The 71,379-nt window shown below is 46.4% G+C and overlaps 1 protein-coding gene across 3 annotated transcripts; it reads left to right on the top strand.

Moving 5' to 3' along the window:
• The first annotated feature begins 14,860 nt into the window (after positions 1 to 14,860).
• Positions 14,861 to 63,276, top strand: LOC123947519 (cationic amino acid transporter 3-like). Of its 3 annotated transcripts, none has more exons than XM_046013800.1 (3): positions 14,861 to 14,998; positions 28,011 to 28,091; positions 60,201 to 63,276. In XM_046013800.1, exon 3 carries the CDS (start codon positions 60,237 to 60,239, stop codon positions 61,998 to 62,000), a length of 1,764 nt encoding a protein of 587 aa, XP_045869756.1. In that variant the 5' UTR covers positions 14,861 to 14,998; positions 28,011 to 28,091; positions 60,201 to 60,236; the 3' UTR covers positions 62,001 to 63,276. The 3 variants fall into 3 exon arrangements, with proteins under 3 accessions (XP_045869756.1, XP_045869755.1, XP_045869754.1); XM_046013799.1 differs by lacking the exons at positions 28,011 to 28,091; positions 60,201 to 63,276 and adding exons at positions 19,720 to 19,798; positions 20,566 to 24,661; XM_046013798.1 differs by lacking the exons at positions 28,011 to 28,091; positions 60,201 to 63,276 and adding an exon at positions 20,566 to 24,661.
• Positions 63,277 to 71,379: the final 8,103 nt, after the last annotated feature.

Below are 71,379 nucleotides of genomic sequence, written 5' to 3'. Positions count from 1 at the left end.
GAGGCAGAAGGCAGGAGGAGAAAGCATGGGGCAAATGTTCCTCCTTCCACTGGGTTTTGAGCCCTGCTCTACACCCTAGATTCTGAAGGGTGGGAGAGTTGTGAAAGCAGATGTAGGAATGACTAGAAATGGGGCAAAATGGTGGGATGTAGCCAGGTGGAGAGATGGAGGTAATGGAAGGTGGAGCCCACTGGGAGGTGGGGCTGTCTGAGGAGGTGAGCCAGGAGTGGAGGGAGGCAGGCTGGGTAGGGAGAGAAGTTGTTCAGGTGGAAGGGGACAGAGAGGGAGGTGGTCAGGGAGGGGTCAGAGGGAAGGGGGTGGACAGTGGGAGGAAGTGGAAGCACCAGGATGGGCAATGGCAGATGGAAACTCAGAGATGGTCAGGGTGGCCAGTTGTCTGGAAGGAGGACTGGAGGAGGTTCCCACGGGGAGGAGGGGAAGCAGACAGCAGTTCCCTAGCAGTCAGGGTCTGGAAGGATGTAGGGAGTAAAGGCTGTGGCAGGGAAAGCAAAGCTCTTTCTGGGTCCTTGGAGGGTCCCAGGAAGGTGAGGTAAGACCTCAGAGCCACTTTTTGCTCAGGCTGAGGTCTGACTCTGGCAGGGAGATGAGGAGGCCACCTGAGATTCAGGGGTAGGGGTGAGATCCCAGCTCTCCCTGGCCCAAGGCACCTGCAGGGTATGCCCATCCGGGTTGGGGTGGGCTGGGCTGCTTCCCAGCTCTGAGCACAAAATCTAGTGGGGTTTCTTCCAAAGGGTCGTTTAGTATTTGTGGGTGACACAATCTCTCCCTTGACTGCTTAGCACAGCAAGTCCTGTCCTATAACTGTGTCCCACACTGTCTGTCCATAAAGAACATTTTGGACTTGTAATTCAGGGACATTAGGAGTGACTTTCTGCAGGACAGCTCCTTGGGGCTGATTAACCCTTTATATCCTTCTGATGTGAGGGCTGAGCGCTATATCCCAAACTTTTTCACCATGGCCAGCTGCATTAAAAATTATTAGGGAAAATGCTACCTGCCGCACTAGGGACCAAGAGTGGTGAGGAGTGAGGGCCAGGAGTGGGGGAGTCAGAGGGAGCTGGCCTAGTCAGAGATCAAGTTTCCCTAGGTGAGTGCAACTGAAGCTGAAGAGGTTGGGGTTTCTGTTTCAGAGACAGCAGCCCTGAAGGGTGTTGGGGAGATGCTCACCACAGGGGCTAGGCAATGGAGTGCGGGGTTTCCCATCAGTGGGTACGTTGCCGGTGAAAACTTTACCTGTCTTAATCTTCACAGAGATATTAGGTAAATTTTAATAATCCCACCTTACAGGTGATGGAACTGAGGCTCAGAGAGGTTATGTCAAGGGCCCAAGGTAACACAGCATATGAAGAGACAAAGACAGGATTTGAACTCAGGTCCTTGTCTCCTGAGCTCTTGATCTTTCTCTCACCCCACAGGGCAGAAGACCTTACTCTTCTCTGTGTCTGCCTCAGCTGTAGGCCTGGGGGTGTGGGTGGGGAGGAGGATGGCAGGTAGATCTCTGAAGTGTTTATTGTGTGAAGGACTGAGTTATCTGTGCAGGTGGCACTTTCACAGTGTTGGTCACAGTCCTGGAGACCCTGGTGGCAGGAGGGGCGATAGAGCAGAGGAGCTCCAGTGTGGGCCATGAAACTGGAAATAGCTTTCCTGTGGGTTTCCTTGCTTTCCCCTGGATGTTCTATATCTCTAGGATCTAGAGAACTGGGCTCTGGATCCTTAGAAGAAAGGACTAGAGTGGCATGTATGTGTGCATAAGTGTGTTTGATGAGTGTGAGAGTGTGTAAGTCTGGGTGTGCATGCCTGTCTGTTAATGAGTTTGTGAGTATATGTGTTTGTGTTGCATACACATGAGAAATTTTGTGCTGTGTGGGTGTGTATATGTGTATAATTGGAGGGTATGTATCTGTGGGTATGTATGAGTGTGAATGTGTGTGTGTGTTTGTGTGTGTGTGTATGTGTGTGTGTGTGCTGTCCTAGGGGAGCTTGAAGGCCCATAGTGGCAGATGTCTTGGATTTGTGGTAATTTCCAGCAAGTTCCAGGCTGTGCTATGGGGTGGGGGGAGGGGGGAGGTCAGGAGAGGAAGTCTGTTAGTGCTGGGGTGTGGGGGATGTGGAGCCTGAGCAGTGGGTGTCTCTGTCCTTCCAGGCACAGGGGGATGGCGTCAGGGTCCTGCGTCCGAGGCTGAGTGGAGACTGGGTCCTGAGGCCTGCTCTCAGGGCTGCATTGGAAGAGCTCTGAGACCCTGCCCTGACCAGAGAGGTCATTAAAATGCTGGGCCAGGCTTGGAAGGAGGACAGACAGCGGAGGGTTCAGGCCTGCTTTCCCTCAGCCCCACTCCCAGGAACTGGGTTGATGTATCCAGGCTGCTCTCCTAACTCTTGGCTCCACCCATTCTGCCTGATGGCCTGAGAGTCCCCAGAAGTCCCTGTGTGCCCCCTGCTGAGGCTGGCATGACCAGAGTCACACTGAAAACCAATGTCTCTAGTTGGTTCTACCCAGGCAGGTGCAGAACAAGTCCTTGTCTCCTGGAAGCTTCTGGTGAGGCCATGTGTACATTCTTACTGAAGGTCACAGCAGCTGAGGCTGTGGGACCCCTTGTGCTGGGAAGTTCTGACCGAGTCTAGCTCAGTTCCACTTGTGGCACTTCCTGCTCCATGAGGATGAACTCAGCAACCCCCAGCATGGAAGGGGTTTCTTCTGGATGGGAAGTGGGTCAGAGTGTAGGGACACTGAGAGGATGTGGGGTAAAGCCTGGTGGGTCACAGATGGTCAGATCTTTCCTGGGCAGAAGGGCAGTGATCAGCAGGACAGATTCAGAGAAGAGAACTCAGAGAGCACCAGTTTCCTGTCTGTTTCCCCTGTCACCCCAGACAGTGCCAGGGGAATTGGAAACAGGGATGTGGTAGGAGGGAGCAGATGAGAAAGGGGAAAGGGCTTCCCTGTCTGCAGCTGGGAGGAGGCTCTGGAAACACAGGGAAAAGAGTTGATGATGAATGAGGAGAAGTTCCTCTAGCAGCTCAGAAAGTTGGAGGAGAGGGGCAGGGCTGTGGGGCTCTGAGGAGCAGAGAAGGTGTGCCGAGGGTTGTGGTGTGCAGAGCATGGTGTGTGTGGCCTACATGTCTGTGCTCCATGGTTGACAGTCCTCTGTGCCCCAGTTCTGGGTATAAGCATATGTCACGTGGGGAAGCCGGAGCTCTGACGTGGGTGTTTAACCCAGGGCTGTGAGCTGGCTTCCCACTGGGCCCTATAAAGTATGCTTTCTTAGAGGAGCTGAGATCAGCACCTTTGGGAATCAAGAACTCGTGGGCTTCAGCTCTGGCTCTATTTCTCAGCTGGGGCACTGTAAGGCATCACCTCTGGGAGCTGGGATGTTACCTGCTGTCCAGTAATAAAGGAAAGTCAGGTGGCCTTTCTGTGCTAGCAGCTCCAAGGCTGGGGACCAGAAAAGGGAAGGGGCTGGGGCAAGGGATGGCATTTCAGGGCCCGAACAGAATAAGGGATGACAGTGGGATGGGTGACGGGAGGGGATTCCCACATTCAGAAATTTCTGGGATTTTGCAGGAGCCCCAGACCCCCCAGCCTGGCAGCCCAGCCCTGTCTCAGGGCCAAGGGCTGGCTCTGCAGGGAGCGCTGTTCTCTGTTGCCCTCTTGTGGCCGCTGATCCCTTCGCAGGTCTGCTGAGAAGCTTCCCTCAAGTCCCTGGGACCTTGTCCTTTGCCCCCTGGTGGAAATTGCATTTATCAGGAAAAGAGATCATTGGCCTCTAAAGTCCATCTTTCCCCCATCTCCTCTGGTTTCTGGAGGCACTCGGCATCTCCTGAAGGCTGGGAACGTCTTCCTGACATTTCACCCTATTTGCCATTGCTCGAAGGGTTAAGTTGTGATTTGGGAGATGCGCAGAGGAGACAAAGGGTTGAGATGAAGATATTGAGCCGAGAGTAATTTCTCTTCCCCTGGGGTCCATCTACAACCTCAACTCCCGGGTCACTGAGATTTCTGAGAGAAAGACAGCAGGGCTACTAACATTCCTGGAGACACTGGGTCTGGAGCAGACCGGGCATTATGAGTCTAAGCTTCTGTGAATTTGCACCGGATCTCAGTCCATCAGCCTCAGAGGAGATGGATTCACAGGAGCCAGGGTGTAGGTGACAGCGATGCTGGAGGGAGATGGCCTGTGTGACAGGTGCTGGCAGGACTCCTTATCTCCAGTTCTGGAGTCCCCTCCCCCATCCAGGCTGCCCTTGGCCCCTCCTTCTAGTGTTCAGTGCTCATTAGTGACCACCTGTCGTTGGGGAGACACCCGGGGGACCAAGCTGTATTGGATGGGCAAGGAGCAGGGAGAGGTTGAGGGATGGACAATAGGTAATGAGGGAGGAGGATGGGTTCCGATGACTGGGATTTGAACAGGGGTCCCATGATTGCTGAGGTGCTGGGAAGGATTGGCAGGGGACACTGACCTGGTGGCAGATACTGAGGGGCTGAGGGTGAGTCAGTGGGGGTGGGGGTGGGAAGGAATATGGGAAGGGATTGAGTTCCACTAATATAGGGGCTTATTTTTGGAGACCTGGTAAAATAGGACCAATGACTTTATGTGGAGCTTCCTGTGGTGAGGAAGGGTTGGTTACACGTGCCATGAGAGGATATGGGAGGGACACATATACTTTCTGTTCCCCTTCCTGTACTTGCAGACCTGTCACAGCTCCTCCCTGGCCTGGGTGCCCCATGTATGCCTGTCTGAGGGGTGCAAGGAGCCACTGGGCAGTTCTCCTGTGGGATGCAGAGGCAGAGCTCCCAGGAGGGACAGGTGTCTCTGCAGTTATGGAGAATTTTCTGTGAGGAGCAGAGTGCCGCAGTCCTCAGCCGTCTACCTTCCACACAGGGAGCTGCCAAGCGAGTCCCCTCTGTGCCCCATGTGCCATCCCAGCCCTGGGTCCATGGGGTTTTGTGTGGGTGAGGCAGAGACGGGGAGGGATGGACAAAGGGACAGGGAAATAAAGTCCCAGTGAATTCATGCCTAGACCAACGGATGAAAAAAATAAGTCAGAGCCAGTCCAAGTCCCTGGAGAGTCCAAAACACCCTTAAACAGTCAACAGTGAGTAGTGTAATAGAGATACTGGGAGACAGAGCCAGAGACAGGACAGGGGAAAGAGAGGAGCCTCCAGAAAACAGAGCAAAAGATCCAAGACAGATGCAGAGATATGCAAGGTTAACGGTAGCAGGGGCAGACAGGGACTCAGAGACACAGATTGGACACAGGCTCAGGGGTAAGAAAGCCATGGACCCAGAGCCCAAGACAGATCATGGACCTGGGACCCGAGTGAGCAGACAGCCAGAGAAGTGTGCACAGAGAGGGAGGGAGATGGAGACAGAGAAGGGAAAGGAGGTGGGGGCAGCAGGGGAGACAGGGAGAAGGGACAGGTAGAGGTGGCAGAGTTGGCATGCAGGCTCTGGGTCAGGGCTCTGCTGGCCTCTCAGGACCTGGGACCCTGGTGGGAGGAAAGGCTGGTGTGTGTGTGGGGGTGGGGTGGGGACATGTGTGTGTGCCCCCATGTGAGGAACCCAGTTGTTCAGAGCTCTAGTCGCAAGCCTAGAGTCCTCTGGTGCTGAAGGGACCCCCACATCCCCACCCTCTGCAGCCCCTGCTCTGATCAGTAGATGGGTGAGGGGACAGAAACCAGACTCAAGTTAGAGAGAGACCAACCTGGGAAAGAAATGGCAGAGTCCAGACTGAGGGCAGAGCCCAGACTGAGATCAGAGGGAGAGAAGCTGAGAGTGAGGAAGGGAGAAGAGAAAGGGACAGAGGACACAGAGGGACAGAGGTGGGGAGGGACACTGCTGGAGGCAGTGGTGCAGGAGAGAAAGGGGAGGGAGGGCACCTCTCACTGCAGGAGGGAGAGTGGGGCAAGGGGAGAGGCAGGGCTATGGAGAAGCAGCAGCTCAGGGGCAGGGGGGAGGCAAGCAGGTTCCTGTCTCCCCAGAGAGCTGGGCTGGGCTGACACAACCCTGGGGTGAGGTGGGGAGGTGGTCATGCATGCTTCTCAGGGTGACCTTGTCCCTCTCTCCTGGGTTCAGTACAGTGAGCCTGTCCCCCTGCCTGCCACCCTCTTCCCAGTGGTGCTGCCCATGGCCCCTGCAGGAGGCTGGCTCATACTGGCTTCCTCTGTGGGGATCCCCTCCCATCCTGCAGGGCCACTCAGAGCCTCCACACCAGAGACACACGGGTGTCCTTTAGGGTGGGCCCAATGTTCTCTGAGGCTGGAGAAGTTGGTGAGGACCCCACTGGGAAACAATGTTTCCAGGGGAAAACCAGATGGATGTGGGAAGACTCAGTGGAGGACCTGCCTCCTCCCACATGGCTCTGAAGGTCATTGTGAAGGTGACACTTGCAGCCTGCGACAGAGGGGGACCTTCATGGTGGCTGTGGCAGCCACGGCATCATTCTTCTGTGTGTTTGTTACAACCAGGTTGCAGAATATCCAGGAACATCCCCAGCCTGGTGCTGGAGGGGGAGGCCTGGAATTTGCCTGAAATACTGGGTCAAGGGGTCCTGCCCTTGTGGAGCTGATGTCCACTCCCTGCCCACTCCGATGCAGGGTAACCTGGTGACACTTACCCAACACACACCCACAGGTGCATAGGACCAGGGCAATTTCAGAATCAGAGCCAGTGAGTTCATCAGGGAAGGCTGCCTGGAGGAAGGGAGACAGGAGGGGGTATAGAAGGAGAAACCCATCAGGGCAGGGATGGAGGAGAAGCTCTCTGTGTTGTTTCTGAAGCAGGAGGAGCCAACCCTATGCCAGGCAGGAGACAGCTGAGCTGGGCGGGAATCAGCAGCTGTTCTGGGGCACCAGCATGTAGGGGATAGGAGGGAGGCAGATGCTCACTGCCAGGCTGGGGATCTGAAGTTGCTGGGATTGGAACCCATACCACTGGAGAGAGCCCTGAGATCTGTCAGGCAGTGGTGTGTGTGTGTGTGTGTGTGTGTGTGTGTGTGTGTAGAGTTGAGTGAGCTGCACACCCAGGGGGCTTCGTGCCCCAGGCTGTTGTGTGTCCATCTGTGTGGGTGATGATGGCCTGTTGGTCTGTCTGAGCGCCTGTGTGCACTTGTGTGTCTCATGAGTGAGTGGTGTCTTGGCTGCTTTTGTGTATTTTATTTGGCTGCATGGGGTGGAAGACGGCATGTGTGTGTGTGCATGTGCCTGCATGTGCAGGAGGGGTGGGGCCTGTGGGAGCCCCGACTACCCAAGCACCCCCCCCTTCCCTGCTCTGGCTCCCTCTGCCCCCTGCTGAGGTCCTGACAAGGAGGCAAACAGCAACATGACAAAATGCTTTGCCCACAGAGACCAGGATCAGTGTGAACCGTGTGCAGACACCCGCAGGGGGAAGCCCACATGAGGAGCCTGAGGGCCAGTGGTCTGTCACAGGGTCCTGCAGGCACAGGCTGCTCCTAGGAGCAGGTGCCCTCACAGGCATTAACAGGCACAGAAGGACACGCACTCACTGTCTCATGGCCACCCTCTTCCCTCCCCCCCTCTCATTCTGTGGCCCTGCCTTCCATGACCTCCACATGCCTGCCAGGGTGTGTGGTGATGGGGTTGCGGACACTCATTGGGACTCAGGAGAATTGTTCCTTTTACTTGGGGTGTGTGTGTGTGTGTGTGTGTGTGTGTGTGTGGGTGTGTGGTGTTTCTCTGGTTCTAGCATATATGGACCCTAGCTCTAAGGAAATCCTTTCCAAAGTGTCTTCTAGATTTCTTTTCCTGAAATTAAATCCATTTTGTTAGTAGAGTTAGTTTCTGATTCTAGGGTCTGATTCAGTGTGTTTTATCCAAGACACGTGTCTGTGGAAAAGGAGAAGGGTAAAGGGTAGAGCTTGGAGAAAGAATGTAATTAGCAGCTCCTGTAGCCCTGGACATTCTGAACTTTAAGTTCTTTGGGATGTTAAGTGTCTTTGGGAGTGGGATGAACCTGGTGGGGTTTGCTCCCTGTTTTTTTTCTGCAGGACTTCTCTAGAAGGTTCTCTCTCTACACTCTCTGATGTGACCAGACATCTGGCCTCTGGGACCTTCAAATATTGCTGCAGGGAAGGGGGCGGGGAGAATAATCAATCCCCTTTAGATTGCTTGAGTTAATGCTCTTAGGTCCTCCCCTGGCCCTGAGAGGATCTGGAGGAGCTAGTCTTTGCAGAATACCAAGAAAGCCTGGGGGACAAGGCAGGGTCCAGCCTGCCAATATAAGTCTTCTATCTTCACACGCTTGGCTGGTTGCTTCATCACCATTGTTTTGAAACCCACATTCAAGCATGTACACTGGTCTCAAGGTCTCATTTTCTCCTTTTGCAGGTATCATATGTGTATTTGTGGGGTCCCTTTAGTAAGGAGCCACTTGTAGTCACGGATGACTGCTCAGGTGTCTACACTGTTGACCCCAAATTAATGGACAGTCACTAGTAGATTATTTGCTCATACTGTGCGTGGTGAGCCTGTCAGTGTCTCCCCCACATCTCCTCCTGTCTGTGTCCTGTGCTGCCTCCCCCATCCTTGGTCTCTCGCTGCTCTCCCTCCCAGCTCTCTCCCTGCTTTTCTTATCTCTGTGTGTCTCAGCCTCTTCCTCTGTCTATGTCTCACACCCCTGCCTCCTCTCCCCTTCCCTCCTCATTCCCTCAAGGAGAGCAGACACTTCCTGTGACATCACCTCGGTGGGCTCCACCTGCCAGTTCCCCCATTCTGTCCCCCTCCTCCAGGGGAGACTTCTGGTCCCAACTCTGCATCCTCTGCATTCCCGCATCCCTGAACCAGTTATTTTCCTTTCCTTCTTCTTCTTCTCCTCCTCCTCCTCCTCCTTCTTCTTCTTTTAAAATTTATTGTACTGTGGTCCAAGTAAAAGGAGGATTACAGGTTTTGTAACATGCAGAAGACACAGGAACAAGATGACATGATTGGGGTCATAGTGTCTCGTGGGCTCTGAGATAAAAAGAAAAGACCAGGGCTGCATCAGGGGTGGAAAAGGGGTGGGGGGGGCCTGTGGCTGCCTTCTCCCCCACTTCCAGGGAGCACTGGTAGCCCCTGGATCCTCCCTTTCATATTGGCACCCTAGAATTCCTTCTCTTATCCTGCCTCTGGACCTAGTGCCCCCTTATTTTGCTTTCCTTTACTTGTTTTATTTTGACAGATTCTCAGGTAGGAAGAAGTTCAGGACATGACCAAACACCCCACCTGATGAAGGTACTATGGTTGCCTTCCCTGCTTCTACCCCTTCTCTAATTTCTCCTTTTTCCCTCTCTGGTTCCTCTCTGTCCTCTCCTGCCTCCCCATGAAAAATAAAATGCCAACTTCCCAGGGAGGAGCAATAGACAGTAGTGGGAGGACTATGGAAGGAGGGGAGCAAGGAGCATCAAGAAGGCTCACAGATCTGGAAGGGCACCGGATACAGAGAGGAGAGGAGAGAGGCAGTGGCCACTCCTGTCCTCTGTCATCCCTGCCCACTGTCCAGGGGCTTCAGCACAAGTGGGAGGACAGGTGTGTGTGGGTTCGGAAGCAAGGAGCAGGTGAAACAAATTGTGAAAACCTAGGGAATTTCCATAAGAAATATCTCTTCCTCCTTTCCTTCTGGAGGCTCCTCAGTTGGTGGGGAAGTAGTAAGGAGAGCGTGGGAGAGGGGAAGAAGAGACGGTAGCAGGGGACTTTCTTCCCCTTTCCATTCTCCCAGCTGGCAAGCTGGAGATCCCAAGGGCTGGAAAGGGAGTGGCTGAGAACTCAGGGTGTCCCCTCCACCCAGAAAGGGAGCCCACAGCGCCCCCCGGGGGGAGCGGTCACTGCCATTGTCACCACTGCTGTCCTAGGACAGAGCTCAGGGGCGTGTTTGCTGCAGAGCTCACAGACAGGGTGATGTCCGCACCTGCGTGTGGTCGGAAACGGAAGCCGAGCTTGGCGTCTTCCCACACACGTGACACTGCACCTTCTCCCGGGTTGGCACCGTGTGTGCTGCAGTAGGTCCTTCATAGCAAAAGCTGTCACCCATGTCACATGTGAAGTCCGTCTGTGGAGGTCACTGTGGAGCGTGACTTCTGAGGGATCCTGCGGGGGAAGCTCTGGCCACACTGGGAGCAGCTGTAGGGCTTGTGCACTGCCCCTCCTGTCCTGCGCGTGCATGCCGTAGCTCACGGGGTCCTGTGTTTGCGGCGCCGTGGGCCCACGGGGCATGGGGAGAGCGAGTCCAGAGCAGTCCAGGGCAGTCCGAGTGCCACAGATTGTGCTGGTTCTGGTGGGAGGTGTGGAGGAGGCCTTGCTGCATCTCACAGGAGTGCTTCCCTGGCTTGCTCTCCCCATGCAGTCCTGGTCCCCAGTCACCTGCATCCATGTCTCCCCCTCCCCTTGCTGCGCAACTCAGCTAGGGACACTTAGGAAGCTCTGCAGCACCAGGGTGGCTATCTCCATAGCATGGGGGCGGAGGGATGGAGAGAGGGGGCCCTGCCAACTTTGGCTTCCCTGTGGATGGGCTCTGCCTCCAGAGTTTGCAGCCTTTCCGGAACTCCTTGCCTCTGGAGCGCAGTGTAGGTTCCCTTGCTCTTTTGTTCTCCCTGACAGATGGGACAGGGCTACAGTGACCATCCGAGCTGATGCTACCAGGACAGACACTGCAGAGACGGTGGTGGCAGAGACGGGGAATGGACTGTACAGCTCGCTGACACTGGCAGGGGCTTCAGAGCTGCTGTGTCTGCTGTGGAGTCCTCCAGGCCTGGGGTGCAGCAGCAAGGGCAGCAGAGGTGGCTTCAGACTCCTGGGCACCAGTGGCAATCTAGAACAGGTCCACCTGGAGAGGCAGGACCTCTGGGGTCTGGGGTATGGCTTCGGGTGACATCACAGCACCTCTGCTGGCTGTGGGAAGGAGGGAAGGAGGGTGCCAGGGCCAGTTTTCTTCGCTGGTCACTCCTTCCCTACCCAGCATCACCCCTAGAATACAGGAGGTTCTCAGTGCCCTTGGTCCATGCCTCCTGCAGATGTGTTAAGGCAGGGCCAGTGTGATTTGTAGGAGGTTCTTCCTGCGATCAGGAGCAAGTCTTTGTGCTTCAAGTTCAATGCTCTATTTTAGTGTAGTTAGTATAGACTCTGTCCCTTGAGGGACCTGCTGCTATCCTTCTCTCTCCTCCCTCCATCTCCATCTATCTTTAAGGGACCTAATTTAGGGTTAGAGGAATCTCAGCACTATCTCTTTCTACCTCTCAGTAGAGGCAGTGGTGTCTCTTTTCCCGAGACCCGTGGCTTGTGGGGCCATCACTCGTGCTTTCAGCCCTGGGTCTCTAAGCAGTTCCCACCTTCTCCACCTCGGAGAAGTCCTGCCTATGTTTGAAGATTAATGTTCTGGGAAGGAGGAAGCACCTTCCTTTGGTTCCTGTTTCAGGATCTTGGGGTCCCTTCATTATGATTGTCTAGAGCAGGAAACTCTGCAGGCAGGGACCACGTCTTTACTTCCTCCAGCACAAGGCTCAATTCTCATTCAGTCAGAATATGCTGTGAACACCAACTTTGGCTTTGTTCTTCAATATTCCTTTGGCTATTCGAGGTCTTTTCTGGTTCCATATAAATTTTAGGATTATTTGTTCCATTTCTTTGAAAAAAATGGATGGTATTTTGATAGGGATTGCATTAAATGTGTAGATTGCTTTAGGTAGCATAGACATTTTCACAATATTTATTCTTCCAATCCAGGAGCATGGAACATTTTTCCATTTTTTTGTGTCTTCCTCAATTTCTTTCATGAGTACTTTATAATTTTCTGTGTATAGATTCTTAGTCTCTTTGGTTAGGTTTATTCCTAGGTATCTTATAGTTATGGGTACAATTGTGAATGGGATTGACTCCTTAATTTCTCTTTCTTCAGTCTTGTTGTTGGTGTAGAGAAATGCAACTGATTTCTGTGCATTGATTTTATATCCTGACACTTTACTGAATTCCTGTACAAGTTCTAGCAGTTTTGGAGTGGAGTCTTTTGTGTTTTCCACATATAGTATCATATCATCTGCGAAGAGTGATAGTTTGACTTCTTCTTTACCAATTTGGATGCCTTTAATTTCTTTTTGTTGTCTGATTGCTGAGGCTAGGACTTCTAATACTATGTTGAATAGTAGTGGTGATAATGGACATCCCTGCCGTGTTCCTGACCTTAATGGAAAAGCTTTCAGTTTTTCTCCATTGAGAATGATATTTGCGGTGGGTTTTTCATAGATGGCTTTGATAATATTGAGGTATGTGCCCTCTATCCCTACACTTTGAAGAGTTTTGATCAGGAAGGGATGCTGTACTTTGTCAAAAGCTGTCATCATCAAGACAGCATGGTACTGGCACAAAAACAGACACATAGATCAGTGGAACAGAATAGAGAGCCCAGAAATCAACCCTCAACTCTATGGCCAACTCATCTTTGACAAAGCAGGAAAGAATGTCCAATGGAAAAAAGACAGCCTCTTCAATAAATGGTGCTGGGAAAATTGGACAGCCACATGCAGAAAAATGAAATTGGACCACTTCCTTACACCACACACGAAAATAGACTCCAAATGGATGAAGGACCTCAATGTGAGAAAGGAATCCATCAAAATCCTTGAGGAGAATGCAGGCAGCAACCTCTTCGACCTCAGCCGCAGCAACATCTTCCTAGGAACAACGGCAAAGGCAAGGGAAGCAAGGGCAAAAATGAACTATTGGGATTTCATCAAGATCAAAAGCTTTTGCACAGCAAAGGAAACAGTTAACAAAACCAAAAGACAGCTGACAGAATGGGAGAAGATATTTGCAAACGACATATCAGATAAAGGGCTAGTATCCAAAATCTATAAGGAACTTAGCAAACTCAACACCCAAAGAACAAACAATCCAATCAAGAAATGGGCAGAGGACATGAACAGACATTTCTGCAAAGAAGACATCCAGATGGCCAACAGACACATGAAAAAGTGCTCCACGTCACTCGGCATCAGGGAAATACAAATCAAAACCACAATGAGATATCACCTCACACCAGTCAGAATGACTAAAATTAACAAGTCAGGAAATGACAGATGCTGGAGAGGATGTGGAGAAAGGGGAACCCTCCTCCACTGTTGGTGGGAATGCAAGCTGGTGCAACCACTCTGGAAAACAGCATGGAGGTTCCTCAAAATGTTGAAAATAGAACTACCCTATGACCCAGCAATTGCACTACTGGGTATTTACCCTAAAGATACAAACATAGTGATCCAAAGGGGCACGTGTACCCGAATGTTTATAGCAGCAATGTCTACAATAGCCAAACTATGGAAAGAACCTAGATGTCCATCAACAGATGAATGGATAAAGAAGATGTGGTATATATACACAATGGAATACTATGCAGCCATCAAAAGAAATGAAATCTTGCCATTTGCGACGACGTGGATGGAACTAGAGCGTATCATGCTTAGTGAAATAAGTCAATCGGAGAAAGACAACTATCATATGATCTCCCTGATATGAGGACATGGAGAAGCAACATGGGGGGTTAGGGGGATAGGAGAAGAATAAATGAAACAAGATGGGATTGGGAGGGAGACAAACCATAAATGACTCTTAATCTCACAAAACAAACTGGGGGTTGCTGGGGGGAGGTGGGATTGGGAGAGGGGGAGCGGGCTATGGACATTGGGGAGGGGAGGCGAACCATAAGAGACTATGGACTCTGAAAAACAACCTGAGGGTTTTGAAGGATCAGGGGTGGGAGGTTGGGGGAACAGGTGGTGGGTAATGGGAAGGGCACGTTTTGCATGGAGCACTGGGTGTTGTGCAAAAAGAATGAATACTGTTACGCTGAAAAAATAAATAAAATGGAAAAAAAAAAAAGAATATGCTGTGAACACTGAGTGACTGTCTCAGGAAATCCCTCAGGGGAAAACTTGAGCCAGTTCCCTTTTAGTTTTACTCCTGGGGTGGTTGGAAACATGGCTGAGGGGCCAGGATGGATGGCGATGGTAGAGGGACATGTAGGAGATTCAGGGAGAGGCAGCTGGGTGGGGGGAGGTGCTTCTGAGCTTGATTACAGGACTTCTGTGTGGGCTCTTTAACTGGATCTGGGATTGGCCTCCAAATCACCACAGGCGGGGCTCCGCCAGGCTCACCACACTCTCCACCTGCCAGCTAGACCTACTCCACACCCAAGACCTTGGAAAGCTTGTTTGCTTCTAAATTCATGGCTTGCTTCCAAAACAGTCCCCAACAAAGCCCCATATAAGCCTCAGTCCACCTCCACACCCATGCAGGGCCCCACTGGCCTTCCATTGCCCACCTTTATCCTTCCTCCAGTATCCCAGCTAAACCACCACCTTCCTATTGTTACAGGACTTTTTTCTCAGTTGGTGACCCCGGTTCTTGGCAATTCATGGCACTTCACAGAATGAAGAGGTAGACCAGACAGAGCGGTGGGCAGCAAACAAGGTTTATTGAGAGTTAGCAAGTGATAATACAAAGCGTCCAAGGAGGGAGGGGACCTGAGAGGTTTGCAACCAGTAGTGTCTAAGTCCAGGGGTTTTTATGGGCTTTTTGAAGGCTATTTTATCTGATTAACCCTACCTGTACCTGTCATCCAATCAGGTTTTTAACACCTATCTATCATATGGGAAAGGCTGGAGGGCTCCTTCCTGGGTGGTGAAAAATCCTTTTAAGGGTGGTTTCTCTTATGGCAGGGACCCTTTGGCCCTCCCTGCCTTCCAATTATCCTTTATCACTACTTTCACATGCTTCCCAGGCCCCTTCTGCCCTTTGGCCCCAACTTCCTGAGGCCCAGCCTTGTTAGTGCTCACACTCCTGAGGCCCTTCCTCCTTTCCTCCCAGGGCCTCAACTCCCTGAGGTCACCCGGCACGCACCACTCCAAGTCCTGACTCTGTTTGGCCAAGCAACTTCCCTCTTCCTGAGTTTGGCTTGCACTTCTTTCCTAAGTGTTTCTTCTCTGAGGCAGAAAAAGCCCATGGGTAAGTGATTTCTCCTATTTGTAGAGCTGGCAGGAAACTGAGACAGAGCTGGGGAGGAGGAAGACTTAGAATGCCACTGGTATAGAAGCTGTGTGGGGTTGGAGCCGAGGGTATTCATGGCACCAGAGCAAGACCTTGGCTTGGGGGATGTAGACCAGTACCTTGCAATTTGGGAGGGGCAGGTAGGTTTACTGGGGTCAGAGTGATATGAAGGCCTACACTCTGTTTTCCTCCAGCCCAGAAAGGTTCTCAGCTCTGATGAGCAAACTATGATTTAGGGGAGGTTATTCCTTGCTGCTTCTCCTCTGGGGTCCTTCCCACCTCTAGGCCCTGTCCTCCTGCCTAGTCTTTCCTTTCCAACCTGGTGCGGAGCTTGCTTTCTTCATCTTTGTCTTTCCCAGAGGCCTCAGCACATGGTATGCTTAGACATGTTCATGGAATGAAGGAAGATTTTTTCCATTGGGCTTTGCTGCCTCCTTCATGTTTTACCTTGTTTCTCTCTGGGAGATTATGAAAGTCTCTGCATCATATCTTCTTGGAGAGGACATCTGTAACAACTTTGCAGAATAGCATGTCCAGTGTGATAAGGTGGTCCCCTGTCACCAGAGAGGATTTGAGGGTCTAATTCCTCCAAGCTTAAGGTACTAAATATTTATTTTTATAGATGCTGTAGGTTATCTCCCTGCCTTTCTTATCTAATTTTAAAAAATTGTGGTGGGGCTGAATTACAGTCCCGTTGGGCTGTAGGAGGAAAGATTATCAAGGTCCCCTTGGGTGCGGCTGCTTCATGGTCATTAAAACTGAGTTACCAAGAGGCTGTTTGCTGTTATCACAAAACATATTTGCAAGTCTTTAATTTAGAAGGCCTTTGGAACCTTACTGTTCTTCACCCTCCAGCCTCCCCATTGCCATGTACACTGTGGGCAGCACCCCAACACCAGAAGCATAGACGCTTATCCATGCAGGACACCTGTTTCGTTGATTATATGTGGCAAATGTTGATTTCTAGGTTGTCTTTTTCTTGTGCTCTACAAGTTCTTGGGCTATTTCTCTCCATTATCAATAGATAGCTGTTATGTGCTTCTAACACTTATTCATTTTATTTTACTTTTTAAAAATTTAATTTGGGACGCCTGGGAGGCTCAGTTGGTTAAGCCGCTACCTTCGGCTCAGGCCATGATCCCAGCATCCTGGGATCGAGTCCCACATCGGGCTCCTTGCTCAGCAGGGAGCCTGCTTCTCCCCCTGCCCACCACTCTGTCTTCCTGTGCTCACTCTCTCTGACAAATAAATAAAAATCTTTATAAAAAATTTAATTTAATTTTTTCAGTATTCCAAGATTCATTGTTTATATACCACACCCAGAGCTCCATGCAATATATGCCCTCCTTAATATCCACCACCAGGCTCACCCCACCCCTCACCCACCTCCCCTCCAAAGACCTCAGTTTGTTTCTCAGAGTCCACAGTCTCTCATGGTTCATCTCCCCCTCTGCTTTCCTCCAACTCATTTCTCCTCTCCAACTCCCAATGTCCTCTATATTATGCCTTATGCTCCACAAGTAAGCAAAATCATATGATAATTGACTCTCTGCTTGACTTATTTCACTCAGCATACGCTCTTCTAGTCCCATCCATGTTGCTACAAAAGTTGGGTATTCATCCTTTCTGATGAAGGCATAATACTCCATTGTATATATGGACCACATCTTCTTTACCCATTTGTTTGCTGAAGGGCATCTTGGTTCTTTCCACAGTTTGGTGACTGTGGCAATTGCTGCTATGAACATTGGGGTACAGATGGCCCTTCTTTTCACTACATCTGTATCTTTGGAGTAAATACCAAGTAGTGCAATTGCAAGGTCATAGGGTAGCTCTATTTTTAATTTCTTCAGGAATCTCCACACTGTTTTCCAAAGTGGCTGCACCAACTTGCATTCCCACCAACAGTGTAAGAGAGTTCCTCTTTCGCCACATCCTCTCCAACACATGTTGTTTCCCGTCTTGTTAATTTTGGCCATTCTAACTGGTTTAAGGCGGTATCTCAATGAGGTTTTGATCTGAATCTCCCTGATGGCTAGTGATGATGGACATTTTTTCATGTGTCTGTTAGCCATTTGTATGTCTTCTTTGGAGAAATGTCTGCTCATGTCTTCTGCCCATTTTTATTTATTTATTTATTTATTTTATTTCTTTTTAGTGTTCCAGAATTCATTGTTCTGCCCATTTTTTACATGGTCATCCGTTTTATGTGTATTGAGTTTGAGGAGTTCTTTATACATCTTGGCTATCAGCCCCTTGTCTGTACTGTCATTTGTGAATATCTTCTCCCATTCCGTGGGATACCTCCTTGTTTTGTTGAGTGTTTTCTTTGCTGTGCAGAAACTTTTGATCTTGATGAAATCCCAAAAGTTCATTTTCACTTTTGTTTCCTTTGCCTTTGGAGACATATCTTGAGAGAAATTGTTGTGGCCGATGTTGAAGAGGTTATTGTTTATGTTCTCCTCTAGGATTTTGATAGATTCCTGCCTCATGTTGAGGTCTTTTATCCATTTTGAGTTAATTTTTGCATATGGTATAAGAGAATGGTCAAGCTTTATTCTTCTACACATAGTGGTCCAATTTTCCCATACCACTTATTGAAAAGACTGTCTTTTTTCCACTGTATATTTTTTCATGCTTTGTCGAAGATTAGTTGACCATAGAGTTATGGGTCCATATCTGGGCTCCATACTCTGTTCCACTGGTCTATGTGTCTGTTTTTTTTGCCAGTACCATGCTGTCTTGGTGATCACAGCTTTGTAGTAAAGCTTGAAATCAGGCAACATGATGCCCCCAGTTTTTTTTTTTTAAAGATTTTTCATTTATTTATTTAACGGAGAGAGAGATCACAACTAGGCAGAGAGGAGGAAGCAGGCTCCCTGCCAAGCAGAGAGCCCGATGCGGGACTCGATCCCAGGACCCTGAGATCATGACCTGAGCCGAAGGCAGTGGCTTAACCCACTGAGCCACCCAGGCACCCCATCATTCTGAACTCTTGATCTGACGTATTACCAATGTCTGTGTTGATTAGGTCCCTAACCTTCGGTACTGTCTCTTGTTCTTTTGTTTGTGGTGATTTTTTACGCCTTGTCATTTTGTCCAGATAAGAATATATTAAGGATCAAATAAAATACTAAACGGGTGGCAAAGACCCCAGAAAAATGCGCTGTAACCAAATCATAAGAGACCCCAAATTGTGGGGGGGGAGAAAGGGGATAAAAAGAGGTTCAGGAAAAAAAAAAGAAAAAAATTTAAAAAATAAAACAAATAAAGAAAAAATATAAAAAAGAAATAAAAAATATACATTTTAGATAAACTAGTCAAAAAACGTTAAAAAAGAAAAGGGTAAAAGTTTTAAAAAAATTTAGCATAAGAAGAAAAAGGAAAGAAAAAAAAATTGAAAAAAAAATTGAATTAACCGCAAGACTAAAGAATCATGGGGAGAAAGCCATGAGTTCCGTGCTTTGCTTTCTCCTCTGGAATTCCGCTGCTGTCTTAGGTATTGAACCTGCTTTCCTTGATAGATGAACTTCGTCCTGGCTGGATATTTTGTTGATCTTCTGGGGGAGGGGCCTGTTGTAGTGACTCTCAGGTGTCTTTGCCCCAGGCGGAATTGCACGGCCCTTACTGGGGCCGGACAAGTAATCCACTCGGGTTCGCTTTTGGGAGCTTCTGTTCCCTGAACGCTTTCCGTAGAGTTCTGGAGGATGGGAACGAAAATGGCAGCTTCCTAGTCTCCGGCCCAGAGGAGCCGAGAGCCCGGGACCGCACTCCTCAGTGTGCCCCCAGAGGACAGCACCCAATCACTCCCGTATCCCCAGCCTCCAGCCATGCTCTGAGCTCACCGAGCCTGCAACCAGTTCAAGATAACCCCGAGCTGAGAGTTCAGTCCTCAGCTCTGTCTCTGTAGCCGGCTTCTCCATTCTAACACCTGCGAGCTCTGCAACACTCTGACCCCCGATCCTTCTGTGGGACCTGGGGCCACGCTGACCCTGCGTGGGCTTCACCCCGGTTTAGCCTCTGGAGCAATGTCCCTCAGTGGAACAGACTTTTAAAAGTCCTGATTTTGTGCTCCGTTCCTCTGCCGCTTGCCGGGAGCCGGCCCCTCCCCCTGCGGTCTATCTTTCCGTCATTTTAGATTCACTTCTCCGCCAGTGTTATCTTTCAGAAAGTGGTTGATTTTCTGTTTCTAGAATTGCTGTTCTTCTTCTCTTCGATCTCCTGTTGGATTTGTAGGTGTTTGCAATGTTTAGATAAGCTATCGAGCTGATCTCCTGCTACCTATGTAGTCTCAGCCTGCTACTTCTCCGCCATCTTGACTCCTCCTCCATATTAGCATTTGAATACAAGCTCACAGAGCAGGGCAGTCTCTCCAGACCCCTAACATCTGACATCACAGATGGTGCAGGGTGTGTCTGGAATACAGTGTGGTCAGTGAGGAGACTGTTTGCAGAGGTGAGCTCAACTTCTCTGCTGGAACCTAGAGAGGGAGGAGACAGAGAATCTGTTTAGGTTGTAAACCCCTGAGTTAGGTGACTTACTTCTTTTCTCCCTAACCATCACACTGTCATAACTATGGATATGAAAAAGGTAGTGAATTTTTGTCTGGTTGCTTTGGGTGAGGTTTATTGAATGTCAGAATTCACAAAACAGCCTTTTTGCCTCCTTTCCCTTCTCAGTTACCAATCCAGTGTTGACTGCTGACCCCATCTCTCCAGTGTTTCCTTCCCAGAAAACCTGGTCCTCTCTTTCTTTCAGGTACTAATGAAGGCTCTTCCCCTTTCTCCCTCCTCCTCTGGGTTCACAGTGCCCTGGTAGGCCTCAGTGGGAAAGGAAAGGAGTGAAACGTATGTCCTTTGTCATCACTATAGTTAAATGAATGATGCAGAATGAGGAGAAGGGGGGCCAAAGTGACATCAAACCTTGGGCAGCAGATACTGGGTCTAAGAGTTTAAGATTGAGAGACAAGTATATGTATTTTCAACCCTGACAATATATAAAATATGGGTCTGTAATTGCAAGGAGGCCTCTAGACCATGAGTTAATGTGTCATAACTCAAGCACTGCACACACATCCTGCGTTTGAATTCTTGCACAATACCACCATGTCCTGTTGTGTCTTCCCACTTAATTAGTATATGAAACTACATCACTTATGAACTCAAATGAGATTATGTCATGTGGTGTGTTAAAAAAAAAAAAGAAAATGTCGGGGTGCTTAGGTGACTCAGTCAGTTGAGAGTCCAACTCTTCACACCAGCCCAGGTCTTGATCTCAGGGTTGTGAGATTGGGCTACATCTTGGGCTCCATGCTGTGCATGGAGCCTACTGAAAAATATAATTAAAAAAAAAACAACAGACTGTTGGGAGGTATTTGGTGCTTTTTCTGGTGGGAAAGTAGGATTGATTTTCTTATAGGTCTTTTGGTGTCAGTTTCTGTGATACTTGGGCTGCAACAAGTTACATGAGAATTTTGGATGGTTGGTTGAACATCACTGTTCAGTAAATATTTATTATTTCCCTAGGAATTATGGAAGGATAATATGTACCAGATGAAATATGAAGCAGCATCTCTGAAGCCTGAGCAAAGGACCGTGGCAACCCCTATCCAACTTGGCTTAACTCAGTCTTACCGATTCAGATCCAACACTCCTGGCTTCCTGGACTTGCTACAGCTCTCTGATCTTTAGAATCTTCCTCAATTCCAGCTAGAATGCTGTGTAAGGTACTTCGCAGATTTGGTCAAAAGCTGGTACACAGACGTCCGCTGGAGCAAAAGGTGGTTGAGTTTGAATTTGGCAGAAGACTGAGCACTCTGGATTTAGTGGCCCTGGGTGTGGGCCGCACAGTGGGTGTAGGTGTATATTTCCTGGCTAATGAGGTGGCCGGTAATCAAGCAGGACCATCCATTGTGATCTGCTTTTTGGTGGCCGGCTTGACTTCATTGTTGGCTGGACTGTGCTATGCAGAGTTTAGTGCCCGGGTTCCCCATTCTGGCTCGGCATATCTCTACACCTATGTCACTATAGGTGAAATCTGGGCCTTCGTCACAGGCTGGAACCTCATCCTCTCCTTTGTTGCTGATGCATTCATTGTAGTTCAGGCATGGATATTAACTTTTGACAATCTGATTGGGAACCGGATCTCTGAGACCCAGCATGAGAGCATTTCACAACATGTTCCCCAAGTCTTTGCAGGCAATCTAGGCTATTTTGCTGTGGTTCTTCTGTTGTTGCTCACAGAAATTCAAAATCTGAGATATCATGAGTACTACATAGTTTTCAAAATGTTCACATTGGTGAAACTTTTGGTACTTGGTTTTGTCATCATCTCTGGCTTCATTAAGGGGGACGTGCACAACTGGAAGCTCACAGAAGAAGACTATATAAAGGCCAGACTCAATGATACCTCTAGCTTGGGCCCTCTGGGCTCTGGAGGATTCATGCCTTTTGGCTTCCAGGGAATTCTCCGTGGATCAGCTACTTGTTTTTATGCATTTATAGGTTTCAGCATTATTGTTACCAGAGTCAAAGAATCACACAGTCCCAGGTGTTCTATCCCCAAGGGCATTGTGGTTTCACTGTTCATCTGCTTTTTGGTGTATTTTGGTGTTTCTACAGCACTTACACTCATGGTTCCTTACTATCACCTTCGACCTGGGAGCACCTTGCCTGAGGCATTTCTCCATATTGGCTGGGTCCCTGCCTACTATGTTGTAGCTTTTGCAATTTATTGTAGTATTTTTGTTGGCATCTATTGGGGATTTATGTTCCCCATACGTAGGATGATATACATGATGGCAAAGGATCGCCTCCTGTTCCCTTTTCTTGCCAGGATCCGTACTGGCACATATGCCCGTATCATGTCCACTGTGTTCTTTGGCATTGTCGCAGCAATCATGGTATTCTTCTTTGGACTCACTGATCTTCTGGACCTCAGGTCAATTGGGACCCTCATATCTTATTCCCTGGTGGCTCTTTGTGTTCTCATCCTCAGGTATGAGCCTGAGAGGAGGAAGAGGGGAAATAAAGCACAGGTGCAGGAGGAGAATGGGGGAAATGAAGCACAGGTGCAGGAGGAGAATGGGGGAAATGTAACGCAGATGCAGGGGGAGACTGCACCTGTAGCAGAGAAGCTGAGTTTGTTACAGGGACTATTTTTCCCAGGCAGCCCCACCCCCACTCCACTCTCTGGCCAGATTGTCTGTGTTTGCTCTTCACTGCTTGTTCTGCTGCTGATTCTCCTCTGCCTGGTGCTGATGCACTGGCCAGGTCTGCTTTCTGGAGACCCAATGCCAATCACTGTGGTTGTGCTGCTCCTTGTGCTCATCACTGGGACTACTGGGGTCATCTGGAGACAGCCAGAGAGCTCCACTCCCCTACACTTTAAGGTCCCTGGTGTGCCTCTCCTTCCACTACTGAGCATCTTTTTGAATGTTTGCCTTATGATGCAGATGACAGCTGACACCTGGGCCACATTTGGTGTCTGGATGTTGATTGGGTTTGCTCTCTACTTCAGCTATGGCATCCGGCAAAGCCTGGTCTCTTAACCCCACTTAAGGGGTCATGCTCTATAGAGCTTGAACTCAGCAGTGTCAGAACATATTTGGTTTGACATTATCATGTCTGAATGCCATCTGGTTCCCCTACACAATAATGGGGAGTACGGTTTGCACATGGAGAACTAGCCCTCCCATGGGATTTGGGTGTTGATGTTCACCTTATTTATGGTAAAGTGAAGGATGTGCCTTTGCTCTTTCTCCTTTTTTAAAAATTGTCTACTTTCAACTGTGTCTATGACAGCCTACTGCCCCTTTAAAAAGGAGCATAAGGAATAACATGGAGGACATTAGGAAAAGGAAAGGAAAAGTGAATTGGAAATCGTAGGAGGAGATGAACCATGAGAGACTGCGGACTCTGAGAAAGAAAAAGAAACTGAGGGTTTTGGATGTGAGCTGGGTGGGAGGTTGGTTGAGCCTTGTGCTGGTATAAAGGAGGGCACGTAATTTCATAGAGCACTGGGTGTGGTGCATAAACAATGAATAATGGATCACTGAAAAAATAAAGCTAAATTAAAAAATTTTTTAAAAAGATAAATAAATAAATAAATATTAAAAATTAGTATTAAAAGAAACTTGAAAAAATGCTTTTCTTTCCTTTGGTTAAATATATACTAGGGAAGAAGGTGCCTGGCTGGCTCAGTCAGTAGAGCATGTTTCTTGATCTCAGGCTGGTGAATTTAAGCTTCACATTGAATGTAGAACTTACTTGTGAAGATATCCAGTAGCAGAATTACTGGATCATAAGGTAATTCTGTTTTAAAATTTTTGAGGAACCTGCATTATGTGTTGCAGAGTGTGTGTACCAACTGACATTTCTACCAACAATGCATGAGAGTTCCCTTTTCTCCATATCTTCACCAACACTTGTTTTTCTTGTATTTTTTATTTATCTGTCCTGACAGGTATAAAGTGATATCTCATTGAAATTTTAATTTGTATTTTCCTGATGATTAGCAATACTAGTAGTCTTTTCATATGTCTGTTGGCCATCTTTATGTCTTCTTTGGAAAAGTATCGATTCAGGTCTCTGCCCATTTTTAAATTGGATTATTGGTTTCTTGTATTGAGTTGTGTAAGTACTTTATGTATTTTGAGTATTTACCCCTTATTGATATATCATTTTTTGGTGTCTTCTCCCATTCTGTAGGTTGCTTTTTTGGGGGGTTGTTGACGGTTTCCTTTTCTGTGCAAAAGCAGTTTTGTTACATGAATTTGCAAAGATATATGCACCCCTATGATGAATGGTAAAGAATATGTGGTGTATATGTATATACAATGGACTATTATTCATCTATAAAGAAGAATGGAATCTTGCCATTTGTAAAACCATGGCTGGAGTGGGAGAGTATAATGTTAATTGAAATATGTCAGTCTGAGAAAAACAAATGCCATATGTTTTCACTTTTATGTAGATTTTAAGAATTAAAAAAAATAAAAAGAAAGAAGTCAAAACAAACAAATAAGTAACAAAATGAAACAAAAAGAAAAACAAAAACACCCCAGACTCTTAAATACAGGGAATAAACTGGTGGTTACCAAAGAGGAGATGGGTAGTGGAATGGGAGATCTAAATAAAGGGAATTAAGAATACACTAATCTTGAACACTGAGAAATATGTGGAATTGTTGAGTCACTGTATTGTATACCTGGTAGTAATACAAAAGCCCCGTATGTTCATTATACTTCAGAAAAAAAAATAAGAAAAGATAAAGGGAAGCCTGGGTGACTCAGTTAGTTAAGCATGTATATTTGGCAGAGGTCATGATTTCACGGTCCTGGGATCCAGCCCTGCATTGGGATCCCTGCTGGGGGACATAAGCTTCTCCCTCTCCTTCTGCCCCTCCCTGCCTTGTGCTCTCTCTCACTCTACCTCTCAAATGAATTAATAAATTCCTTTTAAAAAAAAGATAAAACAGTGCGCTTCCTTAACAAGCTTATATTCTGGGGCACCTGGGTGGCTCAGTGGGTTAAGCCCCTGCCTTAGGCTCGGGTCATGTTCTCAGGGTCTTGAGATCAAGCCCAGCATTGGACTCTCTGCTCAGCAGGGAGCCTGTTTCCCCTTATCTCTCTGCCTGTCTCTGTGCGTACTTGTAATCTTTGTCTGTTAAATAAATAAATAAAATCTTTTTTTAAAAAAAGAATTTTCTTTGCTTTTTTTTGAAGTTTCCTCTTTTTTTAGTATTTTGTTAAACTTTATTTTACTTTTTCAGTGTTCCAAGATTCATTGTTTATGCACCACACCCAGTGCGCCATGCAATACATGCCCTCCTTAATACCACCAGGATCACTCAACCCTTCACCCTCGTCCCCTCCAAAACCCTCAGTTTGTTTCTCAGTGTCCACAGTATCTCATGGTTTGTCTCCCCATCTGGTTTCCTCCAATTCATTTCTCCTCTCCTTCTCCCAATGTCCTCTGTGTTATTCCTTATGCTCCACAAATAAGTGAAACCATATGATAGTTGACTCTCTCTGCTTGACTTATTTCATTCAGCATAATCTCCTCCAGCCCCATCCATGTTGATACAAAAGTTGGGTATTCATCTTTTCTGATGGAGGCATAATATTCCGTTGTATATATGGACCATATCTTCTTTATCCATTTGTCTCTTGAAGGGCATCTTTGTTCTTTCCACAGTTTGGCAACTGTGGCCATTGCTGCTATGAACATTGGGGGCACAGATGACCCTTCTTTTCATGACATCTGTATCTTTGGGGTAAATACCCAGTAGTGCAATTGCAGGGCCATAAGATAGCTCTATTTTTAGTTTCTTAAGGAATCTCCACACTGTTTTCCAAAGTGGTTGCACTAGCTTGCATTCCCACCAATAGTGTACAAGGGTTCCACTTTCTCCACATCCTCTCCAACACATGTTGTTTACTGTCTTAATTTTGGCCATTTTGACCTGTAAGGTGGTATCTCAATGTGGTTTTGATCTTAATCTCCCTGATGGCTAGCGATGATGAACATTTTTTCATGTGTCTCTTAGTCATTTGTGTGTCTTCTTTGGAGAAATGTCTGCTTGTGTCTTCTGCCCATTTTTTGACATGATTATCTGTCTTGTGTGTGTTGAGTTTGAGGAGTTCTTTATAGATCTTGGATATCAGCCCTTTGTCTGTAGTGTCATTTGCGAATATCTTCTCCCATTCCATGGGTTGCCTCTTTGTTTTGTTGACTGTAAGAAGCTTATGTTCTAATATGAGGATAAAGCATAGCTGTAACACCAAGTAGAAAGTGTTGTCACAAGGAATATACAAATCAAATGTTTTGGGAACTCAGAGTGGAGGGTGATCTTTTGTGACTGGCATGGAGTGAGTGTTGATTAGTGAAATCAGAAAAGACTTTGTAGAGGAATAGCATTTGAGTTGGCTCTCTTCAGGGATAGGATTTCACCACATGTGTGTGGCAGGGAGACATTGCAAGCAGAGAAATCAGCATCAGGAAAAGCACAGGAAACGGAAGCACTGCTCAGAGCACACTGAGCAGGCTGTGTAGTTTGAGCCTTGGCTGTGTGAGGAGGGCAACAGAGAATGCACAGGAGGATTGGAGCCAGCTTTCTCTCAGCACTGCTTTGGTCCACCTGTTCAAAAAGTGAATGCTGAGATCTATGTGTCTTGGGTTCTGGTCTTGTTTCCACCACTAACTAGCAATGTGACCTTGGGCAAGCTGCTCAGTTCCTTCCATGCTCTGCTTATTTATCTCTAACAGGAGATGTCACAATGATCATTTCTCAAGTTCCATTTCCTTAAAAAATTCTAGGATTTGCTCTGGTTCTTCTGTCCTGTTATGCTCTCAACTAGGTCTCTTTGGTGCACATGATATGAACCTGCCTGCATCCTTCCCACTTTTCATTATAACCCATTGCTGGAGCTGTAGAAGTCCAATTAATACTACCCCATTTCCCCTTCCTGTGTTTGGGACCAGCTGATAATCATGACGTAGAGACAAATGATTACATCTTCAGCTTTAGATCTGCAGCACAATTGGCTAGATAATCCCACATCACTAAAATAGACAGAATTCTTCCTCATCACAAGGAGTGCTGAGCACCTCCCACCTCACAACATGGGAGAGAAACTGCTTTTATTAGCTTTTCTTCTGTATGAACAGGTGGGGACTGCATGTATCCTACGAGCAGGTTGGTTCTGGATTAAAAGAAAAGAAAAGAAATCACCAAAAACTGGAAGGGGCTGAACTGGGAATGTTCAGTGCTGTCTCTTCAACCCATTAGTCAATGTCAAAGTGACAGAGGGAGGAGTGGATAGAAGCCAGGAATAGTTCTTTGCTAGGTGATGCTCAACCCTCAGCTGGTGTCACCTCACCTGGAGGGCTTATGAAAACACAGGTTACTGGGCTCCCATCCCCAGTGTTTGGATTTCAGGAAGTCTGGTGGGGCCCAGAACTTGAGCTTCTAACAAGTTCCCATGTGATGCTGATGTTCCTGGTCCTGGGAAACCAAAGGTCCACTGGAAGCTCCCCACAGGTAAAGATAAAGGGAAGGAAACACGGGTGACCTTTTATCACTTATCTTCATTTAATGAAATGCTTAGATTAAAATACCATCGTTTATCATTTTACATTGGAGAAATCAGAATGAATCATTTTGGAATGTATATGTTTATCAAATCACCACAATGTACACTTCAAATATCTTACAATTTTATATGTCAGTTATACCTCAATAATGATGAAATAAAAAACAATACCACAGTTTTCTGTCTTGTGGTTGTTGTTGTTTTCCTGATTATACATCATAGGTAAGGAGTGTATCTTGTTAACTCTCCCAGAGCATCCAGCTGGGGGACAGGCACATAAGGGGTATTAAATAAATTCATGTTAAATTGAACTGAGTCTTCCACATTTCTTTGGTACAGAAAATTCTACTTTCCTTCAGGCTAGCCCTGTGCTACTCCTTTAAAACTGTCTTCTGGGAGACTTCCTTGGCAAACAACATTTCTCTCCATCCAGAGCTGTCTATAGCCAACATTTAGAACTATACCCAGGCACTTCTAGTTCTCCTTTGTGTGGCTATGCCTGAGTTCTGGTGATTGTCTTATCTGTTCCATCACAGTGGAATCTTGCTCAGGGGGAGGAGTAGGTTCTACATTTCCTCTAAATCCACTAAGAACAGTGTTGCTCATTCCAAGAACTCAGGGAAAATATAGCCATGGGGGGTGTGGGGGGATAATGTCCCACATGGTCCTGCTCTGTCTCTTCCCATGGGTGTGGGCAGGGTCTAGAAAGAGTGTAATTGATAGAAGACCAAACTATTCTACCCCATTCCAGGGAATCCCTGAAATTGAGATTGGTTCCAGTGTGGGTACAACATGCATCTATCTGAAGATGTCAGGGTTTTATGCTTGCATAGAATGGTCAGTGCTTTTCTCTTGTATATCTGTATGCCCTAGGAGCCTGCCCTAGGAGAGAGAGATGGAAGATGTTTTCTTACCTGATGAATTTCTCATCTTCCCAACAGGAAGAGGTGGTTGCAGGTAAGCGTTTTAGGGGCATGATTACCCATATACTTACCTAGTCTTTTTCATGCTTTGAGGGAGTGGTGCAAAAATCATGTGAGAATATCTAAGATTCTTTGGGGAGAGAGAGAATTTACACCCCACAGGGGGAAAACATGAAATAAAATAGGAGGAATCAGTAACTGGATAGGGATTGAGGCATCATTACTCTGGAAGGGAAGGTCTGAGTAGAAACTGAGAGAGAGGTATTGATCAAGAGATACTTTCTGGAGGAGGATGACTATGGAACAACGTGGGAAATGAAAGAGGGACAGATGAATTGGAAAAGAAATGGGGCAGTAATTCTAGCTACACATAAGTCACATTTCTGATCCTCAGAGATGGACAGGCCCTTTGGAGTAGTGGTACCTATATAGCCCTTGAGGTCAGACAGCCAAGTCCTTGTCCAAGTTGTGCTACTTGCTAAGCCTGAAGCAGGAGGTATATCTTCTTTTTGTTTCCATTTTTTATTGTTATGTTCAGTTAGCCAACGTATAATACATCATTAGTTTTTTTTTAAGGTTTTATTTATTTATTTGACAGACAGAGAACACAAATAGGCAGTGAGGCAGGCAGAAAGAGAGGAGGAAGTAGGCTCTCTTCTGAGCAGAGAGCCTGATGTGAGGCTAGATCGCAGGACCCTGGGGATCATGACCTGAGCCGAAGGCAGAGGCTTTAACCTCTGAGCCACCCAGGCACCCCACATCATTAGTTTTTGATGTAGTGTTCAACGATTCATCAGTTATGGGTAACACCCTGTTCTCATCACATCATGTGCTCTCCTTAATACCCATCACCCAGCTACCCCATCCCCCACCCATCTCCCCTCTGTAACCATCATTTTCTCTCCCAGAGTCCAGAGTCTCTCATGGTTTGTCTTCCGCTCTGATTTCTTCCCCTTCAGTTTTCGCTCCCATCCCTTGTGGTCCTTGGAGCTATTCCTTAATGTTCCACATATGAGTGAAACCATATGATAATTTTCTTCCTCTGCTTGACTTATCTCACTTAGCATAATCCCCCCCACCTCAGTCCATGTTGATGCAAATGTTAGGTATTCATTCTTTCTGAAGTCTGAGTAATATTCTCTTGTATATATGAACCACACCTTCTTTATCCATTCACCCATTGAAACGTACCTTGACTCTATTCTTTTTTGCCAATTTAAATGCCTTTGATTTCTTTTTGTTGTCTGATTGCTGAGGCTAGGACTTCTAGTACTATGTTGAACAAGAGTGATGAGAGTGGGCCTCCATGTCATGTTCTTCACCTTAGGAGAGAAGCTCTCAGTTTTTCCGTATTGAGAATGATATTCACTGTGGGCTTTTCATAGATGGTTTTTATCATATTGAGAAATATTCCCTATATCTCTAAATTTTGAGTTTTAATCAAGAAAAGACACTATAAGCAGAGAGAGTCAAGTATCATATGGTTTCACTTATTTGTGGAGCATAACAAAGAACATGGAGGACATGGGGAGATGGAGAGGAGAAGGGAATTGAGGGAAATTGGAAGGGGAGATGAATCATGAGAAACTATGAACTCTGAAAAACAACCTGAGGGTTTTGAAGGGGCAGGGGGTGGGAGGTTGGGGAACCAGGGGGTGGGTAATAGGGAGGGCACATATTTTATTTCATGGAGCATTGATTGTGGTGCAAAAACAATGAATACTGTTACGCTGAAAAGAAATTTTAAAAAAGTGAAAAAAAAAGACACTATATTTTGTCAAATGTTGTTTTTTGCATCAATTAACAGGATCATATAGTTTTTGTCTCTTCTTTTATTAATGTTCTCTATCATGCTGATTGATTTATGAATGTTGAACCATGCTTGCAGCCCAGGAATAAGTCCCACATGGTCATGATGAATAATCCTTTTAATGTACTATTGGATACTATTGGCTAGGATCTTGTTGAGTATTTGGCATCCATGTTCATCGGGGATACTGGTCTATAATTCTTCTTTTTGATGGGGTCTTTGCCTGGTTTTGGGATCAGGGTAATCCTGTCCTCATAGAACAAATCTGGAAAATTTCCTTCTCTTTCTCTTTTCTTTCTTTCTCTCTTTCTTTTCCTCCTTTTTAAACTTTTTTTGAGACAGCTTCAGTAGAATAGGTATTACTTCTTCTTTAAATAGTTGGTAGAATTCTCCCCAGAATTCATTAGACCCTGGACTCTTGTTTTTTAGGAGGTTTTTGATTACTGCTACTTTAATTACATTACTTCCTTGATGGCTATTGGTCTGTTGAGATTGTCTCTTCCTGTCTCAGTCTTAGTTTATAAGTTTCCAGGAATACGTCGATTTCTTCCAGATTTCCTATTTTGTTGGCATGTAGCTGCCAATTTTAAGATCTAATAATTGTCTCTATTTCCTTGGTATTAGTCACGATCTCTCTCCTTTCATTCATGATTTTATTAATTTGGGTCCTTTCTCTTTTCTTTTTGATAAGTCTGGCCAGAGGTTTATCAATCTTAATAATTCTTTCAAAGAACCAGCTTCTAGCTTCATTGATCTGTTCTGTTCTTCTAGTTTCTATTTCATTGATTTCTGCTCTAATCTTTATTATTTCTCTTCTTCTGCTTGGTTTAGGCTTTATTTGCTCTTCTCTCTAGGTCCTTTATATGTAAGATTAGCTTGTGCATTTAGGACTTCTCTAATATTTGAGAGAGGCTTGGATGACTCTCCTAGGACTGCCTGTGCAGTATCCCATAGGTTTTGAACCAATGTGTTTTCATTTTCATTGGTTTCAATGAACTGTTTAAGTTCTTCTATAATTTCTGGGTTGACCCGTTCATTCTTTAGTAGGATGTTCTTTAACGTCCGAGTGTTTGAGTTCCTTCCAAATTTCCTCTTGTGATTGAGTTTCAGTTTCAAAGCACTGTGGTCTGAGAATATGCAGAAAATAATCTCAGCCTTTTGGTATCCTTTGAGACCTGATTTGTGACCCAGCATGTGATCTGTTCTGGAGAAAGTTCCATGTGAACTTGAGAAGAATGAGTATTCTGTTGTTTTAGCATAGAATGTTCTGTATATATCTACAAAGTACATTTGGTCCAGTGTGTCACTCAAATTTCTAGTTTTTTTGTTGATCTTTTGCTTAGATAATTGGTCCATTATTGTGAGTGGAGTGTTAAAAGTTCCTACTATAATGTATTATTATCAACATGTTTCTTTATTTTGGTTATTAATTGGGTTTCTATAATTGGCTACTTCCATGTTGAGGGCATAGGTATTTACAATTGTTTGATCTTCTTGTTGGATACACCCTTTGAGTATGATATAGTGTCCTTCTACACCTCTTACTACAGTCTTGTTTTAAAATGTAATTTTTCTGATAGGAGGTTTGCTATCTCAGCTTTCTTTGGAAGCCCATTAATGTGGTAAATGTTTCTCCATCTCCTCACTTTCAATCTGGTGCTGTATTTAGGTTCAAATTGAGTTTCTTGTAGACAGTATATGGATGGGTCCTCCTTTTTTATCCAGTATCTTTTGACTGGAACATTCAGCCTATTTACGTTCAGAGTAATTATTGAAAGATATGAATTTGGTGCCATTTTATTGCCTGTAAGGTCCCTATTTCTGTAGCTTGTCTCTGTTACTTTCTTGAGTATATTACTCTTTGGGGGAGGATCTCTTTACTTACGTAATCCCCCTTAATATTTCTTGCAGGATTGTATGGTGGTCATATATTCTTTTAGTTTCCTGGATGCTCTTTACCTCTCCATCTGTTCTGCATGACAGCCTTGCTGGATGAAGTATTCTTGGCTGCATGTTCTTCTCGTTTAGTACCCTGAGTATGTCTTGCCAGCCCTTTCTGGATTGCCACATTTCTGTGAACAGGTCTAATGTTATTCTGATGTTCTTCCCTCCATGTAAGGAATCTCCTCTAACCTAGCTGCTCTCAGGATAGTTTCATTGGCTCTAAGATTTTCAAGTTTCAATATTACATATTGGGGTGTTGATCTATTTTTTTTTAATCAATTTTGCAGGGGTTCTCTCTGCCTCTTGGACACGAATACTTCTTTCCTCCCCTGATTAGGGAAGTTCTCACCTATGATTTTCTTAAATATACCTTCTAGTCCTCTCTCTCTCTCCACCCCTTTGGGAATCCCAGTAATTCTGACATTGGAATGCTTCATGCATCCTGAATCTCTCCAAGCTTTTTTCATGGGCTATTAGTTGTCTGTCTCTGTTTTCCTCAACTTCCTTACTTTCCATCAGCTTATCTTCTAGGTCTCTTATTCTCTCTTCTGCTTCATTGACCTTATCTGTTATCTTATCTGTTAGAGTGTCCAGTTTAGACTGCATCTCATTGATAGCATTTTAAATTTAGAACTGATTAGATCTCATTTCTGCCCTTAGAGATTCTATATTGTCATTTATGCTTTTTTCAAGCCTTGCTATTAATTTTATAATTTCTATTCTGAATTCTGTCTCTGACATCTTATATCTATATTGATTAGCTCTGTGGAAGAGAACATTGCCTCTGTTTTTTTTTTTTGTGCTTTTTTTTTCTTTGTTTGTTTTTTTTTTAAAAAGATTTTATTTATTTATTTGATAGAGAGAAATCACAAGAGAGGCAGGCAGAGAGAGAGGAAGGGAAGCAGGCTCTCCGCTAAGCAGAGAGCCTGATGTGGGACTCGATCCCAGGACCCTGAGATCATGACCTGAGCTGAAGGCAGCGGCTTAACCCACTGAGCCACCCAGGAGCCCTCTTTGTTTTGTTTTTTAGATCAACTTTGTAGTCATTCTGCCCAGAGAAAGATGTGTGGGCAAATGAACAGAGTCCAAAATCTCAACCACAACCAAAGTAAGATGCACCCTAGAAACATCTGTAGTGGTCAGAAGCCAACACAGAAAAACAACCAAAGCCAAAATGAAGCACAAGAATAAAATAAAATAGGAAGCAACTATGAAATATAAATTGGTGTAATCAGTGTTAGGTCAGCGGCCCTGGGAATGCAGGAGGAACAATAAAATGGCTGCCAGGCTGCCATCTTCCCCTACCCAGGACTTTCCCGCCAGAAGGACATCTGTCAAGGACAGATGTCACCTTGAGTAAACCGAAACTTATGCGAGGAAATCCCAGCCACTCTGGGACTTTGCAACCCCCAACCTCTAACCTTACCAAATATGGTTATGAGCCCCCTCCCTGCCCTGACCCAATAAAAGCTCACTCAACCCCTTCCTGGGTGGGATTTCCCCGACTCTCCTCTCCTGAGTCTCAGAACCTTGCCTGAGGGCGCCTTTAATAAACCTTGCCTCACGCCTATCTCGCCTGGTGTTGTGTGTATCTTCCCTGTAAAACCTTATAGTAAGCATCTGGTTGAATTGGGACAATGGTTAAAAAAAAAAAAAGAGCAAGAGAGAAAAAGTATAAAAAAGAAAAAGAACATTTTATCTGAACAATAAATGAATCATGAGGCAACACCTGGAGCTCAATATATTATCTTTTTCTGGTGCTGGAATTTTATAGTCTTGTGGGATCCATACACTTGTTGTCCACCTGTTTTTCCAGTCTGTCTTTTGGGGGAGGAGTGTTCTGTGCTGTTTCTCAGGTTTCCCTGCTTGGGTGATATTGTTCCACCCCATCAGGGGGATGGGCTCAGTGCAAACAGATCCTCTGTGTGGCTTTTGTTCCCTGGAGGCTTTCCATGCCTCCTCAGAGGGTCAGAGCAAAAATTGCTGTGCCCAAACCTCTGGCCCAGAGCAGAAAGCCACAGTCTGCCCTCTTTAATAAACCCTCTGGGACAAACAGTCTCCATTTCTGGATGTGACATAAACCACAGCCTCCTGCCATGTTTGCGCACTGCAACTCCCTCAGGGTAGGCCCATGGGCTCAGGAGTGCCACTGACCTTTGTGATCTAAGCACAAGCAGCTGCAGGCTCATGCGAAAACCTGAAGTTCCTGGGTCATGTCTGGGTGATTTCTTAATGTCCTTTCTGGGCCACTACTGCCTTGTGAGTTTTGCCCAGTCCCAGGCACAGCTGTTTCATTCTAGGTTCCAGTCCTTTATAGGCTGTTCAAGAAAGGAGAAATTGCTGACCAGCCGAGCTCATGAGTTATGGCAATCTGAACTGAGAGCCCCCTGGGCTCATTGACCATTACCTATTTCCTGGCTCCACTGCTTAGGAACTCTACCAGTTAATGCACCCTCATTCCCTCTGTGCCTCATCAGATTCTGAGACCACAGTGCTACATCTGTCATTCTGTATTTTCCCTTCCAGAGCCCCTTTCAGAGAGGGATGTCTCTCACTAGCGCAGTTTTCTAAGGGTTCTACTTTTGTGTTTTGGTGTTTTATTACTTCCTAGGAGCCAGCTTATGGAGGCTTCCCCCACCTTCTGTTTATCTTTCAGTATCTCCCCACAGATTTCATGACTCTACAGGTTGTACCTTACAAAAAGCAGTCTCTTTTCTGCTTGTAAGCATCCAGATATATATTCTTATATCTCAGACTGATCTCATGGGCCTTCAAAATGGTTTGAGAGATATCTAGCTATATTCAGGGGACAAGTTGAAATGGGGTCCCCTACTCCTCTCCCATCTTACCTACTCCCTTACCCAGAATCAGAAGATATATCTGCTTACATCTGCACTAAGGCCAGCGCCTGAGATGAACTGAAGTAAGTTTTAGATATGGCAGGGATTTCATGCTTTGGGTGCAAGGAAGTGAGGTACAAAAGGACAAACACTGTCTGGAAGAGGAAAAGGAAGAGTTAGGCCAAAAGACACATGGAGGCAAGGATTGGTGAAGCTGACTCCTGAACCCAGGAAGCCCAGATTTGCATTGGGGTAGAGCTCATAATCTGTGAGCTGTACTAATCCTCTAGTTCCTAGCCAAATGCCTTTCTGGAGTCTCTCCTTCAGTGGGTAGCAGGACTACTGGCCCTCTTCTGAGACAGACAAGATAGGGCATGTGGTTCAGGGCAAGCCAAGGTAGATGATGATACCAGAGCTGACATGAATGTGGGTGAATATGGGCAGACATCCCCAAGAAGCTTTGTTCAAAAGATGGAGGATGAGAGGCTATTACATACAGGAAGTAAGAAGGTCCAATTGTCTCTCTGGGTTCACTGGATTAGGGGATGAGAGAGAAGAGAAAAATCAGTCAGAATCATGGTCTCCATTAACTGCTTTTCTTTTGTACATTATTCCTTTTCAAGAACAATCTACGTGACTGAAGACCGAAATTGGACTGCTCGTAACTGCCCTAGTCCTCCATTCCATACCGCATGAGTTTATCTTGCCAGCTCTCCCTGGAGCAGCTACTCTTGTGACCCATCTCTTTCAAGGAAATGCTTTCAAGTCAATCCGTTCCAGAATGGCCTCTGCCACAGCAAAGCAGTAAATGTATTGGGCATTTCTCTCCTCCCTCCTGCCCCTCCTCTTCATTTCTCCCTATCCCCTTCCTCGTCAATTCTTCTTTCTGGGCCATCTCACTTCTCTTTTTCCTCAACCTTCGTTAACTATGATTCCATCTTTCTGGGCCATCTCACTTCTCTTTTTCCTCAACCTTTGTTAACTATGATTCCAACCCTGAAGAAATGGGAAGATGAGATTGAAAGGCAGCATCTGTGAGGGAGTAGAGTTTGGACAGAGCAAGAGGCATGGTGGTCAGACATCAGGAAGAACTTGGTAGACATTGACGAAGTGTTCTAAGTGTCTCCTCTCTCATCTTCCCAAATAGATGGAAACTTAAAGTAACTTTAAGTTCTAAGGTTATAAAGTTATAAGGTCAACCACTATTCTTCCTGAGCTTATGTAAATACGTAGGGAAACTCTGTTAAATTTGGAGCTGTTTTCTGAAATGAATTAGTTCTGATTTGGTTCTCTTTGGAAATTAGGGTGATTTTAGAGAGAAAAATTATGTTTCCATAACACACATTTGTGGCTAAATTCTAGTCCTGATTAACTATCTTTGAATGTTTGTAGTTTGCTTAGCTAGACAATTTGAGGTAACCTTTAGAGAATTTGCCCCAATAGCTCATGTATAGACAGATAATCTTCTTGCTTGACACACTATGGGGATAATAACAGGACCCCATGGGAATATGATTACTTGACCAACTGAACAATGGTCAGGACTCCCCAATAATTGTATAATTCAACTGTCACATTTCACATGTTGTTTTACAACGTGTTAGTGACTGGGATACAAAAATCACTCCTTAAAAGCAATTGCCATGAAGGAAAGAATGCTCACTGACAGATTCTGAATCTGGATGGTTCAGTAAGAGAGGAAAGTTAAATGTTCTTATTTGTCCACAAAGCGATATTTCATTATGTTTCTGTAGGTCATAGATCTCATAAGAGAAAGTTTCCTTAAATCTGGAAGAGCCAACATTAGAAAGTGTTACGTTGTGATTTGGGGGATGTGCAGTGGAGACACGGGTTGAGATGAAGATATAGAGCCCAGAGAGCAATTCTCTTCCCCTTGGCCTCCATCTACAACCTCAGCTCCCAGGGTCGCCGAGATTTTTGAAAGAAAGACAGCAGGGCTACTAACACTCCTGGAGAGAACGGGTCTGGAGCAGACCGGGCATTATGAGTCTAGGCTTCTGTGAATTTGCATCTGAGCTCAGTCCATCAGCCTCAGAGGAGATGGACTGGCAGGAGCCAGTGGGGGAGGAGCCAGGAATGTTGGAGGGAAATGGCCTGTGTGACAGATGCTGGCAGGACTCCTTATCTCCAGTTCTGGAGTCCCCTCCCCCCACCAGGCTGCCCTTGGCCCTCCCCTTCTAATGCTCAGCGCTCATTAGAAAAACTGTCTTTAGGAAGACCCCAAGGGACCAAGCTGTGCTGGATAGGCAAGAATGGGGGAGAGGACAAGAGAGGGACAACAGATAATGAAGGAGGAGGAGGGAGTGGGATGACTGGGATTTGAACAGGGGTCCCATGATCACTGAGGTGCTGGGAAGGCTTGGCAGGGGACACTGTCCTGGGACAGATACCGAAGGACTAAGGGTGAGTCAGTGGGGGTGGGGGTGGGAAGGAATTTGAAGGGGATTGAGTTCCACTGATTAGGGGCTTATTTTGGGACACCTGGTGAAATAGGAGCCAATGACTTTATGGAGAACTTCCTGGTACAAGCAAGGGTTACAGGTGCCATGAGAGGATATGGGAGGGACACACATACTTTCTGTTCCCCTTCCTGTACTTACAGACCTGTCACAGCTCCTCCCTGGCCTAGGTACCCCATGTATGCCTGTCTGAGGGGTGCAAGGATTGTCTGGGCACTTCTGTGGGATGCAGAGTTAGAGCTCTCAGGCTCTCTGTCAAGTACACAGCCCCTCTTATCCCTTAGCAAGCACCTCCAGTGAGCCTAACACATGTCTTCAATCCTCCTCTCAGAATGCTCAAGACACAGAGATAGCTGACTGAGGGGACCTGGAGTGCCCTCCCAGAATTTCCCGTGGCTCCCAGTGGATGCACTGGGGCAGGTCAGGGCCAAAACTCAGGGCCTGACCAGGCAGCATAGCAGGCAGGGAGGAGACCTGCATCTGGAGTCCTGGAGAATGTTCTGTGAGGAGCAGAGTGCTGCAGTCATCTGTCAGCCATCTACGTTTTACATAGAGGACTGCCAGGCATGTCCCCTCCATGCCCTTATGAACCGGCCTCTCCTGGGTCCATGGGGTGGTTAGGGATTGAAGCAGGGAAAGGGAAATATGGACACAGCAAAGGGAGAGAAAGGCCTAGTAAATTCATGCCAAAACCAAAGATGAGAAAAACAAGATAGAGTCAGTCCATGGACCTGCAGAGTCTAATAGACCCAGACACAGTCAACAGACACAGACAGTGGTCAGTCAAACAGAGAGACAGGGAGACAGAGACAGAGCCAGGGGAGGGGCAATAGAGGAGCATCCAGATAGCAGAGCTAAAGATCCAAGACAGACACAGAGAGACACCCAGAGGCCAGAGACAGCAGAGAAGGCTCAGAGACATGAGATGGACCCATCTCAGGGGTGGGAAAGCCATGTACACAGAACCTAGAGACAGATCATGGACATGGGGCCAGGATGAGGAGACAGCCAGAGAAAAGTGCACAGAGAGGCTCCTGTGTGTGTGTGTGTTGTGTGTGTGTGTGTGTGTGTGTGTGTGTGTGTGTGTGTGTGTAACCAGCAGTTCAGAGCTCTAGTCACAAATGCAGAGTCCTCTGGTGCTGAAGGGCCCCCCGCATTCCTGCATCTGCAGCCCTGCTCTGAGCAGTAGGGGGCTGGGGGGACAGAAACCAAATGCAGGTTAGAGACAGAATGAGATGGAAAAGAAATGGCAGAGTCCAGACTGAGATCAGCGGGAGAAAACTGAGAGTGAGGAAGGGAGCAGAGAAAGGGACAGAGGACACAGAAGGACAGAGGTGGAGAAGGACACTGCTGGAGGCAGGGGTGCAGGAGAGAAAGGAGGAGGGAGGGCACCACTCACTGCAGGAGGGTAGGGCTGTGAAGAAGCAGCTCAGGGACTGGGGGAAGCAGGGCTGTGGAGAAGCAGATCAGGGGCAGGGGGGAGGCCAGGAGGGCTCCTGTCTCCCCAGGGAGCTGGGCTGGGCTGACACAACTCTGGGGTGAGGTGGGGAGCTGGTCATGCATGGTTCTCAGGGTGACCTTGTTCCTCTATCCTGGGTTCAGTACAGTGAGCCTGACCCCTGCCTGCCACCTTCTTCCCAGTGGAGCTGACAGAGGCCCCTGCAGGAGGCTGGCTCATACTGGCTTCCTCTGTGGGAATCCCCTCCCATCTTGCAGGGCCCCTCTGAGGCTCCTCACCAGGGGCATGCCGGTGTCCTTTAGGGAAGGCCCAGTGTTATCTGAGGCTGGAGAAGCTGGTGAGGACCCCGCTGGGAAACACTATTTCCAGGGGAAAAGCAGTTGGATGTGGGAAGACAGAGTGGAGGTCATGCCTACTCCCGCATGGTTCTGAAGATCATTCTGAAGGTGACACTTGCAGCCTGTGACAGACAGGGACTTTCCTGGGGTCTGCAGCAGCACTGGTGTCATTTTTCTGTGTGTTTGTTACAACCAGGTAGCAGAGTTCCCAGGAGCATGCCCAGCCTGGTGCTGGTGGGGGGAGGCCAGGCATTTTCCTGAAATACTGGGTCCAGGCGTCCTGCCCTTGGGGAGCTCACAGTCCCCTCCCTGCCCACTCCTATGCAGAGTAACCTTGTGACACTTACCCAACACACACCCATAGGTGCATAGGACCAGGGCAATTTCAGAATTGGAGCCAGTCAGTGCATCAAGGAAGGCTGCCTGGAGGAGGGGAGTCAGGAGGAGGTGTAGAAGGAGAAACCCAGCAGGCAGGGATGGAAGAGAAGAGGAGAAGAAGCTCTCTCTGTTGTTTCTGAAGCAGGACTAGCCAACCCTATGCCAGGCTGGAGACAGCTGAGCTGGTCAGGAATCAGCAGCTGGACTGGGGCACCAGCATGAAGGGGAGCAGAGGGAGGCAGATGCTCACAGCCAGGCTGGGGATCTGAAGTTGCTGGGATTGGAACTGAGCCACTGGAGGGAGCCCTGAGATGTGTCAGGCAGTGATGTGTGTGTGTGCACAGTCCTCTGGAGAAGTGTGTGCCCAAGTGTGCAGATCCCCGATGTGTATGTGTGTGTGTGTGTGTTGAGGTGAGAGAGCTGCACACCCAGGGGGCTTTGTGCCCCAGGCTGTTGTGTGTCCATCTGTGTGGGTGATGGCATGTTGGTCTGTCTGAACGCCTATGTGCACTTGTGTGTCTCATGAGTGAATGGTGTCTCAGGTGCTTTTGTGTATTTCATTTGGCTGCATGGGGTGGAAGGCAGCATGTATATGTGTGTGTGTGCACGTGCCCTTGTGTGCAAGAGGGGTGTGGCCTGTGGGAGCACTGGCTGCCCAAGCACCCCTCCCCACCATGGACTCTCTCCCTGCTCTGGCTCCCTGTGACCCCGCTGAGGTCCTGACAAGGAGGCAAACAGCAACATGACAAAGTGCTCGGCCCACAGAGACCAGGATCAGTGTGAACCATGTGCAGATGCCCACAGGGGGAAGCCCACATGAGGAGCCTGAGGGCCAGTGGTCTGTCACTGGTCCTGCAGGCACAGGCTGCTCTTCAGAACAGGTGCCCTCACAGGCACTAGCAGGCTCAGAAGGACACATACTCACTGGCTCATGACCTCCCTCTCCCTTTCCCTCCTCCCATCCCTGTGGTCCTGCCTTCCATGACCTCCATATCCCTGCCAGGGTGTGTAGTGATGGGGTTGGGGATGCTCACTTGGACTCAGGAGAATTGCTACTTTTTCTTGGGTAGTGTGTGTGCGCACGCATGCATGAGCTTGTCTGTTGTGTGTGTGCCCCCTACCTTCACTCCTTCCCCAGTCCTGCCACCCTACCCCTCTTTGGGCCAGACTCCATCTCCCCGTCTCTGTGCAACCTGCCTCTAACCCTGGGCTCCTCTATTGGCCTCAGGCCCACATCTCCTCCAAAGGCTCCCTCCATCCCTCCTGCTTTCCATCCTTTCCTCTGGCCTTTATCTTTCCTCCCCATGCCTCTGCTGTCTCTCCCTCCCTGGCACCTGACACTCTGCAGCAGGCCTGGTTCTTCTACATTGTTGCCCTTCTGCTCTGCCCACACCCACCTTGGCCTCCCCCTGCAGATCCTTCTTCTGCCCTCCCAGGCTCTGCTCTTGGCTGCTGGCACCTCTCAGCCTCCTCCCTGCCCTCTTTGTGTTTCTGTCCAGGTTCTCTCTTGCACTGGCCCTTCTCCAGTTGAGTTACAGGTGTGTTTCCCTGGTTTTGCCCTCACCCCTTCCATGGGGCCCTTCAGCCCCTGCCTCAGAGATCCAGTGTGGCCTGTTTCCTCCCCTCCCTCCCCATCCTGAAGCTGCAGGCATGGCCTTCTGGTTCCCGGGCTCTGCCAGACTTCCCTGGTGGTGGGGGGCAGTGGGGAAGCAGGAGGTCTGGGCTGATTTGAATCCCAGCCTTGTTCCTCCCCATGTAGCCTCCTCACCTGGACTCACTCATCTGTACCAGGTGGGGAATACCTGCCAAGGCTGCAGGAAATCCTTCATGGGGCTTCAGTGGGCATCAGCACTGTGGTGGGAAGGCCACAGCCTCGGCACCCAGTGTGCACCCAGTAACTGTGAACTCTTTGTGTCTGCCCTTCCTCACTCTGCTCCCCTGGCCCTTAGCCAGGAGGCAAAATAAGTGTTTAAAAGAGAGAAGAAGGAAAGTAATAGACTGTATGAGCCAAAACCAACTGAATACCAATAATTCCATGTTTCTCTAAGGTTCTAAACTCTGAACCCAGGAAACTCCGTCTACTTCCAGGAAGGTCCTATACTGACTGGATCCTCCTGTTTACCCTAATGCCTTAAAATTCTGTCTCTTATCCCTGCTCTGGAACTAGCGGTTCCTTATTTTGTCTACAGCCTGAATCCAAACATCCCCACCTCCTGAAGGTTGTACCCTTGTCTTCCCTGCTTCTCTCTTCTCCAATCTTACCCCTTCCCCACTTTGGGTAGAATATTTGATTCTCTTCCTTCCTGGTAAGAAACAAAAACAGTAACGTTGTAGGGGGAGCTGCAGACAGTAGTGGGAGGGGTGAGGAAGGAGGGGAGCAAGGAGGATCATGGAGAAGGCTCACAGAGCTGAAAGGGCAGGGCAGGATACAGAGAGGAGAGGGGTGAAGGCAGTGGCTGCTCCTGTCCTCTGTCACCCCTGCCCACTGTCCAGGGGGCTTCAGCACAACCGGGAGGACAGGTGTGTGGGGTCAGGTCTGCTGGGCCCCTGTTACCACTGCTGTCCTAGGACAGAGCTCAGGAGTACATTTGCTGCAGAGCTCACAGACAGGGTGATGTCCGCACCTGCGTGTGGTCGGAAACAGAAGCTGAGCTTGGCGTCTTGCCACACACGTGACACTGCACCTTCTTCCGGTGTAGTACCGTGTGTGCTGCAGTAGGTCCTTCATAGCAAAAGCTGTCACACATGTCACATGTGAAGTCTGTCTGTGGAGGTCATTGTGGAGCGTGACTGCTGAGGGGATCTTGTGGGGGAAGCTCTGGCCATATTGGGAGCGGCTCTAGGGCTTGTGCACTGCACCTCCTGTCCTGCGTGTGCACATGGTAGCTCACGGAGTCCTCCTGTTTGCGGTGCCGCAGGCACACGGGGCATGGGCAGGGTGCCTATTCCCAGCGCCACAGCTCCTGTGGATTCAGATGGAAGACACTGCGGAACGCCTTGTTGCACCTCTCAAAGGTGTGCTAATAATGTGTGCCCTCCTGAGATGGTTCCTGTCACCTCCCACCAGCCACCTGTGGTCCCTGTGCCTCTGCGGCCTCTCCGCACCCCACAACCCCGTCCGCCCCTCCTCCAGTGGCTCCGCTCAGCTGAGGACGCTCAGGAGGCTCGGGGGCACCACAGTGGGCATCTCCATAGCACGCAGGGGACCTGGCCAGCCTTGATCCTGTGTACATGGTCTCTGCCTCCTGAATTTGTAGCTGTTCTGGAACTCCTTGGTGCACAGGGCACATGTGCAGGGCCCCTTGGTCTTTGTCTTCTTCTCCCAGACGGATGAGACCCGGTTATGGCCACCATGGAGGTTGTGGCTACTAAGGCAGCAGTGATGGCTGCAGGGATGGTGGAGGCAGAGATGGACGCGGCCTATGTAGTGGGCAACACCACCAGTGGGGGCAGCAGAGGGCGCTTCAGAGTTGCTGTGTCCACTGTTGTGGTGGCTGGGCGGGGGCACAGCAGCAAGGGCAGCAGAGGTCGCAGTGGACTCTTGGGGGACGGCTGGAAGAGGGAGCAAGTACATCTGGATGGGGAGTGTCTGGGCGCTGGCACCAGCTGGAATGGACACTGGGTGTAGCCCTGGGAGGCAAAGAAGGGGATTGGAGCTCAGGTCGGACTTGCACGGGGTCTGGGCCTGACCTGGAAGTGGCTAGAAGGAGTTCAGGAAGCTGCCTTCTCCATTGGGCAAGTGGGGTGGACAGTAGCATGCAAGGGAACAGAGGGAACATAGCCTCGTCCACGATGGGGCATCTGGAGACAACAGGGGCTGGAGGCACGAGGCCTGCAGTGGCCACACTCAAGGTACCACTCCTGAACCGCTGGGCTGGGCCATACCTAATGCAAGGCCTCAGGGCCTCCAGCTGACAGCCCACAGCAGCTGGCCAGAGGGAGATAGGGTAAGAATGGGTTGGGCCAGTTCTCTCCATTACCTGGTGACTGGGGGCCCTGGACTTCCCCCCAGTCTCCCACCTTTATCCAGTGGCAGTGAATAGCACAGGGAGAAAGGAGAAGAGATTGCTCTGGGGACCAGATGTACAGATAGACAGACCCTCCCCTGCGCCTGCCCTTCTTGCCTTTAAGCAGGTGCACATCTGGGGAAATCCCAGCTGAAGCAGGGGAGACAGCCCAGGACTGTCGGAACAGACACAGATCAAACACACAGATGCCCCTTCCCTACTGTTCTGTCATGACAGCCATCCTTCCAGTCCTGCCTGCCCCTTTTGCCTCTAGGAATTCTGGCTCTGTAGTCTTGGTTGGGCCACTCCTCGCCTACCCAGCACAGCACCTGGAACACAGGAGGTGCTCAGTTAGTGCCCTTGGCCCATGCCTCCTGCAGATGTGTCAGTGTGATTTGTAGGAGATTCTTCTGAGATCTGGAGCAATTCTTTCTGCTCCAAGTTCAGTGCTCTTAGTATAGTTAGTAAAGACTCTGTCTCTTTAGGGACCTGCTGCTACTGTCCTCTCCCCTCCCTCCACGTCCACCCCAAGTCTTTAGGGCACATAATTGACAGTTTAGAGGGATGTCAGCAGTACATGACAGTACAGACAGTGGTTTCCCTTTTCCCTGAGATCCATGGCTTGTTGGCCCTTCACTTGTGTATTCAGCCCTAGGTCTCTAAGTAGGCTCCACCCCCACCATCCACCTCTGCAAAGTCCTGCCTCTGTTTGAAGATTAATGTTCTGGGAGGAGGAAGCACCTTCCTTTGGTCACTGTTTCAGGGTCTTGGGGTCCCTTCATTATGGTCCTCTAGAGCAGGAAGCTCTGCAGGCAGGGACCGCGTCTTTACTTCCTCCAGCACAAGGCTCGAGGCTCATTCAGTCTGAATATGCTGTGAACACTGGGTGACTCGGGAAATCCCTCGGGGGAAAGCTTGAGCCAGTTCCCTTTTAGTTTTACTCCTGGAGTGACTGGAAATGTGGCTGAGGCAAGGATGGGTGGCGATGGTAGAGGTACCAGTAGGATATTATGGGAGAAGCACCTGGGTGGGGGGAGGTGCTTCTATCCTTGATTACAGGACTGCTGCATGGGCTCTTTAACTGGATCTGGGATTTGCCTCTAATCCCTACAGGCCAAGCTCCGCCATGCTCCCCACACTGCCCTCTTGCCAACCACGACCTCCTCCATACCCAGGACCCAGGAAAGTTTGTTTACTTCTAAATTCGCATCTACTGCCAACATAGTCTCCCGCAAAGTCTCTTATTTTATTTTATTTTTTTTAAAGATTTTATTTATTTATTTGGCAGACAGAGATCACAAGTAGGCAGAGAGGCAGGCAGAGAGAGAGAGAGAGGAGGAGGAAGCAGGCTCCCTGCTGAGCAGAGAGTCCAATGCAGGACTCGATCCCAGAACCCTGAGATCATGACCTGAGCCGAAGGCAGAGGCTTTAACCCACTCAACCACCCAGGCGCCCCATCCAGCAAAGTCTATTTTAAACCCTCAGTCACCTCCTCACCCATTTAGGGCCTCATTAGTCTTCCATTGCCCACCTTTAGTCTTTAGCCAGGATTCCAGCTAAACCACCTTCTTCCTACTTACACATCCTTCCCAGGCCCCTTCTGCCCTTTGACCCCAGCCCACTGAGGCCCAGCCTCCTCAGTGCTCACACTCTTGAGGCCCCTCCTCTGTGAGGCCCTGCCTCTCTAGGGCCTCAACTCTTCCAGGGCACCCTGTGAGCTCCACTCCTAGTCCTGACTCTTCTTGGCCAAGCTGCTTCTTCTTCCAGGGTTTGGCTTGCACTTTCTTCCCAAGTGTTTCTCTTCTGAGGCAGAAGCAGCCCAGGGGTAAGTGATTTCTCCTGCTTATAGAGTTGGCAGGAAAGTTGAGACAGAGCCAGGGAAGAAGTAGTCTGGGCTTGGTGTGCCTCTGGCTTTCTAGCCCCATGGGGTTTGAGCAGAGGGTATTTCATAGCACCAGAGCTAGACTTTGGTTTGGGAGTAGATGTAGATCAGTACCTTGTGAGTTTGGGAAGTATAGGGAGGTTTACTGGGGTCAGAGTGATACACAGGTCTAAACTCTGTTCTCCTCCAGCCCAGAAAGGTTCTCAGCCCTGATGAGAAAATGTGAGTTAAGGGAAATTATTCCTTGGTGCTTCTCCTCTAGCGTCCTTCCCACCTCTTTGCCCTGCCCTATTCCTAGTCTTTCCTTTCTGACCTGGTGCAGAGCTTGCTTTCTTCATCTTTGTCTCTCCCACAGGGCCCAGCACATAGTAAGCTTATACGTATTTTTTTAATGAATGGAGATTTTTCCATCTGGCTCTGCTGCCTGCTTCACGTTTTGCCTCATTTCTCACTGGAGCGTTTGAAAGTCTCTGTGTCCTATCTTCTGAGGGAGGACATCGGTATGCACTTTGCAGAATAGCAGGTCCAGTATGATAAGGCGTCCCCCATCACCAGAGAGGATTTGAGGGTCTTCTTCCTCCAGGATCAAGGAGGTAGGTATCTATTTTTACAGCTGCTCAAGGTATCCCCTTGCCTTTCTTATCTAATTTTAAATGTTATGGTGGGGGATTGACTATGAGCCAGGTCAGGCTAGAGGGGGAAAGATTTCCCAGGTCCCCTGGGGCATGACTGCCTTGTGGTCTTTAAAAAACTGGGTGGCCAAGAGGCAGTTTTCTGTTATCACAAAACTTATTTGCAACTTTTAATTACAAAGGCCTTTGGAGTCTTAAATTTTCTCTACCCTCCCCGCCTCCCTACTGCCATGTATGCTGTGGGCAGCACCCCAAACACGAGAAGCCCAGACAATACTTATCCATGCGTGACACCTGTTTTCTTGGTTATATGTGGTGAATGTTGATTTCTCTTACCCTCTAGCAGTTCTTGGGCTACTTCTCTCCGTTATCAATTGATATATGTTCTATGCTTCAAAGAAGGCAGATGCATTTTAACCTTAATTAAAGCAAAATCATGTGGAAAGACCAATTTCTTCAGCAAGTATATTCCAAATTGATCAGTATGATTTTTGGATGATATTCATTTGGTTTATCCTTGTCCCTTTTTTCTTTAATTATCACAGAAATCACAAAGCAGAGTGGGGATGAGAAAGAACTAGGAAGAGGGATAAAGAGTTTCTCTTAAAAAGTGATGGCAGAAGCTGGTTGTTGTAGATCATGTTGCCTGAGCTGGTGTGAGTCTGGTGGTTCTTGGTGGAGAAGTTGTATGGATCTCTATTTAGAGAAGAGCTCAGGACGTTGAGTAGGATACAACTTTCATATGACTCTAATGATCTGGTATCTTTCCAACAACAAACCAAAGCAAAACTAATTAACTTTCCAAGGGAGCAAGTGGTGAAACAACTACCTAGGGTTTGAGAGGACAAAGCACAGTTGATGAGAGAGGACAGAGACAGCCAAATCCTCACATGGAAGGACAGAAGGACACATTAAAGGTATGAAAGAAGATAACCAGAGACACAGTTGGCCTTTCCTAAGCCATGTTGTTTGAGTGTATTACTGAGGGTGTCTATTGGGAGGAGGTACATGGAAGAAGGTGCCGTGGACCACTCACAACTGCTAGTCTAACAGTAGAGACAGAGTAGAATGATGGATGGAAACACTGCATGAATTTTAAGATTCTGTGCTTACAAGGAAATGAAAATTTGAGGGAGGAAAACAAAGGTGTTTAGCAAGACTTCTTGGAAAAAATGACTTGAGGTCAGTGCTCATTGTAGACAAAGGCCTTCCTATATTACAATTGTAGTTTGGAAATGAGATGGATAGACAGATGGATTTCCTTCTACTCGTTTCTCCTGAGGACATTTGTTAGATGTTCTGTGTTGACAATGTTCAGGGTAGAGAAAAGGGTGTAGAGACTCATGGGGAAGTAGAGAAGAAATTGATTTTCACTGGCATCGATGTAACACATCACTTTCCAATCCCTTAATTTCACACCCTTCCTGGCTAAAAGGCTAGTCTCTTCCTGATTCTTTTTTAGAAAATCTAATTCTGTTTATTCCTGGTAGCCCATCTATTTTCTGAAGACCTCCAGAAACATTTGTCAAGTTGATCACTTTCTTTTGGCATGATAGAAATGTTAAGAATTTCCAAAACTGGGGGTGCCTGCATGGCTCAGGCATTAAGCATCTGCCTTCTGCTCAGGTCATGTTCCCAAGGTTCTGGGATCAAGCCCCGCATCGGGCTCCCTGCTCACCAGAAAGCCTGCTTCTTCTTCTCCCACTACCCCTGCTTGTGTTCCTTCTCTCGTTATGTATCTCTCTGTTACATAAATAAATAAAATCTTGGGGAAAACAAAGAATTTCCAACACTGGATTCTAACTGAAACTAAACCTGTATGTGTCAAATCATGAATGAGAAACATTGTATTCTTCATTATCCCAAAGGGACTAAGAAAAGGTACCTGTTCACAACCATCCCAAATGATACTAGGTAATTTGGAGTGTATACAGCCTCTAGAAAAGCCCTGGTTATCTGATCGTTTACCCAAATATAGTACAATGATACTAATATTATGCCTGCATGTAGCATGGACTCCATAGGTTATGGGAAGGAAGCACATATGTTTTGGTCTACATCTGCATAGATTTGGGGCTACATTTGGGTGGATGGATTTGGTCAATATACAGTTGGTCTGCTGTGTTATTCTGCATCAGGATGGGTTTCACTACTTGGAATTCAACCTCTGGCTGACTGGGAGGGGATTTGAGAGGTGTAATACTGGGGGTGGTAGGGTAGGTAGGTGAGTTGGAGGAGGTAGCTGTGTTTCCTCTGGGTCTAATAAGCAGATAGTTTGAGGAGTTTCATGTCTTCAAGTTCAAGTCTTAGTGGCATGCAAAAATATTTATTTGCAGAATTAAGGTTTCTAGTCTCTTTGAAAGAACATGAAGCAAGTTGTACCCCAAGGAATTTTTATTTTAGAAAGGGAGACGAAAGCTTCTTCAAAGTAACGTGCAAACAGAATATGATATGAAGTAAGATCATAGGTGGGAGGATACCTGGTAAGTGATCCATTTGGTGAGGTTGTTCTCAGAAAACTCCTGGGAGATAAGTTTGTATATTTATTTCCTTTAGACTGAGCTGAATTTGGTTACTTCAACTTTCTTTCTGACTTTTCAGGGAAACCTTACCATCTCACTCCTCAGGGGAGAGTTTATATTTTATTACTACTGCAATGGTTTCTCTCTCTTTTTCTTTCCTGAATAGACCAAGACTGAGATGATGATGATGATGATGATGATGAGGATGATGATGATGATGAATTCGTATTGTATCTTAGTATATAGATCTGTAGCAAATATTTAAGTGGATCTGTCTGGTTGGGCAATTAGATTTACTGGTTCAAGATGTGGTAGAGTTTGCTTTGTGTTTCTGGTGGGGGCATGGAAGGAAGGCCTGAAAGAAGCCCTGTTTATTGGATCATGGACCAACCTGAAGATGTAGCTTGAACAGGTGTCTTCCTGGGAAGTAGTTACTCACAATGCCACGATGGGGTAATTCCCCCTCTTCCATGCAGCCTTCTCAGGTTGACCCATGGTGTACAGGAGACACTCTCTAGTTTTGCCAACAGTAGAGAATCTGATCCTTACTACTCTTACCTTCCATCAAAAAGGAAGCCATCCACGATCTTGACTTACTCTTACCATGACTGTTCATTTCTTACTGAGGAATACCCTTCTTGGTCATAGCTGATATATCTTTTACTTATTTTGGCAGATAGGGAGGGGTTCATGAAATGCCCTTAATTGTAAGTTCCCAAAGAGGGAAATTCTTTGTTTTCCACTATTCTCTTATACTGTGTGTAACAGAACATAAGATGATTTGGGGGTAATGGCGGCAGAGTTGATAATTTAGGGTGAATAAAAATGTTGTTTTTCTTCTAAGCCTTTTGAACAAAGGATTAGTGTGGTACCTGAATTTTCTCATGTGTAATTTGCCTTTGTATTCCTTTATACTTAGTTGAAATCTTATTTCTTTAATGATTGTATTTATTTATTTGAGAGAGAGCAAGAGAGGGCATGTGCACATGCCAGTGCATGAGTGGGGGAAGGAGCAGAGGGAGAAACAGACTCCCTGCCTAGGAGGGATCCCCAATGGCGCTTGATCCCAGGATCTCAACCTGAGCCAAAGGCAGATACTTAACTGATGGAGCCACCTAGGCACCCCAAAATCTGATCTCTAATAGACTAAATCCAGTCTTTCTCACTTAGAAGCTTTTTTGGCTTCCACTTGAGGGACCACCCAGCTTCTCACTTTAGCTCCAACCCAATGTAAACAGAACCCATCTGTATGGTTGTTCATAGACAGTGCAGGCAAAATGGTAGCAAATCCAGAAATACCTTTTCTCTGGGAGCTTACACTGTAAGGATACTTCTCCATCGTCCTGACAAGTGAAATACTATTCTACACCCATTCAATCCTTTGGGCAGCTTCTCTATGGTTATTTATTTATTTTTTATTGTAGTGAATTTTTTTCAAGATTTTATTTATCTGACAGATGCAGAGAGATCACAATTAAGCAGAGAGGCAAGCATGAGAGAGAAGGGGAGAGGCAGGCTCCCTGCTGAGCAGAGAGCACAATGCAGGGCTCGATCCCAGGACCCTGAGATCATGACCTGAGCTGAAGGCAGATGCTTAACCCACTGAGCCACCCAGGCACCCCTGCATCTCTATTATTTTCATGCTCTGTCTGTAGGCCCACTTTGCCTCACCTTCAGTAAAAGTAGAAAGAGCATAAAGACCATCCTGTACAACACAGTTGAGGGAAACAAAAATTACCAAGCATGACCCCTCTGATCCTGCCATTCAGATGGTCCTCCTCTGGGTTCCTGCTCAGGGTCTATGAATGGACTTCAGCAGAGTCCATCAGCAGAGAATTTTTTTTAAAGTGACCAAACTTGTGTGAGTCAACAAATGTGAAGGACCACTGTTGTGTCTTTTTTGGGAGGTAGATGGCTGGTGACAGTTCCCTAGAGAGAGAAACATGATACAAACATCCTTAGTGCCCACGACAGGAGACTTCAAAGATAGTTGAAGGAGCTGGAGGAGAATGAGGAGTGGGGAAAAGGGTAATGGGTTCAGAAGGACTTAGTTGGAAGGGTGCCCCATCTTCCCTTGTTCTGAATTCTCTTTCTAGCAGGTATTCCTTCTTTGTATTCTCCATATCCTGGGCAATTATGGGATTCTCGTTCCCCCTCATGTTAAATCTACTGAATGTCTGCCACTTATCAGGCTCTGGACCAGGTCCTCTCACATTATCACCTGTAATTCCTGTGTTGAATCTGCAGTGCACAAGTGGAGTCTGTCCCTCAGTCATGGTGTGTGCCCACCATCACATCCTCTCAGGCCCCTTTTCAATGCAATTTATTATCCCCTTCATCCTTATCTCTATTCTAATTTCCCCTCCTCACAAAAGGGGTGGACTGTACATTCAAGGTCATCAGTACAACTGAATGTATGATGCAGAATGAGGAGAAAGGGGGCCAAAGTGCCATCTGACCTTGACTAGCTGATTTTGGGCCCAAGAGTTTAAGACCAGCAAACCAATATTTGTATATTAAGCTCAAATGATTTGTAAAAAAAATGGGTAATTGCAATGAGACAGCTAGTCTGTGAATTAATGTATCATAACTCATATTCAAGCATCAAGAACACATTCAGTGTGTGAATTATTGCACAATATATTCATATCCTATTGTGTCTTGCAGCTTAGATAGCATATGAAGCTAAATACGTTAGATTAACCCAAATGGGATTGTATCATGTAGCGTGTAAAAAGGAGAACATTGGGTATTTGGCACTTTTTCTGTGGGGAAAGCAGGACGAATTTTTCTGTGATGTCCTTTGGTGTCAGTTTCTGTGATCTTTGGGCTGCAACAGGTGATGTGGGGTTTCTGAGCTTTGGTTGGTGGGCTGAATAATGGATTTAGTAAAAATTTATTGTTTACCATGTCTTAAGCATTATGGAGGGAGAGCATATACCAGAAGAAATATGAAGCAGCAGCTTTGAAGCCTGAGCAACAGACCTTGGCAGCCCCAACCCAACTCTGCATAACTCAACCTCTCTGAACTTGATCTGAGACTCTCAGATCCCTGAGCTTGCTATAGCTCCTTGATCCTAGAATCATCTTCAATCCCAGCTACCATGCTGTGTCAGGCACTTTGAAGATCCAAAGCTTGGTCAAAAGCTGGTCACAGACATATGGTGGAGTAACACAGGGCTGAGACTGCCCCTGCAAGAAGCCAGAACACTCTGGATTTAGTGGTCCTGGGTGTGGACAACACAGTGGATATGATTGTGTATATCCTGGCTGGGTAGGTGGCTAGAGATATAGCAGGACCAGGCACTGTGATCTGCTTTTTGGTGGTTGGCCCAGTTTCTGTGTTGACTGTGCTGTGCTATGCAGATTAGTGCCCAGGTTCCCCATTCTGGCTCAGCATATCTCTACATCTTTGTCACTGTAGGTAAACTTGGGGTTTTCACCATTGGCTGGAACCTCATCCTCTCCAACATTGCTAGGATAACCACTGTTTTCCTAGCTCAGACCTTACCTTTTGACAATCTTTCTGGCGACAGGATCTCTCAGATCCTTCATGAGAGCATCCCATTGTGTGTTTCCATGTCTTTGCAGAAATTCTAGGCTTCTTTATTGTGACCCTTGTGTTCTTGCTCATAGAATTGCTGATCCAGGAAACTAGGCAGATTTTCCTGATTCACAGCGTGTTCACATTCATGGACGTTTTCATTCTCAATTTTGTCATCATCTCAGGCTTCATTAAGGGGGACTTGCACAACTAGAAGCTCTCATAAGAGGACTATGTATAGGCTGGACTCAATGACACCTCTCACTTGGGCCCTCTGGGCTCTGGAGGATTTGTGCCTTTTGGCTTCCAGGGGATTCTCCATGGATCAGCTACCTATATCTATCCTTTTGCTGGTTTCACCCTTATTATTACCAAAGTAGAAGAAATCATGATTCCTGAATGTTACATCCCCATGGGCATGTGATTTCACTGTTCACCTGCTTTTTGGTGTGTTTTGGTGTCTCTGCAGCACTTATACTTACAGTTTCTTACTACCAGCCTCGACCTGGGAGCACCTTGCCTGAGGCATTTCTCTGTATTGGTTGGGGCTACTATGTTGTAGCTTTTGGAATTTTCTCTAGTATTTTTTTTAAACAACGTTGGCTTAAGTAAAGTACTGTCATAAGTAATAAGCAAATAATGTGTCTTGGGAATTTGGATTTGAGGATATCTTTTGTGGCTGCACAGTGGCAAAAGTTGACTGATGAAATCAGAGAAGACTTTGTAGAAGAGTGGCATTTAAACTAGCACTCTCCAAGCCCAGATAGAATTTTCCACACATGGGCAGGAGGGAAAGATTTGAAGGCAGAGAGAACAACACCAGGAAAAGCACAGGAAAATGAAACCATGTTCAGAACACACTGAGTAGGCTGTGTAGCTTGAACCTCGGCGGTGTGAGGGGACAACAGAGCATGCACACGTGGACTGGAGCCAGAGCTTTCCTCTGAGCATAAAGCACTTTGCTTTGAACCCACCACCCATGACGAAAAACCCTGGGGCTGCTTCTTCTACTTGGCCATGTCTACATTCTTGGACTTTAAAGTTTCTCTACTGTTGTCTGCTTTGGTCCACCTGCTCAGAAAGTACACAGCTGAGAGCCACATGTCCTGGGTTCTCATCCTGATTCCACCAGTAACTAGCAATGTGACCTTGAGCAAACCATTCAGTTACTTCCATGCTCTGCTTATTTGTCTTTAATAGAAAGGTCACAGCTGATCATTTCTCAAATTCCATTTCCTTGAAAAAATCTAGGATTGCCTCTGGTTGTTCTGCCCTGTTATTCTCTCAACTAGGTCTCCATACTGCACACCATCTGAACCTGCATCCTGTCCACTTTTCACTACAACCCATGGTTGGAGCTGTAGGGGTCCAATAAATAACACCCCATTTCCTCCTCTTGTGTTTGGAACCTATTGATAATCACGACATAGAGACAGACGATTAAATCATCAGCTGTAGATCTGCAGCCTAATTGGCTTGATAGTCAGTCTTGCATTAGTTAGACAGACATATTCGTCATCACCTGTCGCGCTGAGCAACCTCTGCCTTCCATCATAGGAGAGAGTATGCTCTTATTAGATTTTCTTGTGTATCAGTAGGTTGGAATGTGTGTGTGTGGTGGGCAGGTTGGTGCTGGATGAAAAAAGAAAACCAACAAAACCTGGGAAGCGCTGAGCAGAGCATGCTCACTGCTATCTCCTCAACTCACAATCAAGTCACAGTGAGAGGGGTGGTGGTGGAGAGAGGCCAGGAATAGTACCCTGCTCAGTGGTGCTCAAACTCCAGCAGGTGCCACCTCACTTGGAGGGCTTGTGAAAACACGGGTTGCTGGGCCCCACCCCAGCATCTAGGATTCAGCAGGTCAGGATGGGGCCCAGAACTTACACTTCTAACAAGTTCCTATGTGGTGCTGATACTGCTGGTCCAGGGACCACACACTGAAAAACAAAGCTCCAGAGGAAGGCCTTAATGGTGTAAAGATGGAGTGAGTGAAATAAGGGTGCATTTTTATTGTCTGGAAACTTTAAGAAGGATGAGAGTATTTATACACTTTGGTATCAGAAAGGAGCTGTGCTTGGATACAGAGGGCTGGTATAATCTCTAGAGATGTTACATTTACAGTCTACTTTTCTGAATCTTTGAGAACTTGAAAATAATTATTGAACACCCTCATTAACTGTTCACTCAAGTCTTTATCAAACTTCTAGCAAAGCAACTGATATCCAAATTATCTTTGAGGCTTTTTAGGGAGGAGAGAGAAGGGAGGGGCAGCTGAGGGCATTATGGAATTCATATAAGCTGCTTCATGTTCCCTGCCCTCCTCTGCATTTCTGTAAGCACCTTCCCTGTGCCAAGCACCTCCTTTGGTAGAGACTGCTTCCTCATTGAACTAACATTCACAAACCCAGGGCCCTCATTAGGAAATGTCCTCAGGATATGTTCTTGAAATAGATGATGAGGCATGTTCTAGTCTCCTATTTATACCTCTGTTTGGCCCTTTAATTCTTTCTAGAATTAAAAGAAAAATTAAAAAATCTCTAGGAATCTTAAGATATAGTAGTCAATCAATACATCTCCCTATATTCATTCTCTCTGTCCTAAATGCCACTTATGGTTGCTTGGTATAATTAAGAGCAGATTCTTATATTGGGGGGTGAGGGTTGAAAGTGGGACTGTGGAATTCAGAAGGAGGAGGAAGTACATAGATCCTGGCCCTGCCCTCTGGATGCTTTTGGACTATAAAGGAATTTAAGTGACACACCAGGACACCACCAGCTGAAAATAGGTCTCAGCTGACCATCAGGAGGGCCTATAAATGCTGACAGGAAGGTGAGAAATGTTGGAGATGGGCATCATTAAGGATGGCTTAAGAAAAGTCTTCCTAGATGTGGAGGGAAGGTTGTAGAATAGGGCTGCGAGGAGCTAGAAGGTCAAGACTGTACAGATGGAGTGAAGAGGGTATCCCTGGCAGGACAGGTGACTTACCCAACACACAGTCTCATCCCAGGAAGGGTACCTTAGGATGTGAGGAGCTGAGTTAGGAAGGAAGTGATAGGCCTGAGGGTAAGGGGAGAAATACAGCAGGGCTCTGACAGCTGGGACAGACAGTCTACCCTGAATAGAAACCATTGAAATACTTGCAGATTATTCCATGGAGATAGGGTATTTCTGAACACGATGTTTGGGGACCATGATTCTCTGTGTTATTATAAGCTGGATTTGTAGTAGACTCTCTCAAGATTCCCAATCATGGGTTTTCTTTCTCTTCTGAAAGTTTGTATGTTCATTTGTTTGTTCTGCCTGCATTTGTTTGTGTCATAAAATGTGATTAATTCCCAGATGTTCTGTTCTTTAGGCTGCTTCTGCAGTAACTTGTTATTTTGTCTACATGCCCACTTTCTCTCATCTTTAGTGAAAGTGGGAAGAATACAAGGACCATCCTGCACAATCCAGTTGAGGGAAACAGAAATTATCAAGCATTACCCTTCTCTGACCCTGACCTTCAGATGGCCCTGCCCTGGGATTCCGGCCCAGGTTCCATGGATGGACTTCAGAAGAGTGTGCAACATTTTTTTGAGGTGACCAACCTCAGAAGGGTCCGTGATTCAATCGATATGAACAATCACCATTGTGTCTTTTTTGAGAGGAGATAGCTGGGGACAGTTCTCCAGAGAGAGAAACATGGTACAAACAACTAGATGCCAACTACAGGAGCCTCCAAAGATAGTTGAAGGACCTGGAGGAGAAAGAGGAATTGGAAAAAGGGAAATGGGTTAAGAGGGAACTAGTCGGAGTGGTGGCCCAACTTCCCTTGTTCTGAATTCTCTTTCTAGCAGGTATTCCTTCTTTGTATTGTCCATATCCTGACAACTATAGGATACTGGTTCCCCTTCATGTTAAATCTACTGAATGTCTGCCATTTATCAGGCTCTGTACCAGGTCCTCTACCAATATTATCTCCCACAATTCCTGTGTTGAGCCTGTAGTGCAAAGAGTGGAGTCAGTCCCTCCCTCAGTCATGGCATGTTCGTACCATAGCATCCTGTCAGGTCCCTTTTCAATGCATTTCATTATCCCCTTCATCCTTATCTCTATTCTCATTTGCCCTCCTCACTGGAGACACTTATTTTAGTGTATTTAACAAACTTTCTTCTGTTCCATGTTCTCTATGTGTAGGTAGATATTGTCTTCCTTTCAACAAACACAGTGCCATCTCTGTCAGGCATAGGTGTAGATGCGGGAATACAGACAGGAGCAAAATAGTAAAAAAAAAAAAATCCTATTTTCATGGATTGTACATGCTTATGGCATGAGATAAATCATGAGCAAATAAATAAGTAAAACATATTGTACGTTAAATAGTGACAAGTGCTATGGAAAAATGAAGGCTAGAGAGATGAGGTCTGTTGTCTATGGTTAGGAGCAGATTGCAGTTGTATGTGGGGTGATTCAGGAAGGCTGTGCTACAGACATATTATTTCACCAAATGCAGGGAAGGGAGCTGCCGTGTGGATATTTGGGACAGAAGTGGTACAGTTATAGGGAAAAGCAAATAGGGAAAAGTTATAGGGAAAAGCAAATACAAAGGCCCTGAGGTAGGGTCTTGTCTGATATATTAGGAGGCCGAATGGTTCGGAGGCCAGTGACTATAGAGAAATGAGTGGGAAGAGAGAAACAGAAGGCTGAGCGGTCACTAGGTCAGTGACAAATCCTGTAGGACTTTGTAGATCACTGAAAATACAGACTTTGGTTTCTATTCTAAATTAAAAGAGAGACCAATGGAAGGTTTTGAACACAAGAATAACATGACGTTTTAAACAGGTATACGTGTATCCTTGACAAATACACAGAATTTTGGGGCCGTTTTTAAAATGTACATAGATGACATTGTGCTAGACGCATCACGCTGCTTTTTCTTTCGCTACCTAACTTGGTCTCTGAGATCTACCCAAGTTGTTCTCTGTAAAGGTACTTTATCAACTCTGACTGCTGTGTACATTTCATTGTGCACACGCGGCACATTTTACTTACTTACGTGGCACATTATATTCCTCTAGGAACAGAGGCTGGCACAGCTCCCACTTCCTGCCACCACAAAGAGTCCTGTGATGAACATGGTCACATGGGCCCCTTACAGACTCAGGAGAGAGTTTCCTGGGGGTGTGCCCCTTGGAGGGAGAGAGATTGTGGGTTGAGAGGGAGTGTGAGTTCTTAATTCCACTGGGATTGTGCTTCAGGATGGTGCCCCCATGACACTCCCACCAACAGTGTGTGAGGATTTGTATCTCCTCACTGAATTCTCATGCTCATCTAGTGAAGGTCAAGTGAGGTCCCTTTTGGATGAGGAGGCTTAGAGTGAGAGGATTCCCTGAGTTAATGTAGTTAAGAGAAAGGGCCAGGACTTACATGCAGAATTTCTGACCTACTGGTCATTGCTCTTACCCTTATAGTAACCAGCATTGCCTCTTCCAGGAATAAGATGAGCCGTCCACAGGCGAACAGATCGTTATTATTATTATTGTTACCACTACTACTATTACTATTATTATTGCAATTTTGATGTTTGGTTTAATTCCCGAAGCTTAGGACCCCCATGTATTTAACACCAGGGGATGATGGTAGAGGAGCAAGCCTATGTCAGATGATGAAGGAAGGAGAGTGGGGAACCACTGAAGGGTTTGGAGCCTGGGGGTCGGTGGAGGATGACTCAATCACATTTATAGTGTAAGCTTCCATGAGCTAAGAATTCACTCTCCTTCTCTATTTTTTTTTTTTGACTCTCCTTCTCTATCTTAAGAGAGTTGGTAAATCATAACACTGGAACTAATGGGTGGCAAATAAGGCGTCTAGATGGATTTGCAGTCAGAAGGTCTGGCCCATAAGTCAGTTTCCTTTCAACAATGTATAGAGAAGATTTTACAATTATTTTCTTCTTTTTTTTAATTTAATTTTTAAAATTTAAATTCTACTTAGCATATGTGGTAATATTGATTATTGATTTCAGGAGTAGAATTTAGTGATTCATTACTTATATATAACACCCAGTTCTCACCACGAGTGTCGTCTTTAATACCCATTACCCTTCCAGCCCATACCCATCTGCTTCCCTCCATCAGCTCTCAGTGTGTTCTGTATAAGACTTTCCAAGTTTGATGTGATCTTTCTGTCTTTTTTTTTAAAAGATTTTATTTATTTATTTGACAGAGAGAGAGATCACAAGTAGGCAGAGAGTCAGGCAGAAATTGAGGGGGAAGCAGGCTCTCTGCTGAGCAGAGAGCCCAATGCGGGGCTCGATCCCAGGACCCTGAGATCATGACCTAAGCCGAAGGCAGCGGCTTAATCCACTGAGCCACCCAGGTGCCCCTGATCTTTCTGTCTTTAAAAACTTCTGCAGGGGCACCTGGGTGGCTCAGTGGGTTAAGCTTCTGCCTTTGGCTCAGGTCATGATCTCGGGGTCCTGGGATTGAGCCCTGCATCAGTCTCTCTGCTAGGCAGGAAGCCTGCTTCCCCTTCTCTCTCTGCCTGCCTTTCTGCCTACTTGTGATCTGTCTCTCTTTTCAAATAAATAAATAAAATCTTTAAAAAAACACACTTCTGCAAACATCTAAAATTCTCTGAAAACCATCACCTGAGTAGGGAGCATAGTGGGGACTGCCTCCCTTTGTTTTCTCTGTACTCTGAGGTTCTTTTCTGGGCATGGCTGTGAATTGTTCATCCAAAGACTTGATCTCCTCCTGGGAAGCAGTCATTTCAATAGCATCAGGGGATGAGGGGGAATGAAGAACCACACGCAGGGTTCATTCATTAAGAATATATATTGACACATTCCGGCAATGTTTCACGTGAGTTAAAAATAATTCCTTGTGAAAAATTAATAGGAAGTTAAAAATGTGTGTTTTAATACAAGCTGCAGAGCAGGGCATAATCTCCAAGTCCCTGGCAGCTGACATCACAGATCACACAGTGTTGTGTGGAGCACTGTGTGGCCGGTGAGGAGACTGCCTGCAGAAGTGACCTCACCTTCTCTCCTGGAACACAGAGAGGCAGGAGAGAGAAGGAGATATTTAGGTTATGAGCCACTGAGTTAGGGGACTTATTTCTTTTCTCTCTACCCATCACACATTCATAACTGTGGACATAAAAACTGTAGTGAATCTTTCCTAGTTGCTTTGTGCAACGGGATTTGAATGTAAGAATTCAAAAAACTAAATTCCTCGCTCCTCTCCCTTCTCAGTCACAGACCCTAGATTGACTACTGCCCCCATTTCTCCAGTGTTTCCTTCTCAGGCAGCCTGGTCCTCTCCTTCTTGCAGGTGGTTATGAAGGCCCTGCCCCTTTCCCCTTCTTCCTCTCTGTTCACTGCACCCCTGTCGGCCTAGGTGGTAAAGGGAAGGGGTTGACTATACATTCTTGGCCATCAGCACAGCTAAATGGATGATGCAGAATGAGGAGAAAGGGACCAAAGTGTCAGTTGACCTTGGCTAGCTGATGTTGGAGCTACAGGTTTATGACTGGGGTACCAAATTTATATTTTAATCTCAGATGATATTTTCTTTTCTTTTTTAAAGATTTTATTTATTATTTGACAGAGAGAGATCACAAGCAGGCAGAGAGGCAGGCAGAGAGAGAGGAGGAAGCAGGCTCCCCACCGAGCAGAGAGCCCGATGTGGGACTCGATCCCAGGACCCTGAGATCATGACCCGAGCCGAAGGCAGTAGCTTCACCCACTGAGCCACCCAGGCGCCCCATCAGATGATATTTTCAAGATGGGTCTATACTTGTAATGAGGCTGACCAGTCCATGAATTAACCTGTCATGACTCACACTGAAACAATGCTCGCCCATCGTATGTGAGAATTACTCTACAATAATTCATGACCGGTTGTCTTATGGCTTAATTAGTACATCGCCCTACATGAGTTAGATAAACGCAAGTTGGAATATGTCCTGTGGTGTGCTAAAAAGCAGAATGTTGGGAACCATTGTCCTTTTTCCTGGAGGGAAAGCAGTATTGAGTTTTCTATGATGTCCTCTATGTTTCTATGATATTTGTAAAAGTTTCTATGACATTTGTGCTGCAACAAGTGACATGGGACTTCTGAACCTTAGGTGGTTGAACACCATTTTCCAGTAAATGTTTATTGTTTACTTAGGCACATGGAGGGATAGCACATAACAGAAAAAAAATATGAAGCAGCAGCTCTGAATGAAGCCTGAGCAACAGAACTCAGCAGCCCCAACTCAACTCAGCTTCACTCAGCCTCATCGAACCTGATCTCAGACTCTCCACTCCTGGGCTTTCTACAGGTCTCTGATCCTAGAGTCCTCTTCAATCCAGCTAGAATGCCATGTCAGGCACTTCGCAGAATTGGTCCAAAGCTGGTACGCAGACGAGTGCTGGAGGAAGATGTGAACGAGATGGGCCCTGCCAGAAGACGGACCACTCTGGATTTAGTGGCCCTGGGTGTGGGCTGCACAGTGGGAGTAGGTGTGTTTGTCCTGGCTGGGGAGGTGGCTAGAGATGTAGCAGGACCATCCACTGTGGTCTGCTTGTTGGGAGCCAGCCTGTCTTCTGTGTTGGCTGGGCTGTGCTATGCAGAGTTTGGTGTCCAGGTTCCCTATGCTGGCTCTTCATATCTCTACACCTACGTCACGATGGGTGAAATCTGGGCTTTCATCACTGGCTGGAACCTTATTGTCTTTTTTGTTGCTCATACAGCCACTGTAGCTCGGGCTTGGACCTTAGCTTTTGACAATCTGCTTGGGAATCAGATCTCTCAGACCCTGCATGAGAGCATCTCACCAAGTGTTCCCCAGCACCTGGGAGAAATTTTAGGCTTCATTGTTGTGGGCCTTATGTTGTTGCTAATGGAATTGCTGATTCTGAGGAATAGGTGGATTTTCCTGGTTTCCAAAGTGGTCACATTGGTGAAACTTTTGACTCTCAGTTTTGTCATCATCTCAGGCTTCATTAAGGGAGACCTGCACAACTGGAAGCTCACAGAAGAGGACTATGTAAAGGCTGGACTCAATGACACCTCTCACTTGGGCCCTCTGGGCTCTGGAGGATTTGTGCCTTTTGGGTTCAAGGGGATTTTCCGTGGAGTAGTTACCTGTTTCTATGCATTTATTGGTTTTAGCATTATTATTACAAGAGTGGAAGAAGCCCAGAATCCTGAGCGTTCCATCCCAATGGGCATAGTGGTTTCACTGCTCATCTGCTTTTTGTTGTATTTTGGTGTTGCTGCAGCACTAACACTTGTGGTTCCTTACTACCAGCTTCGACCTCGGAGCACCTTGCCAGAGACATTTTTCCATGTTGGCTGGGTAACTGCCTACTATCTTGTAGCTTTTGTATTCCTCTGTAGTCTTTCTCTCAGCATCTTTGGCTTTATGTTCCCCATACGTAATCTGATATACATGATGGCACAGGATGGCCTCCTGTTCCCTGTCCTTGCCAGAATCCAAACCAGCACATACATGCCCAATGTGTCCACTGTAATCTTGGGCGTTATCATAGGGATCATGGCATTCTTCCTTGGACTCACTGATCTTCTGGATCTTATGTCAGTTGGGGCCCTGCTAGCTTACTCCCTAATGGCTCTTTGTGTTCTCATCCTCAGGTACCAGCCTGAGAGGAGGAATGGGGTAAAAAAAGCACAGGAGCAGGAAGAGAATAGACCTGCAGCAGAGAAGCTAACACTACAAGGACTATTTTTTCCAGGCAGCACCACCCCTACTTCACTCTCTGGCTGGGTTGTCATTGTTTGCTCTTCACTGCTTGTTCTGCTGCTGACACTTCTCTGCCTGGTGCTGGCCCACTGGCCAGGTCTGCTTTCTGGAGCCACAGGGCCTATCACAGTGGTTGTGCTGCTCCTGGTGGTCATCACTGGGATCACTGGTGTCATCTGGAGACAGCCACAGATTTCCACTCCCCTTCACTTTAAGGTCCCTGCTGTGCCTTTCCTCCCACTTCTGAGCATCTTTGTGAATGTTTATCTTATGATGCAGATGTCAGCTGGCACCTGGGCCCGATTTGGTGCCTGGATGCTGACTGGGTTTGCTATCTACTTTGGCTACGGGATCCAGCACAGCTTGGTCCCTTAACCCTACTTCAGTTAGGACCAAAACTGTAGACTCAGCAGTGAACTTAGCAGTGGCAGTCTGTATTTGAGTTGACATCATCACACTTGAACGTAGTCCAGTCCCCTGTGATAATAGAGTACTTTTGGGCACATGGAAAGCTTGGCTTCGCTTGGGTAGTTGGTGGGAGAACACTAATACAACTCTTTTATTATGAAATGAAGAGTGTGTCTTTGTTGTTTCTCCTCTTTTCTGTCTACTTTCCAATTGTGTCTGTACTACATACTAGGTTTTAAAAGTTATTATTCAAAGAAACCAGAAAAAGTGTTTTGTTTTCTTTTGGTTTATATCTAGTAGGTAAATACTGGGTAACATGGTAGTTTTATTTTTAATTTTCTGAGGAAATTCCGTAATGATTTCCATAATGGCAGCATCAATTTGCATTCCCACTGATGGTACATGAGGGTTCTTTTTCTCTATATCCTCATCAACACTTGCTATTTCTTGCCCTTTTATTTTAGCCATTCTATTTAGCATATAAAGTGATATCTCAGCATAGTTTTAAGAAACATTCCCTGATGAATAATGATGTTGCCCATTTTTCATGTCATCTGGTTTATTTTTGTGTTTATTCAAGCCCAAAATCCATTTACTGGATTGCTTGGGTTTTTTTGGTGTTGAGTTGAATAAGTTCTGTATATACTTTGGGTATTAACACCTTTTTAGATATATTAAGTGTCCTGTGGGTAACTTGATTCTGGATAAAAAAAGAAACTTAAAAAAAGTGAAAGTGTCTGAGCTGGGCATGCTCATGGCTGCCTCTTTAACTCATTAATTGAAGTCACAGTGAAGGGGGATGAGAAGAGAGAGGCCAGGAATAGTAAGCTGCTGAGTGGTGCTCAAACTTCAGCAGGTGCCACCTCATCTGTAGGGCTTGTGAAAACGATCACTGGGCCCCACCCCAGCCTTTGGAATTCAGTGGGTCAGGGTGGCCCCAATACTTGTAGTTCTAACACGATCACAGGTAAGGCTGATACCCCTGGTCCAGGGAACACAATTGAAAATGAAAGCTCCACCTGAAGGTCCTGATGATGTAAAGATTAAGTGAGGGATACAGAGGTGTGCTATGAACATTGACTTTCATTTAATGAGATATTTAGATTAGAATACCATCCATTAATCCTCTCCCAGTGGGGAAGTCAGTGAATCATTTCACAATGTATATGTACACCAAATCACCACAGTGTACTCATTAAGTAACTTATAATTTTCTATGTCAATTATACCTCAATAAAGCTGAAATTTTAAATATGAATTACCAAAGCTGTCTGTGTATCTTTATTTTCTTTATATTGTAAATCATAGGTAATGAGTGTGTCTTTTTTTTAAAGATTTTATGTATTTATTTGACAGAGAGAGATCACAAGTAGGCAGAGAGGCAGGCAGAGAGAACGTGGGAAGCAGGCTCCCACTGAGCAGAGAGTACTGATAAGTAGCCTGAGATTATTACCTGAGCCAAAGGCAGAGGCTTAACCCACTGAGCCACCCAGGTGCCCCAGGAGTGTAGCTTGTTTACTGCTGAGAGCATCCAGCTGGGAGCTGGGCTCATAATGAGCATTTAATAAATTCATGTTAAAGTGAATTGAGCCTTGCACATTTCTTTGATGCAGAAAATTCTCCTTTTCAGGCGAGTGCTATGTTATTCCTTTAAAACTATCCTCTGGGAGACTTCCTTGACAAACGGCATTTCTCTCCATTCAGAACTGAATCTAGAAGTGCCTCTAGACCTGTACCAAGCTATAATGAGTTTTGCCTTTGTGCGGCTATGCCTGAATTCTGGTGACTATCCTGTCTCTTCCATCAGAATGGAGTCTTACTCCAAGCAAGGAGTAGGTTCTTTCCTTCCTCTCGACCCAACCTTAAGAACAGTGTTGTTCATTCAAAGAGCAACAGGAAATATGCAGCCCTAGAGCAGGAAAATACCCGACATGACCTCCGTTGGTTCTGCTCTATCTCTTTCCATGGAATATGGGAAGGGCCAGAAGTAGTGAAATTGATGAAAGGCCCAACCTGCTCACTCTGACTCCAGGGAATTCCAGAAGATGAGACTGGCTCCAGTGCGGGCACAACAGGCATCTGTTTTGATGCAGTCAGAGGCTGGAACAGAAGGGCCAGTGCTTTACTGTTGCATTTATGTATGGGGCCTGCCTTGGGATGGAGGGCTAGGAAGCCACTCTTTTACTCAGGGCATTTCTTATTTTCCCCACAGGGAGTAGGTGACTCCAGGGAAGCCTGGTGGAGGCAGGACCACTCATATATTTACATACTCCTTTAGATGTTTCTTTGTAGGCCTGATGCAAAAACCTTGTGAGAGCATCTAAGATATCTTGGTAAAAAAGAATGTCTACCCCAAATGTGGAGGGAAATGGACTGACATAGGAGGAATTAATAACTAGATAGGAGTTAAGGCATCATTCCTTTGGAAGAAAAGGTATGGGTAGAAACTGAGAAAGAGGTATTAGTCAAGGGACACGTCCTGGAGTAAGATGCTTATGGAGATATTTGGGAAATAAAAAGAGAAAGCTGAGCTGGAAGAGAAATGGGACAGTCATTCTAGGCACATGGACCTTTAAGAGTCATGAAAGAATGAGACTCTTGTAAGGGATATTTTTTTTCCACATTTGAGGGCAATATGAACCAGGTTGATATTGTGTATTATATCATGGAGTGAGATTCCTGAATCAGGAAGGAAAGAGATGATTCTCATTGCCATCTGGAGGACAGACAGCAGAAGGATGTGGACAGATAGACTCGTCCTGCGAGACAGGTGTAGCACCTGCTGTATCATCTAGACCCTTGCTCTAGCAGCACGGGTGTCACCTGGGAGCTTGTAGAAATGCAAAGTCTTAGACCCCAACCCAGACCTACTGAATCAGAATCTGCGTTTTAGCAGGCTTCCAAGTAATTTGTACGTTCTTTCAGGTTTGAGAAGCATTAACCTGAGGTGATCAGTGATAGGTGTCTGGTCTCAGAGGGACACTATGGAAGGTCTGCAAACTTTGGAACTGGGAGTACAAGATGATGAGCCTCGGGTGGGGGAGTTGAATTTGGGGAAGAGGGAAAGTATGGGCATTGTCTTCCCTCTTGTCTCCAGGCCTCCCACACTGGCCACTATGGCAGGTTTTGGCACTCTGCCCCCTTTAGGGGACAATGCCTGTTGTGCCCTCCCAGGAATCTACTTGGTCTTCAAAACTCCCCTGGCACAGGAATTGCAAATGTAGGGACTGCTGTCCATTCTCTTACCTCTTCTTCGTATGATGGCCATAAAGGGACGGGTGAGGTCATCTTAGTCATGTCCTGACTCAGGATTGTTCTGTCCGTTAATCAAATGAGTGATAATGTGATGACACTAATCAAGGAGGCTCTGGAGGTTGGCGGGATTGAAATAGGAGTTCTTAAGTATCTGTCCTGGAAATTAGGATACTTTCATCTTTTGAAAACTACGTGAAGACACCAGATGACTGCATGAGTGGTTATACCCTTATAGGGCCCCAAATTAATGCTTTTGAAGAGATCTTTTGATGATTCTTAATGCGTTAATAACAAACTATATGAGACCTGTAATTCCAGAGACCTGCTGAAAGACAATGGAACAATGTTACCAAGTGGGCATTTGGGAGTTTTCTTACACTTTTGAGGGTTAATGTACCTAATCCCGAATCAGAATGAGTGATGAAGACAGGCAAATATTGAAGGAAAACAGACTGAGTGGAACATAAGGAAAAATATTCTGAGATTAGCAAGGTGATGGGGGATATGGCTGTCTCACTTGGATGTGTTATGCCTCAAATGGGCTCCTGGCCAGAACCAGCAAAATATATAAAATGAACTCTCCAAATTGTTGTTGCCCCAAGAAATCTCCAGTCAACTTGTTAAGTAAAAGAGTGCGGTGAATGTGTGGTGTATATAAGGTGGTGAGGCATGGGGATGATGAATGACAAAAGAAAAAAAAATTAGAGCATTGAAATCTGCTAAAAATTGTAATCAAGTCTTAGGTTGAGGAGAATAAGTTGCATGTTGGGGCTCAAAGAAGAGTTTTAGGTTTCGTGTTCTTCCTGTCTCCATGTATATATATTATCTCCTTGATGAGATTGAAAAACACCCAAGGAAATAGAACATCTCTTTTATGTTTTATTTCTTTATATCTTCAATGCCTACAGAGTGATGATGAAAATAATAGCTACTATTTACTGAATACTATGCTCTATGCTTTGTTCCAAGCACCTTTGGACCCCTATAAATCTGTTATAGTCAGGAGAAGTTACAGAAAAAGAGCACAGCAGCCAGAGGAAATTGCCTCTTAACTTTTCTTTCTAGCCTAATACACAGCCATCCTTGTATGTATACCACCCATGTAATCACTTCCCCTCTCCTAGAATACCTTCATGGAAGGTACTAAAAGAAGCTATTTTATTACATCTTTGCTTCCAAATGGGACTTTCTATTTGAGCCATCCCAGAAAGTGGAGAATTAAAAATTATATTATTTGAGGAATGTAGAGTTGATATTGTGAGAAATAGGGGACTTGTGAAATGAACTTCATAGAAAACAATGAGCTTTGACAGAAGTAAGGATGGTAAGAGGAGTTGAAAGTCTCTGTTTCCTTATTTAGAACATCGGAAGCAAAACTCCTGGAAACAGGACTCAGGACAACCTGCACATGGTTTGAAGGCAGACAGCCCAGGAACCCCTTTTTCCGCCTTCCAGTGCCAACACTTGGGAGACTGTTTTATGAGGGATTGTTATGACAAACTTTGCATCTGACCTTCAATAACATCTCTTGTCCACTGAAGGAGGAAATACAGGTATTTATTGACAAAGAGTGTCTAAAGATCAAGGAAAATTGACTATGGAGATAGAAGGAGGAGTGCTTTCTCTCTTTCCTTCAGGTACACAAATTATCCAAATTAATTGGTGTGGTATATTCTTTGTGCTCTTCTTAGAAATGAGATTAAGAAATCCGTTCATTGTTAATAAGGAACTCAGTGGAGGGAGAGAAGAGATGAGAGACCTATAGATGGAGGCATAATGGGTACCCTGCTCCATCTGAACAGTACAGACCTTTAATAAGATCAGATGCAAGAGAAGGGGGGGAATAAATGGACCCTGGGACTCAGGTCCTGGCCCTTATTTCCCTATAGAAAGCTTCTGGCTTCTGCAGTAATACCTTGAATTTCACTGGTCCTTGTATTTCACTCTCATGATGATCAGAAGGTCAGCGTCAAATGATGCCCTAAGTCAAGAAATCCTTCCCAGTAACTATGTCTTTTCCTTGGAATTCCATACTCCCAATCTCTGACTACTGAAATCCTACACAGTCATCACAGTCCAAGTTTAAATTTACTTCTTGCATACACCTTCCTGGATAACTCACATCAGAAGCAATCTATTTCCTTCAACCATCTCTACTCCTCTGTGTCAATCTGCCATAGTTATCTCTCCACACAGTGTCTACTGTTGTAGTTACCCTGTATCTTCCTTGTCCCTTACTCAACTCTAAGCTTTTGGAGTGTGCCCTGTATATTTTTACATTCTCTCCGCTGGGTCCAACACAGAACCTAAGAATTGTTAAATCGTTTCACTCAAGGTATACAGTTGCAGGAAAAGAGGCCATGTGTAGAGATGTAGAAGTAAGAGCATTATGAATGTTGATTAAGGATATTATTGTTAATAAGTCGGGTCATGATACTTTCAGGTATAGATCATATTATTAGGAAATGTTTACCCAACCAAGTAAATTGGTTCCTTCTTTAGTCCAACTTCCAACCTCCCTGCTGCTTTGGGAAGAGGGTAAGTCAGGGCTCTCCCCTTGCCTCCGGATGGACACTGCCCCCTCTTCTCCAGCTGAGGATTTGCAAGCAAAGCAGAGTTAAGAGCTTTGATTTTGCTATAGACTTGGAGACAGATGAAGATAGTGGTCTCTGAAATAATGGCCCAGGATGTGAGGAGATGGAGACAGAAGTACACGATGAGAGGGGCAAATCGCTGTCACAGAGACTTCCTCTCACCTCCCACCTCAGTCTCAGTGAGTTCTGGGCTCTGTTCTCTTTGGGTCAGGGGTTTTGGGCTTCAGGGAGGAGGGAGATATCCTCTGAGTGACTTTAGAGGCCCCCACCCTCTGACCCCAGTCATCCCTGGATCCCTGCTCCAACGCTGAAGACAAACCAGGCTATGAGGGGCAAGCCGTCCGCCAGTATCCCAGCGGCCTCAGCTAACTAGTTCATACCAGGGTCTTCCTTTGATCACTTTCCTGCCCCCCTTCCTTCGGAACAAATTGGTAGTATTAGTTTCTATCTCTTGCACATCAGTGGTCACATTAGAAAAGGCCTGGGAGTGGGTAAGAAGAATCTGACACTGATACCTGGAACTTTTACACCCGTTCACCCTTTCCCAACACTGCTTCCTCTTGGGACTTATTTTAGTCAGTAGTTCAAGCCTAATGGTTCCCCTTCTCAGGAAGACCTTGACCTTGGTAGAGTTGGGGATATTGTTCTATACAGTTTACTCCATCTCCTCATGCTTCTTCAGTCTTTTGATGAACTGGTTCCTCCCTCCCTCCAGGGGAGCTCAGTACCAGAGCCCAGGGCCCAGCGCTTGCTCTGCAGGGAGCGCCGTTCTCTGCCGCCATCTTGTGGCCGCCGAGCGCTTAGCAAGCTTCTGCTGAGAAGGTTCCCCTCATATCCTTGCCTCCTGTTGGAATTTGCTTCTACCACAAGAAGCATTCTGTGGTCCTCCAACTTCATCTTTCCCCCCAAATCCCCTGGGTTCTGGAGGCACTCAGGACCTCCTTAAGGCTGGGAAAGTCTTCCTGAGATTTCATCCCCTTTGCCATTGTCTGAGGTTTTAGTTCTGCTTTTGGGGATGTGCGATGTAGAGAAACGGCTGAGATAAAGATACTGAGCAGAGCGAGCAATTTCTCTTCCTCTTGGTCTCCATCTGCGAGCTCAGCTCCAGGGATTACGGAGTTTTCAAAGAAAGCGGCAGGGGTATGACATCTTGGAGAGAAGGGGAATAGAGCAGACCAGGCATTATGAGTCCAGGCTTCTGTGAATTTGCACCTGAGCTCAGTCCATCAGCCTCAGAGGAGATGGATTGGCTGGAGCCATGGGGAGGAGGCAGGAGATGGCCTCTTTGACAGATGCTGGCAGACTCCTTATCTCCAGCTCTGGAGTCCCCTGTTTCAGGATCTCTGTTACAGCATGCAGTGCAGCTCTGGGCACACTTACCAGAGGCACATTTTTGTCCTTTAGGGTGGATCTAATTTTAGAAAATTGTCAAGGTTTCTCTGAGGCTGGTGAAAAAGGTGAGGACCCAGGTGGGAAGGGGCCCTGGCCAGGGGAGCTCCCTGACAGCTGGGAAGAAGAAGCTGATGGCAGGCAGAGAGACACAGTGCTCTGGGCTCTCCCTCAGCAAATGTGTGTAAGCTGAGTTGCTCAAGGGAAACTGGACCAGACTCCATGACTTGAATGATGAGAGACTGACAATGACCACAGGAGGAAAGACGGAGGATGATACGGGATTCTGGAAGGTTTTTGAGGAGACAAGAATATTGATACTCAGCAAGAAGCAGGAACATGGAGAGGAGAGGATCAGAGAAGTCAGATCTCTCAGAAAGTGCATGACTTTGAGGGAGGGAGTGTGAACCCTGGAAGGAGATGAGGAGGGAATGTATAGGTGTGTGTAGGGGTGTGTGTGTGTGTGTGTGTGTTTCTTGTTTCTTGTTCTAGCATTTACAAGCCATAGCTCAAAGGAAATCCTTTCTAAAATGTATCCTAAATTGTTTTTGCTATAATTAAACCCATGATTCTAATGGAGGCATTTCTGAAGTCCTGAGTCTGGTGTCATATGTTTCATAAAAGATGTGTGTCCATGGGGGACAAGGAGAGTAACTTGTAGAACTTAAAGAAGAAATGCAATTACCAACTCCTGGATTTAATTACATGAAAGCCCTGGACATTCTGAACTTTATTGCACTGCTCTCTGCCCGTGAGAGTGGGATGAACCTGGTGGGTTTTGTCCCAGTTCTTCTCTTCAGAACTTCTCTGGAAGGTTCCCTCTCTACCATCCCTCCTGGTGCTACAGAGACTCCTTGGACTCTAGGTGTCACCAGACATCTGGCCTTTGGGACCTTCAAATATTGCTGCAGGGAAGAGGGTGGGTGAACAATCCCTTTTAGATTGCTTGAGTTAATGTTCTTAGGGTCTCCTCTTCCCTGAGAAGCACTGGGGGAGCTGGTCTTTGCAGAATACCAGGAAGTCCTGGGGGAAATGGCAGGATCCAGCTTCACATGCTAAGCCTTAGGTCTTCGCACTTGGCTGATTTCTCCATCACTGGTCCCTTAAAACCTAGGCTTAAGCATGTACACTGATCTCAAGGTCACTATTCTCTGCCTCAGTTTATCCTTTTGTGGGTTTCATATGTGTATTTGTGGGGGCCCTTGAGTGAGGAGCTGCTTGTAGTCATGGATGATGACTTCTCAGAAGGCAGTCTATACTTTTGACCCCAAATTAATGGACAGTCACTAATAAGTTGTTTTTTTTTCCCAGTTATTTTTTTATTTGTTTATTTCAGCGTAACAGTATTCATTGTTTTTGCACCACACCCAGTGCTCCATGGAGTACGTGCCCTCCCTATTACCCACCACCTGGTTCCTCAACCCCACCCCCACCCCTTCAAAACCCTCAGGTTGTTCTTCAGAGTCCATAGTCTCTCATGGTTCATCTCCCCTTCCAGTTTCCTCAAATCCCTCTCTTCTCCATCTCCCCATGTCCACCGTGTTCTTTGTTATGCTCCACAAATAAGTGAAACCATATGATACTTGACTCTCTCTGCTTGACTTACTTCGCTCAGCATAATCTCTTCCAGTCCCGTCCATGTTGTTACAAAAGTTGGGTATTCATCCTTTCTGATGGAGGCATAATACTCCATTGTGTATATGGACCACATCTTCCTTATCCATTCATCCGTTGAAGGGCATCTTGGTTCTTTCCACAGTTTGGCAAGCATGGCCATTGCTACAATAAACATTGGGGTACAGATGGCTCTTCTTTTCACTACATCTGTATCTTTGGGGTAAATACCCAGCAGTGCGATTGCAGGGTCATAGGGAAGCTCTATTCTTAATTTCTTGAGGAATCTCCACACTGTTCTCCAAAGTGGCTGCACCAACTTGCATTCCCACCAACAGTGTAAGAGGGTTCCCCTTTCTCCACATCCTCTCCAGCACATGTTGTTTCCTGTCTTGTTAATTTTGGCCATTCTAACTGGTGTGAAGTGGTATCTCAATGTTGTTTTAATTTGAATCTCCCTGAGGCTAGTGATGATGAACATTTTTTCATGTGTC

The sequence above is a fragment of the Meles meles genome, chromosome 7, assembly GCF_922984935.1.
Source record: "Meles meles chromosome 7, mMelMel3.1 paternal haplotype, whole genome shotgun sequence".
Taxonomy (NCBI): Eukaryota; Metazoa; Chordata; class Mammalia; order Carnivora; family Mustelidae; genus Meles; species Meles meles.
The sequence above is the reverse complement of the archived record's forward strand: the minus strand, read 5'-3'. Positions and strand labels throughout refer to the sequence as shown.

What these genes read in the sequence shown, in the direction of transcription:
- LOC123947519 (XM_046013798.1), top strand. Translation starts at nt 20,754, where the DNA reads ATGCTGTGTAAGGTACTTCGCAGATTTGGTCAAAAGCTGGTACACAGA.